At 44.9% G+C, this 72,089-nt stretch overlaps 3 protein-coding genes across 6 annotated transcripts; 1 reads left to right on the top strand and 2 right to left on the bottom strand.

Moving 5' to 3' along the window:
- The first annotated feature begins 36,295 nt into the window (after positions 1 to 36,295).
- Positions 36,296 to 39,974, top strand: LOC147980505 (uncharacterized). The gene is made up of 2 exons (XM_087547712.1): positions 36,296 to 36,802; positions 38,788 to 39,974. Exons 1-2 carry the CDS (start codon positions 36,712 to 36,714, stop codon positions 39,750 to 39,752), a joined length of 1,056 nt encoding a protein of 351 aa, XP_087403838.1. The 5' UTR covers positions 36,296 to 36,711; the 3' UTR covers positions 39,753 to 39,974.
- A 1,759-nt stretch (positions 39,975 to 41,733) lies between these two features.
- LOC125528128 (DNA-(apurinic or apyrimidinic site) endonuclease, chloroplastic) lies at positions 41,734 to 45,964 on the bottom strand. Its single transcript, XM_048692639.2, has 8 exons — positions 45,795 to 45,964; positions 44,561 to 44,819; positions 44,310 to 44,417; positions 44,065 to 44,202; positions 43,930 to 43,977; positions 43,624 to 43,704; positions 42,677 to 42,830; positions 41,734 to 42,229 (listed from the first exon to the last, which is right to left on the bottom strand). The coding sequence occupies exons 1-8, from the start codon at positions 45,935 to 45,937 to the stop codon at positions 42,108 to 42,110; spliced, it is 1,053 nt and encodes a 350-aa protein (XP_048548596.2). The 5' UTR covers positions 45,938 to 45,964; the 3' UTR covers positions 41,734 to 42,107.
- Positions 45,965 to 50,350: 4,386 nt separating this feature from the next.
- On the bottom strand, positions 50,351 to 55,700 carry LOC125545053 (DNA-(apurinic or apyrimidinic site) endonuclease, chloroplastic). Of its 4 annotated transcripts, none has more exons than XM_048708903.2 (13): positions 55,548 to 55,700; positions 55,370 to 55,472; positions 54,776 to 54,932; positions 54,593 to 54,690; positions 54,444 to 54,508; positions 53,938 to 54,174; positions 53,574 to 53,851; positions 53,306 to 53,416; positions 52,595 to 52,732; positions 52,466 to 52,513; positions 51,725 to 51,805; positions 50,973 to 51,132; positions 50,351 to 50,732 (listed from the first exon to the last, which is right to left on the bottom strand). In XM_048708903.2, exons 1-13 carry the CDS (start codon positions 55,666 to 55,668, stop codon positions 50,611 to 50,613), a joined length of 1,719 nt encoding a protein of 572 aa, XP_048564860.1. In that variant the 5' UTR covers positions 55,669 to 55,700; the 3' UTR covers positions 50,351 to 50,610. The 4 variants fall into 4 exon arrangements, with proteins under 4 accessions (XP_048564860.1, XP_048564858.1, XP_048564862.1 ...); XM_048708901.2 differs by having other exon boundaries at positions 54,429 to 54,508; positions 55,548 to 55,697; XM_048708905.2 differs by lacking the exon at positions 55,370 to 55,472 and having other exon boundaries at positions 54,429 to 54,508; positions 55,548 to 55,684.
- Positions 55,701 to 72,089: the final 16,389 nt, after the last annotated feature.

The raw sequence follows: 72,089 nt of genomic DNA, 5'->3' as shown, positions 1-72,089 counted from the left end.
CAAAATCAAAACCGAATACTACAACCGTCCGAACGCCATGATGCATCCAAATATAGGCGTGCCGCACACCCCCTATGTTTCACCAATGAGGTGCTGGACCACGAATTTCCAGAAGGATTCAAAACCAGTGAACATAGAGGCGTATGATGGGACCACAAACCCTGGGGTCTGGATTGAGGACTTTATCCTCCATATCCATATGGCTTGCGGAGACGATCTCCACGCCATCAAGTACTTGCCCCTCAAGCTTAAAGGACCAGCTCGGCACTGGCTGAAAAGCCTCCCCGAAAACTCAATTGGAAGTTGGGAGGAGCTCGAGGATGCTTTTAGGGCTAATTTTCAAGGGACCTATGTCCGACCTCCGGATGCAGACGATTTAAGTCATATAATTCAACAGCCCGGAGAGTCAGCCCGAAAGCTTTGGAACAGGTTTCTCACTAAGAAGAACCAAATCGTCGACTGTCCGGATGCCGAAGCCTTAGCAGCTTTCAAGCACAGCGTCCCAGACGAATGGCTCACCAGACACCTCGGCCAAGGAAAACCGAGAACAATGGCAGCCCTGACAAGCCTCATGACCCGCTTTTGCATGGGCGAAGATAGCTGGTTAGCCCGCAGTAGCACCAGCGACCCAAGCACATCCGAAGTCAGGGATGGCAATGGAAAACCATGACGCAGTAAAAGCAAGCGTCGAAATAAAGAAGACAGGCCAGATAATACGGCGGTAAACGCCGGATTCAGGGGCTCTCGACCAGGTCAGCGGAAAAAGCCTTTCAAGGGCAGCAGAGATGGACCGTCCAGCCTAAACAAGATTCTAGACAAACTATGTCAGATTCATGGCACCCCCGATAAATGTGCAAATCACACCCATAGAGAATGCTGGGTCTTCAAGCAGGCCGGTAAGCTAAACGCCGAACACAAGGGGAGGGAGACACCAAGCGAAGACGAGGACGAACCTCGCCAGCAAAGCACTGGAGAACAGAAAAAATTCCCACCAGAGGTTAAAACAGTAAACATGATCCACGTGACGAAGAGGAGAAGCAAACACGCACTCCGAGACATACGCGCCATAGAGCCCTTCACCCCTAAGTTCAACCCCTGGTTGGCCTACCCGATCACTTTTGAACGCAGGGATCACCCAACAAGCATCCGGCATGAAGGAATAGCTGCCTTGGTGTTAGACCCAATAATAAACGGATACCATCTCACACGAGTCCTTATGGACGGCGGCAGTGGTCTAAATCTGATATATCCGGACACAGTCCGCAAAATGGGGATAGACCCGACAAAAATCACCCACAGTAATACTACCTTCAAGGGAGTAATACCAGGCCCAGAGGCCCGCTCCACGGGCTCTCTAATACTAGAGGTTGTATTTGGTTTACCAGACAACTACCGAAGTGAGAAGTTAGACTTCGACATTGCTCCATTCCGAAGCGGCTATCAAGCACTACTCGGAAGAAACAGCTTTCACTCGTTTTAATGCGGTACCACATTACTCTTCTCTTAAGCTTAAGATGCCTGGTCCACGTGGCACCATCACAGTTGGTGGAAATATTGAGCGTTCTCTATGCGCGGAAGAACGTGCGGCGGCTTTAACAGTCGAGCACTAGACGGCCTCACCAACCATAATGAATGACAGGTCGTCAAGACCGCGGACACGGTTCGACGAGTCTGGCGCATCACTAGATATACCTGAGATTGGTTTGATGGTTAAATCCTCATAGATGGTACTAGGGGCTTCCCACGTGTAATCAGGGCTCGTTTGGCTCAACTTGACTTATCATGAATTTTAACGGTTTATCGAGCATAACCAATTTTTTGGCACGACAACTTTCACCTAAGTTCTTCTCTTTTACAGATGACAATCGTGCTGCACCCGTCCAGGACACGGCACAACGGAGACATAGGCGCAGACATGCAGCAGGGACCCGCTCAAAGGTTTCTTTTCAGATTAAGACCCTGCGTAAACCTTTTTTACTGTCTCTTGTTGTTCACATCCTCCGGATACTCAATACAACCGAAAAGGATGCTGAAGTTATTGGCATTTCACCACGTCAGAATACTGCACGTACCTGGACACTCGGGGTTTATTATTAAGGGCATTGTTCAGCCCGGCATATGTTATAAAGACCGAATACCTTAGGGAGTGTTCGGTGTCGCGAGTTTGGTCTTATATGCATCAGCTCCGAATCATGTCTTTGGTCAAATGTTGGGTTTGCTCGGCTCCCGTGTTTTTCTACCTTACGTTCCGCTCTATCGACTAAGGCGGCACCGGGAGAACTACTACGATTGTGCCCTAGTTCATCCGGATGAGCACCTCAGTAGAGAAAGCCGAAAATTGACTGTCATGATAAAGCGCGAGACTGGTCAACCACTCGATGACTTAGAGGAATCTTCGGGATTCCTTCGCATTAACGAAGGGCCGTTTCTCGGTCATGTATGTACGCGCACCATATTCGGACAAGCGCGGAAGTACCAAGGGCTATATAGTAGTCCCACCGTCAAACTCCTATGGCTAAGTGAAAGTGTTAAATCAATATAGTTCGATTGCCTCGTTCGCTGCGCTACCACCTCCTTAATGGACCAAGATGCTGGATCAAGTGCGAATACATGTTTTTTGCGAACACCCCCGCATTATATGTGTGGGGGCTGAAGCCGACGACTGCAAACTTTCAGGTTATATACATATATACATAAACGGCCACACAGGAGGCATCATAATACTTTCAGGCAAAAGTATAAACACAGCCTTTACAATTCAATAAAACATTGTTTTTACAATGGGAATACATGTCACTAGACATAATATTCTTCGAGTACTGAGCCTCTATTGAACGAGCGCCTTCAAGGACTTCTTCAAAGTAGTGCTCGGCAGATACTCGGCCCACGGCCGAACTCTGGGTTGCAATAGCGGTGGCCTCCATCTCCGCCCAGTATGTCTTGACACGGGCAAGTGCCATCCACGCACCCTCTATGCACGCCGACCTCTTCATAGCATCGATGTGCGGCACAGCACCAAGGAATTGTTGCACTAAACTAAAATAACTATTCGGCCTTGGCCCTTCCGGCCACAGATGATCCACAACAGACCTCATGGCAAGTCCGGATAACCTATGTAGCTCGGCCCACTCGGCCATTCGCTCATTCAACAGCAGCGGACGCACTGGAACATTGAACTGTGACCAGAACAACTTTTCCACTTCACGATCTTTTTGATCCTTGAAGTACTCGGCCGCATCAGCAGCACTTGCTGCCAAATCCACGTATGCGTCTGCAGAACTCCATAGTTGATCAAGAGGGGCATACTTCGGATCTCTGAACTTTGTCCGCAACAAAATGGGCTTCCCAGCCGCGATATCTCCAGCTTGACGCAGCTCCTCCTTTGCCGCTCTAATTTTGGAGCGGGCATCCTTGGCTGCTACCATGGCCTTCTCCAGGTCTGTCGCCTTCGCTCGGCTCTCTTTTTCAAGAAGCTGGTAATGGTCAGCGGCATCTTTCAACTCAACAGCCATTTTGGCTACTTTTTCTTGCTTTGGCAATGCGCAGCCTGTTCGGCCCTCAGCTCTTCGACCGCCTTTAGAGCGGCCGCATCACTATTCCTGGCTTGTTCCTTGGCTCGGGAAAGTTCCGCCAGAAGGGTCTCCACGGCGGCAGCTCCATCCGCAGTCACAACATATTAAAGATACTGGCATCATGCTCCTCTTACTATGTGTTGATCACCGGAGAAATCACATACCCTGTGCCTCGTCGAGCCGCTTATTGACAAGCACGATGTCGGCATCTGCCGCATCAAATTGCCGCTTCAGCTCGGCAAACTCATCAGTCTGACTAGCCGCCGGACCTTCAGCCACCTGCACATGACGGCGGCTTGATTATTACCTGGGACTATGATCCTCTATTTGCCGCCGTTCTCGAAGGCAACCAGTCTTAGGGGCTACTATTTGCATAGGGCACACCTAACGTGTGCGGTACTGTCAAAAACACACACTATTTCACGTACCTCAAAGCCTTTCAGCAGACTCATAAAAGCTTCGTGCAACCCGCTTTCGGCGGATGAAATCCTCTCAATCACTATACCCATTAGCGTACGATGCGCTTCTGAGATGGCCACTTGCTCTAGAAGATCCTTCAGTGCATCCGATCGCACACCGGACGGTTCCGGACTCTTTCTGTTGCTCTCTTTAGGAGCCGAATACTGAGGACTTCGGGTGGCCGAAGGATTATCCTCTGGCCTTGGCGGATCAGGAGAAACCCTCCGTGACGACACTTCAGGGTCGCCGCCTCATGAGGCGGGGTGGCATGGGGAGGTGTTTCGCTCTCCATCATCTCCGGAAGAAGATCCCCCGAAGACAAACTCTGTCGAGAAGGGCTACGATCTGAACTACAAAGATATATGCTTCGGTTATTGTCTTCAGAAGTAATGTAGGATATTTTTACTATTAAGTACTTTTTGGTTACTTATAGCTTGATAGAGGGCTGATCCCCTTGCGAGCACTGTGCGGCAAAAGTACCCTCCATGGCAGGACGCTCTGGCGAAGATTTCTTCCCCCTTTTGGAAACCTTTGTTTCCGGGTCTTCAGAGGTGGTCCTCTTCCTTCCTTGGGGAGAGGGAATTTCAGATTCTTCTCCCTGGTTATCCTCCTTCGCGGAGGCGCTGATTCCCCCGGTTTGGATGAATAATGAGTGAGGGTTGCTTTCAGCCTCTTTATTCCCCCCTTTATCTTCCCCTGAGGGCGCCTGATAAGGCACCGGCTCGAGCATTCTGGCTAGTACTGGATTTGCTGAGCCTTCGGGAAGGGGGGCCGAACACCTGATCATCTTCACCTTTGTTACCCAGTCCTGGTCAAGGAGCAACTTCTCAGAATAATGTTATGATAAATAAAAAGACAACATGTTCGGCCACGGGATTACTTACTTGGGTATCTGGGCGATTACAGCTCAGACTCGCATCCTCGGTGGTGTCCGGACACTTTATTTGTGGTCTGAAGAACAATTTGTACATCTCTTCGAGCGTCATGCCGAGGAAGTGCTGAATAGTTTGCGGTCCTTCCGGGTTGAATTCCCACATACGGAGGGGTCAACGTTTGCAAGGCGGGACTCGACGAACTAGCATGACTTGCATTACCGTGACCAGGCTGACATCTCTCTCAAGGAGATCTCGGATGCGACTCTGCAATATCGACACATCATTTACTGGCCCCCAGTTCAGCCCCTTGTTGATCCATGACGTTAGTGTGGTGGGGGCCCGAGCGAAAGGCAGGGGCGGCTACACACTTGGCACTTCGAGGAGCTGTGATATAAAACCACTCCCGTTGCCATAAACCGGACACCTCTGGGAAGGAACCCTCTGGCCACAGAACATCAGCACTTTTGCTTATTACGGCACCTCCACAGTCTGTGTGTCGCCCCTCAATCATCTTCGACTTCACATTGAAAGTCTTGAGCCACAGGCCGAAGTGTGGGGTAATGCGGAGAAAGGCCTCACACACGACGATGAGCGACGAGATGTGAAGGAGGGAATCCGGGGCCAGATCATGGAAATACAGCCCATAATAGAACATGAGCCCCCTAACAAAGCGATCCAGAGTGAGGCCTAGCCCTCGGAGGAAGTGAGAGATAAATACAACGCTCTCGCCGGGTTCGGGAGTGGGAATGACCTGCCCACGAGCAGGCAGCCTGTGCGAGATTTCGAGGGTCAAATACCTAGCCTCTCTTAGCTTCTTGATGTCTTCCTCTGTGACAGAGGAAGGCATCCCCCGACCTTGAAGGTTGGATCCGGACATGGTTGAAGGTCCGAAGCGCCTGACCTGAGCCTTGGGTGTTGGAACTTGAGGCGGGGAAGGATTCGATCGAGTACGAGAGGGAAAAAAGGACAGGCCTTGGCCTCTTTATAAAGAGGGTGAATATCAAGCGTCCTCCTCGTGGCCGTTTGGGACTTGCCTAAAATCGAGGAGTCATACCAACGGGCATGGTTGGGTTACCCACGTCCGTATTGATGAGAATCCCGTAATAAGGGGAACACGATCTCTGCTTTGACAAGACATGTTAAGAAAACCGCCTCGTGATATGTGCAGTGCTGGTTGGAAAAAACGGTTCGAATAAAGACCAGGCCATGGCATGATGTCATGTTGCTAAACGTGTCAGCAGATTAGATTTGTGGAAATATTATTCTCTCTACGGTGGTATGTGGAACATATTTTGCAGAGCCAGACACTATTCTTATGTTCAAAATCTTCTATGGAGTATTCGGAAGAAGAACCCGCCTTGCAATGCCGAAGACAAATCTGCGCGTCGGACTCACCGTCATTGAAGCCTGGTTCAGGGGCTACTGAGGAGGTCCTGGATTAGGGGGTCTCCGGACAGCCGGACTGTTGGACTATGAATATACAAGATTGAAGACTTTGTCCCGTGTCCGGATGGGACTTTCCTTGGTGTGGAAGGCAATCTTGGCAATACGGATATGTAGATCTCCTCCCTTGTAACCGACTCTGGGTAACCCTAGCCCCCTCCCATGTCTATATAAACCGAAGAGTTTAGTCCGTAGGACAACATACAATCATACCATAGGCTAGCTTCTAGGGTTTAGCCTCCACGATCTTGTGGTAGGTCAACTCTTGTAATACTCATATTATCAAGATCAATCAAGCAGGACGTAGGGTATTACCTCCATCGAGAGGGCCCGAACCTGGGTAAACATCGTGTCCCCTGCCTCCTGTTACCATCCACCTTAGACGCACAGTTCGGGACCCCCTACCCGAGATCCGCCGGTTTTGACACCGACAGGATCCATGTATGAGAACAAAGCGTGGACTTTGGTTGAATTGCCCGATGATCGTCAAGCCATAGAGAATAAACGGATCTTTAAGAAGAAGACTGATGCTGACGGTATTATTATTGTCTACAAAGCTCGACTTGTTGCAAAAGGTTTTCGACAAGTTCAAGGAATTGACTACAATGAGACCTTCTCACCGGTAGCGATGCTTAAGCCTGTCCGAATCATGTTAGCAATTTCTGCATTTTATGATTATGAAATTTGGCAAATGGATGTCAAAACTGTATTCCTTAATGGATATCTGAAAGAAGAGTTGTATATGATGCAACCAGAAGGTTTTATCGATCCTAAAGGTGCTAACAAAGTGTGCAAGCTCCAGCGATCCATTTATGGAATGGTGCAAGCCTCTCGGAGTTGGAGTATACGCTTTGATAGTGTGATCAAAGCATATGGTTTTATACAGACTTTTGGAGAAGCCTGTATTTACAAGAAAGTGAGTGGGAGCTCTGTAGCATTTCTAATATTATATGTGGATGACATATTGTTGATTGGAAATAATACAGAATTTATGGATAGCATAAAAGGATACTTGAATAAGAATTTTTCAATGAAAGACCTCGGTGAAGCTGCTTATATATTGGGCATCAAGATCTATAGAGATAGATCAAGACGCTTAATTGGACTTTCACAAAGCACATACCTTGATAAAGTTTTGAAGAAGTTCAAAATGGATCAGTCAAAGAAAGGGTTCTTGCCTGTGTTACAAGGTGTGAAGTTGAGTCAGACTCAATGCCCGACCACTATAGAAGATAGAGAGAAAATGAAAGTCATTCCCTATTCCTCAGCCATAGGGTCTATCATCTATGCAATGTTGTGTACCAGACCTGATGTGTGCCTTGCTATTAGTTTAGCAGGGAGCTATCAAAGTAATCCAGGAGTGTATCACTGGACAGCGGTCAAGAACATCCTAAAATACTTGAAAAGGACTAAGGATATGTTTCTTGTTTATGGAGGTGACAAAGATCTTGTCATAAATGGTTACGTCAATGCAAGCTTTGACACTGATCCGGATGACTGTAAGTCACTAACCGGATACGTATTTATATTGAATGGTGGAGCTGTCAGTTGGTGCAGTTCCAAGCAGAGCATCGTGGCGGGATCTACGTGTGAAGCGGAGTATATAGCTGCTTCAGAAGCAACAAATGAAGGAGTCTGGATGAAGGAGTTCATATCCGATCTTGGTGTAATACCTAGTGCATTGGGTCCAATGAAAATATTCTGTGACAATACTGGAGCAATTGCCTTGATGAAGGAATCCAGATTTCACAAGAGAACCAAACACATCAAGAGACGTTCCAATTCCATCTGCGGTCAAGTATAGGAGGGAGACATAGAGATTTAAAAATACATACGAATCTGAATGTTGCAGACCCGTTGACTAAGCCTCTTCCACGAGCAAAACATGATCAGCACCAAGACTCCATGGGTGTTAGAATCATTACTATGTAATCTAGATTACTGACTCTAGTGCAAGTGGGAGACTGAAGGAAATATGCCCTAGAGGCAATAATAAAGTTGTTATTTATATTTCCTTATATCATGATAAATGTTTATTATTCATGCTAGAATTGTATTAACCGGAAACTTAGTACATGTGTGAATACATAGACAAACAGAGTGTCCCTAGTATGCCTCTATTTGACCAGCTCGTTAATCAAAGATGGTTAAGTTTCCTAACCATAGACATGTGTTGTCATTTGATGAATGGGATCACATCATTAGAGAATGATGTGATGGACAAGACCCATCTGTTAGCTTAGCATTATGATCGTTTAGTTTTATTGCTATTGCTTTCTTCATGACTTATACATATTCCTCTGACTATGAGATTATGCAACTCACGAATACTAGAGGAACACTTTGTGTGCTATCAAACGTCACAACGTAACTGGGTGATTATAAAGATGCTCTACATGTGTCTCTGATGGTGTTTGTTGAGTTGGCATAGATCGAGATTAGGATTTGTCACTCCGTGTATCGAAGAGGTATCTCTAGGCCCTCTCGGTAATGCACATCACTATAAGCCTTGCAAGCAATGTGACTAATGAGTTCATTACGGGATGATGCACTACGGAACGAGTAAAGAGACTTGCCGGTAACGATATTGAACTAGGTATGAGGATACCGACGATCGAATCTCGGGCAAGTAACATACCGATGACAAAGGGAATGACATGTGTTGTTATGCGGTTTGACCGATAAAGATCTTTGTAGAATATGTAGGATCCAATATGAGAATCCAGGTTCTGCTATTGGTTATTGACCAGAGATGTGTCTCGGTCATGTCTACATAGTTCTCGAACCCGTAGGGTCCACATGCTTAACGTTTGATGACGATTTGTATTATGAGTTATGTGTTTTTGATGACCAAAGTTTGTTAGGAGTCCCGGAAGAGATCACGGACATGACGAGGAGTCTCAAAATGGTCGAGAGGTAAAGATTCATATATTGGAAGGTTGCATTCGGACAATGGAATGGTTCCGAGTGGTTCAGGCATTTTTCCGGAGTACCGAGGGGTTACCGGAACCCGCTAGGGAAGTAATGGGCCTTATTGGGCCATAAGGGAGAAGAGGAGGCAGGCCAAAGGGAAGTGCCCCCCCCATGGAGTCCGAATTGGACTAGGGAGGGGGGCGGCGCCCCCTTGCCCTTTCCTACTCCCTCTCCCTTTCCCTCTTTCCTACTCCAGGAAGGAAAGGGGAATCCTACTAGGACTTGGGAGTCCTAGTAGGACTCCCCACACTTGGCGCTCCCCTAGGGGGCCGGCCTCCTCCTCCCCTCCTTTATATACGGGGGCGGGGGGCACCCCAAAGCACATCAATTGTTCCTCAGTCGTGTCGGTGCCCCCCTCCATAGTTTACCACCTCGGTCATATTGTCGTAGTGCTTAGGCGAAGCACTGCACGGATCACATCATCAACACCATCACCATGCCATCATGCTAATGGAAATCTCCCTCGACTCTCTACTAGATCAAGAGCTCGAGGGACGTTATCGTGCTGAACGTGTGCTGAACACAGAGGTGCCGTATGTTCGGTACTTGGATCGGTTGGATCGTGAATACGTTCGACTACATCAACCACGTTACTAAACGCTTCCACTTTTGGTCTACGATGGTACCTGGACACACTCTCCCGTCTCGTTGCTATGTGCTACCTCTTGAGCACTGCGTTGGTTTTCCCTTGAAGAGGAAAGAGTGATGCAGCAGAGTAGCGTAAGTATTTCCCTCAGTTTTTGAGAACCAAGGTATCAATCCAGTAGGAGGCCACACACGAGTCCCTCGCACCTACACAAACAAATAAACTCCTCGCAACCAACGCAATAAAGGGGTTGTCAATCCCTTCACGGTCACTTACGAAAGTGAGATATGATAGATATGATAAGATAATATTTTTGGTATTTTTATGATAAAGAGAAATAAAGATGCAAGTAAAATAAATGGCAAAGGAAATAACTAAGTATTGGAAGACTAATATGATGGAAAATAGACCCGGGGGCCATAGGTTTCACTAGTGGCTTCTCTCGAGAGCATAAGTATTACAGTGGGTGAACAAATTACTGTTGAGCAATTGACAGAATTGAGCATAGTTATGAGAATATCTAGGTATGATCATGTATATAGGCATCACATCCGAGACAAGTAGACCGACTCCTGCCTGCATCTACTACTATTACTCCACACATCGACCGCTATCCAGCATGCATCTAGAGTATTAAGTTCAAGAGAATAGAGTAACGCTTTAAGCAAGATGACATGATGTAGAGGGATAAGCTCATGCAATATGATATAAACCGCATCTTGTTATCCTCGATGGCAACAATACAATACATGCCTTGCTTCCCCTACTGTCACTGGGAAAGGACACCGCAAGATTGAACCCAAAGCAAAGCACTTCTCCCATTGCAAGAAAGATCAATCTAGTAGGCCAAACCAAACTGATAATTCGAAGAGACTTGCAAAGATAACCAATCATACATAAAAGAATTCAGAGAAGATTCAAATATTGTTCGTAGATAAACTTGATCATAAACCCACAATTCATAGGTCTCAACAAACACACCGCAAAAGAAGATTACATCGAATAGATCTCCACAAGAGAGGGGGAGAACTTTGTATTGAGATCTAAAAAGAGATAAGAGGCCATCTAGCTAATAACTATGGACCCGAAGGTCTGAAGTAAACTACTCACACTTCATCGGAGAGGCTATGGTGTTGATGTAGAAGCCCTCCGTGATCGACACCCCTCCGACGGAGCTCCGAAAAGGCCCCAAAATGGGATCTCATGGATACAGAAAGTTACGGCGGTGGAATTAGAGTTTTGGCTCCGTATTTGGTAGTTTGGGGGTACGTAGGTATATATAGGAGGAAGGAGTACGTCAGTGGAGCAACATGGGCCCCACGAGGGTGGAGGGTGCGCCTGGGGGGGTAGGCACGCCCCCCTACCTCGTGCCTTCCTGGTTGATTGGTTGACATTGGGTCCAAGTCCTCTGGATCATGTTCGTTCCAAAAATCACGTTCCCGAAGGTTTCATTCCGTTTGGACTCCGTTTGATATTCTTTTTCTGCGAAACTCTGAAATAGGCAAAAAAAACAGCAAATCTGGGTTGGGCCTCCGGTTAATAGGTTAGTCCCAAAAATAATATAAAAGTGTGTAATAAAGCCCAATAATGTCCAAAACAGGATATAATATAGCATGGAACAATCAAAAATTATAGATACGTTGGAGACGTATCAAGCATCCCCAAGCTTAATTCCTGCTCGTCCTCGAGTAGGTAAATGATAAAAAACAGAATTTTTGATGTGGAATGCTACTTCGCATAATTTCAATGTAATTCTTCTTAATTGTGGTATGAATATTCTCCGAAAGATTCAAGACAAAAGTTCAATATTGGCATAGAAATAATAATACTTCAAGCATACTAACTAAGCAATTATGTCTCTTCAAAATAACATGGCAAAAGAAAGTTATCCCTACAAAATCATATAGTCTGGCTATGCTCCATCTTCACCACACAAAGTATTTAAATCATGCACAACCCCGATGACAAGCCAAGCAATTGTTTCATACTTTTAGCGTTCTCAAACTTTTTCAATCTTCACGCAATACATGAGCGTGAGCCATGGACATAGCACTATAGGTGGAATAGAATGGTGGTTGTGGAGAAGACAAAAAAGGGGGAGATAGTCTCACATCAACTAGGCGTATCAACGGGCTATGGAGATGCCCATTAATAGATATCAATGTGAGTGAGTAGGGATTGCCATGCAACGGATGCACTAGAGCTATAAGTATATGAAAGCTCAACAAAAAGAACTAAGTGGGTGTGCATCCAACTCGCTTGCTCACGAAGACCTAGGGCATTTTAAGGAAGCCCATCATTGAAATATACAAGCCAAGTTCTATAATAAAAAATTCCCACTAGTATATGAAAGTGATAACATAGGAGACTCTCTATGAAGATCTTGGTGCTACTTTGAAGCACAAGTGTGGTAAAAAGATAGTAGCATTGTCCCTTCTCTCTTTTTCTCTTATTTTTTTTATTTGGGCCTTTTCTCTTTTTTTATGGCCTCTTTTTTTAGTCCGGAGTCTCATCCCGACTTGTGGGGGAATCATAGTCTCCATCATTCTTTCCTCACTTGGGACAATGCTCTAAAAATGATGATCATCACACTTTTTTATTTACTTACAACTCAACAATTACAACTCAATACTTAGAACAAAATATGACTCTATGTGAATGCCTCCGGCAGTGTACCGGGATATGCAATGAATCAAGAGTGACATGTATGAAAGAATTATGAACGGTGGCTTTGCCACGAATACAATGTCAACTACATGATCACGCAAAGCAATATGACAATGATGGAGCGTGTCATAGTAAACGGAATAGTGGTAAGTTACATGGCAATATATCTCGTAATGGCTACGGAAATGCCATGATAGGTAGGTATGGTGGCTGTTTTGAGGAAGGTATATGGTGGGTGTATGATACCGGCGAAAGGTGCGCGGTATTAGAGAGGCTAGAAATGGTGGAAGGGTGAGAGTGCATATGATCCATGGACTCAACATTAGTCATAAAGAACTCATATACTTATTGCAAAAATCTACAAGTTATCAAAGCAAAGTATTACGTGCATGATCCTAGGGGGATAGATTGGTAGGAAAGGACCATCGCTCGTCCCCGACCGTCACTCATAAGGAAGACAATCAATAAATAAATCATGCTCTGACTTCATCACATAACGGTTCACCATACATGCATGCTACGGGAATCACAAACTTTAACACATGTATCTCTCAAATTCACAACTACTCATCTAGAATGACTCTAATATCACCATCTCCATATCTCAAAACAATTATCAAGTATCAAACTTCTCATAGTATTCAACACACTCATAAGAAACTTTTATTATTAATCTTGAATGCCTAACATAATTAAACCAATTTACCATGATGTTTTGTAGGACTCTCAAAATAATCTAAGTGAAGCATGAGAGAACAATGGTTTCTATAAAACAAATCCACCAACATGCTCTAAAAGATATAAGTGAAGCACATAGAGTATTCTAACAATTTCCAAATCATGTGTGTCTCTCTCAAAAGGTGTGTACAGGCAGGATGATTGTGGAAAACTAACAAATAAAGACTCAAATAATACAAGACTCTCCAAAAAAACTCATATCATGTGGTAAATAAAAATATAGCTCCAAGTAAAGTTACCGATGGAAGTAGATGAAAGAGGGGATGCCTTCTGGGGCATCCCCAAGATTTGGCTTTTAGGTGTCCTTAGATTATCTTGGGGGTCCCATGGGCATCCCCAAGATTAGGCTCTTGCCACTCCTTGTTCCATAATCCATCAAATCTTTACCCAAAACTTGAAAACTTCACAACACAAAACTTAAAGTAGAAAATCTCGTGAGCTCCGTTAGCAAAAGAAAACAAAACACCACTTCAAGGTACTGTAATGAACTCATTATTTATTTATATTGGTGTTAAACCTACTGTATTCCAACTTCTCTATGGTTTATAAACTATTTTACTAGCCATAGATTCATTAAAATAAGCAAACAACACACGAAAAACAGAATCAGTCAAAAACAGAACAGTCTGTAGTAATCTGTAGCTAACGCAAGATCTGGAACCCCAAAAATTCTAAAATAAATTTATGTACGTGAGTAATTTATCTATTAATCATCTGCAAAAATAATTAACTAAATAGCATTTCCCAAATAAAAATGACAGAAATTCTCGTGAGCGCTAAAGTTTCTGTTTTTACAGCAAGATTAAAAACACTTTCCCCAAGTCTTCCCAACGATTCTACTTGGAAAAAACACTAATTAAACACAAAAACACAACCAAAACAGAGGCTAGATAAATTATTTATTACTAAACAGGAGCAAAAAGCAAGGAATAAAAATAAAATTGGGTTGCCTCCCAACCAACGCTATCGTTTAACGCCCCTAGCTAGGCATAAAAGCGAAGATAGATCTAGGTATTGCCATCTTTGGTTTTAGGGAAGAAAAGAGCAAACTTGCTAGCTATGGAATTAATCTTTCTATTTTGATAAAGCACATGGCTATTAATGGTAGAATAAAGATTAAGTACGTTACGGAAATTTGTATCTAAGCTAGCCTTCATCTCTTTGATAGATTCGTTTTGGTAAGAGAGCAAAAGAGATGTAGATTCAACTTTATCATTCATGGGGTGCCCAAATATGGTTTTCATGTTTTCATAAGTGTCTACGGCATTCCCTTCAAGAAAACCTTCTTCAAATATAGAATCTAAGACATGCTTAAAGGAAGAAGGTAGGGCAACATAAAAGCTTCTTAAGTAAATTTCAATTTGGTATTGAGGCACATAGCTAGCCCTGATCCTTAATAATCTATCCCAAGCATCTTTCAAATATTCATCAAGTAAATAACGAAAAATTCCGGAATCATCTTCATCAAAATTATTAAGATTCTCATTGATAACTCCGGTAGGTCTTTCCATAGCATCTTTATTTATGAGTTTAGCGAGAATAGAAGGATTGTCCAAAGTACTAAAACACGGGAGAGAACCCCCAACCCTTTGTGATTCCGACATAGCGGAAGAAAGGTGAGCGGAAAAGAGAGGGCGAATAAAACGGCAAGGATGAAGTGGGGGGAGAGGAAAACGAGAGGCAAATGGCAAATAATGTAATGCGGGAGATAAGGGTTTGTGTTGGGTACTTGGTATGTTGACTTTTGCGTAGACTCCCCGGCAACGGCGCCAGAAATCCTTCTTGCTACCTCTTGAGCACTACGTTGGTTTTCCCTTGAAGAGGAAAGGGTGATGCAGCAGAGCAGCGTAAGTATTTCCCTCAGCTTTTGAGAACCAAGGTATCAATCCAGTAGGAGGCCACGCACGAGTCCCTCGCACCTACACAAACAAATAAACTCCTCGCAACCAACGCGATAAAGGGGTTGTCAATCCCTTGACAGTCACTTACGAAAGTGAGATCTGATAGATATGATAAGATAATATTTTTGGTATTTTTATGATAAAGAGAAATAAAGATGCAAGTAAAATAAATGGCAAAGGAAATAACTAAGTATTGGAAGATTAATATGATGGAAAATAGACCCGGGGGCCATAGGTTTCACTAGTGGCTTCTCTCGAGAGCATACGTATTACGGTGGATGAACAAATTACTATTGAGCGATTGACAGAATTGAGCATAGTTATGAGAATATCTAGGTATGATCATGTATATAGGCATCACGTCCGAGACAAGTAGACCGACTCCTGCCTGCATCTACTATTACTCCACACATCGATCGCTATCCAGCATGCATCTAGAGTATTAAGTTCAAGAGAACAGAGTAACGCTTTAAGCAAGATGACATGATGTAGAGGGATAAACTCATGCAATATGGTATAAACCCCATTTTGTTATCCTCGATGGCAACAATACAATATGTGCCTTGCTGCCCCTACTGTCACTGGGAAAGGACACCGCAAGATTGAACCCAAAGCTAAGCACTTCTCCCATTGCAAGAAAGATCAATCTAGTAGGCCAAACCAAACTGATAATTCGAAGAGACTTGCAAAGATAACCAATCATACATAAAAGAATTCAGAGAAGATTCAAATATTCTTCATAGATAAACTTGATCATAAACCCACAATTCATCGGTCTCAACAAACACACCGCAAAAGAAGATTACATCGAATAGATCTCCACAAGAGAGGGGGAGAACTTTGTATTGCGATCCAAAAAGAGAGAAGAAGCCATCTAGCTAATAACTATGGACCCGAAGGTCTGAAGTAAACTACTCACACTTCATCGGAGAGGCTATGGTGTTGATGTAGAAGCCCTCCGTGATCGATACCCCCTCCGGCGGAGCTCCGGAAAAGGCCCCAAGATGGGTTCTCGTGGATATAGAAAGTTACGATGGTGGAATTAGGGTTTTGACTCCGTATCTGGTAGTTTGGAGGTACATAGGTATATATAGGAGGAAGGAGTACGTCGATAGAGCAACATGGGCCCCACGAGGGTGGAGGGCGCGTCTAGGGGGTAGGCGCGCCCCTACCTCGTGCCTTCCTGGTTGATTGCTTGACGTAGGGTCCAAGTCCTCTGGATCATGTTCGTTCCAAAAATCACGTTCCCGAAGGTTTCATTCCGTTTGGACTCCGTTTGATATTCTTTTTCTGCGTAACTCTGAAATAGACAAAAAACAGCAATTCTGGGTTGGGCCTCCAGTTAATAGGTTAGTCCCAAAAATAATATAAAAGTGTATAATAAAGCCCAATAATGTCCAAAACAGGATATAATATAGCATGGAACAATCAAAAATTATAGATACGTTGGAGACGTATCACTATGCTTCTCCTAGATAGATCTTGCATGATCTTAGGAATTTTTTTGAATTACTACGTTCCCCGATAGATGATTTCTGGACCCTATCGGACAGGGTATCCGACAATGAGAATGTGGAACTTACTATCCCTTTCTCGCCGGAAGAGGTAGGGCGGGCAATCGCCTCGATGAAGGCGGGGTCGGCACCGGGGCCAGATGGCTTGCCGGTTGCCTTCTTCCAGAAATTCTGGAATGTCCTAAAACCGGTGATCATGCCATTGTTCCATGAATTCTACATCGAAACATTTGACATGGCGCGCATAAACTTCGATGTTGTCACCCTGATCCCCAAAGTAGTTGGGGCGATGGACATTCGCCAATTCAGACATATCATAGTTATGAATGTCCTGGGGCGCATCTTCTCTAAAGTATGCATGTCTAGGCTCGCGCCTGTAGTTGAGAGGATGAATCACCCACTCTAGACAGCATTCCTGAAAGGGAGACGAATCCATGACGGGATTTTGTCCCTTCACAAGATTGTCCACGAGGTGCGATCGTGTGGGCAGAAGGGTGTATTTCCTAAGCTGGACTTCCAGAAAGCCTATGATCGGCTAGACTGGAACTTCCTGCGCCTAGTCATGCAGCACAGAGGCTTCAAGGACAGATGGTGCAACTGGATTATGTAGCTGGTACGGTCTAGCAAGACTGCGATTAACATTAACGGGGAGGTGGGGCCTTCCTTTGTGTCCTCTGCGGGTGTGAAGCAAGGGGACCCGATATCCCCCCTTCTCTTCAACCTTGCCGTGGACGCGCTGGCGGGTATCCTGGGCAAAGCTAGGTGGGCTGGCCACCTCTCTGGAGTTGTCGGTCACCTCATTCTGGGAGGGGGGTCACTCACCTCTAGTACGCCAATGACACCATGATTATGGTGGAAGGATCCACCCTTGACATAGTTAACCTTAAGTTCCTACTCCTCTGCTTTGAGGCTATGTCGGGACTCAAGGTTAACTTTGACAAGAGCGAGGTCATTGTCCTGGGCTACCCTGCAGAGGACCAATAGAGGATTGCGGATAATCTAAAGTGCAGGCTAACCTCATTCCCCATTACATACTTGGGGATGCTGATGGCAGACTTGAAGATCCTGACAAGTGCATTCGACCCGTTAGTGAGACAAGTGGCCTCTCGGGCTGAGCCCTGGCGAGGACGGTTTACCTCCAAAGGGAGCAAATCGGTCCTTATTAGTTCTAACCTTGCAAGCCTCCCCATGTTCATGATGGGGATGTATATTCTTCCAGAAGACGTTCATAGTGCCTTCGATAAGGACCTCGCTAGGTTCTTTTGGCAGGCAGCCAATGGCCGCCAAAATACCACATGGCCACAGGGGAAACCCTAGATGGGTTTGGGCACCCCTACCCCTAGGAAACTTGCTCCCCAAGTCGGGAGGGGTGGCTGCCCTAGGGGAGGCGCCCCCACCTCTCCAGGTTACCTGAGATGGGGTGGGAGGGGCGCTCAGCCCCTTAGTGGGCTGATGTGCCCCCTCCCCTTGGCCCATAAGGCCCCCCAACACTTGTCGGGGCCTCCGAAACCCCTTTCAGACACGCTGGTTGTCACCCGGTACCCCCGGAACAATTCCGGACTCCAATACCCTTCATCCAATATATCGATCTTCACCTCCGGACCATTCCGGAACTCCTCGTCACGTCCGGGATCTCATCCAGTACTCCGAACAACCTTCGGTAACCACATACTATTTCCCATAACAACTCTAGCGTCACCGAACCTTAAGTGTTTAGACCCTACGGGTTCGGGAACCATGCAGACATGACCGAGACATCTCTTCGGCCAATAACCAATAGCAGGATCTGGATACCCATATTGGCTCCCACATGTTCCATGATGATCTCATCGGATGAACCACGATGTCGGGGATTCAATCAATCCCGTATACAATTCCCTTTGTCTATTGGTATGTTACTTGCCCGAGATTTGATCGTCGGTATCCCCATACCTCGTTCAATCTTGTTACTGGAAAGTCTCTTTACTTGTTCTGTAACGCATGATCCCGTGGCTAACTCCTTAGTCACATTGAGCTCATTATGATGATGCATTACCGAGTGGGCCCAGAGATACCTCTCCGTCATATGGAGTGACAAATCCCAATCTCGATTCATGCCAACCCAACAGACACTTTCAGAGATACCTGTAGTGCACCTTTATAGCCACTCAGTTACATTGTGACATTTGGTACACCCAAAGCATTCCTGCGGTATCTGGGAGTTGCACAATCTCATGGTCTAAGGAAATGATACTTGACATTAAAAAAGCTTTAGCAAACGAACTACACGATCTTGTGCTACGCTTAAGATTGGGTCTTGTCCATCACATCATTCTCCTAGTGATGTGATCCCGTTATCAATGACATCCAATGTCCATGGTCAGGAAACCATGACCATCTATTGATCAACGAGCTAGTCAACAACAGGCTTACTAGGGACATATTACGATCTATGTATTCACACATGTATTACGGTTTCCGGTTAATACAATTATAGCATGAACAATAGACAATTATCATGAACAAGGAAATATAATAATAACCATTTTATTATTGCCTCTAGGGCATATTTCCAACAGTCTCCCACTTGCACTAGAGTCAATAATCTAGTTCACATCGTTATGTGATTAACACTCATAGTTCACATCGCCATGTGACTAACACCCGAAGAGCTTACTAGAGTCAATAATCTAGTTCACATCTCCATGTGATTAACACCCAAGAGTTTACTAGAGTCAATAATCTAGTTCACATCACCATGTGATTAACACTCAATGAGTTCTAGGGTTTGATCATGTTATGCTTACGAGAGAAGTGTCAGTCAACGGGTCTGCAACATTCAGATCCGTGTGTTCTTCGCAAATCTCGATTTCATATTGTAGATGTTGCTACTATGCTCCACTTGGAGCTATTCCAAATGGTTGCTCCACTATACGTATCTGGTTTGCTACTCAAAGTCATCCGGATAGGTCTTAAAGCTTGCATCGACGTAACCCTTTACGCCAAACTCTTTATCACCTCCATAACCAAGAAACATTTCCTTATTCCTAAGGACAATTTTGACCACCGTCCAATGATCCACTCCTAGATCACTCTTGTACCCCCTTGCCAGACACGTGGCAAGGCACATCGCGGTACACAACATGGCATATCGTATAGAGCCTATGGCTAAGGCATAGGGGACGACTTTCGTCCTTTCTCTTTCTTCTGCCGTGGTCGAGCTTCAAGTCTTAACTTCACACCTCACAACTCAGGCAAGAACTCCTTCTTTGACTAATCCATCTTGAACTCCTTCAAGATCATGTCAAGGTATGTGCTCTGTGAAAGTCTTATCACGCGTCTTGATCTATCTCTATAGATCTTGATACCCAACATGTAAGAAGTTTTACACAGGTCTTCCTTTGAAAAACTCCATTCAAACAACCATTTATGCTTTCTAGAAATTCTACATCATTTCCGATCAACAATATGTCATCCATATATACCTATAGAAATGTTGTAGTGCTCCCACTCACTTTCTTGCAAATACAAGTTTCTTGCAAACTTTGTATAAATCCAGATGCTTTGATTGCCTCATCAAAGCGTATGTTCCAGCTCCGAGATGCTTGCTCCAATCCATATAAGGATCGTTGGAGTTTGCATACCTTTTAGCATCCTTAGGATCGACAAAAACTTCTGGTTATATCACACACAACCTTTCCTCATGGAGACCGTTAAGGAAACTTTGTTTTGACATCCATCTGCCAGATTTCGTAAATGAAAAATGCAACAATTGCTAACACAATTTTAACAGACTTTAACATCGCTATGATTGAGAAAAGTCTCACCACAGACAACTCCTTGAACTTGTCAGAAACTTCCTTGAGACAAGTCGAGCTTCATAAATGGTGACATTACCATCAGCGTATGTCTTCTTATTAAAGACCCATTTATTCTCAATGGCTTGCCGATCATCAGGAAAGTCCACCAAAGTCCATACTTTGTTCTCATACATGGATCCTATCTCGGATTTCATGGCTTCCAGCCATTTTTTGGAATCCGGGCCCACCATCGCTTCTTCATAGCTCATAGGTTCATCGTTGTCCAACAACATGACCTTTAAGACAGGGTTACCACTCAGAAGTTGTACACACCCTTGTCGACCTATGATGTTTGATAGTAATTTGATCTGAAGCTTCATGATCATCATCATTAGCTTTCTCCTCAACTGACGTAAGTGCCACAGAAACATCTTTCTGTGATGCGCTACTCTCTGGTTGAAGTGAAGGTTCAACAACCTCATCAAGTTCTATCTTCCTCCCACTTAATTCTTTATAGAGAAACTCTTTCTCGAGAAAGGACCTATTCTTAGCGACAAACACTTTGCCCTCAGATCTGAGATAAAAGGTATACCCAATCGTCTTGTTTGGGTATTCCATGAAGATACAATTTCCCGCTTTGGGTTCAAGCTTTTCCGACCGAAGCCATCGACATAAGCATCGTAGCCCCAAACCTTAAGAAACAACAACTTTGGTTTCTTGCCAAACCATAGTTCATATGGTGTCGTCTCCACGGACTTAGATGGTCCCCTATTTAAAGTGAATGTAATTGGCTTTAATGCATAACCCCCAAAAATAGCGGTAGATTGGTAAGAGACATCATATACCATATCCAATAAGGTTCGATTATGATGTTCGGACACACCATCATGCTATGGTGTTCCAGGCGGCGTCAACTGTGAAACGATTCCACCTTGTCTTTAGTGATTGCCAAACTCATAACTCTGATACTTTCCCTTTGATCAGATCGAAGGAACTTGATCTTCTTGTTACGATGATTCTCAACTTCACTCTGAAATTGCTTGAAGTTTTCAAACATTTCAGACTTATGCTTCATTAAGTAAATATATCCGTTTCTATTCAATTCACTGGTGAAGGTGAGAAAATAACGATATCCACCGCGCGCGTCAACACTCATCGGACCGCACACATCAGCATGTATGATTTCCAACAAGTCACTTGCCCGTTCCATTGTTCCAAAGAATGGGGTTTTAGTCATCTTGCCAAAGAGGCATGGTTCGCATGTGTCAAGTGACTTCAAAATTACATTAGCATGGAGGTTCTTTCATGCGCTTTACACCAATATGACCTAAGCGGCAGTGCCACATGAAAGTGGTACTATCATTATCAACTCTACATCTTTTGGCATCAATGTTATGAACATGTGTATAACTACGACCGGGATTCAATAAACCTTTCACATTGGGTGCATGACCATAGAAGGTATTATTCATGTAAACAGAATAACCATTATTCTCTAACTTAAATGATTTGACCAAAGATGGTGAACCGGTTGATCAAAAGGTTTATCGATCTATGATTGGTTCATTGTTATATCTATGTGCCTCTCGTCCCGATATTATTCTAAGTGTGTGCATGTGTGCACGATATCAAGCTGCTCCTAAAGAATGTCATCTTAAGGCTGTGAAAAGGATAGTGAGATACCTAATCCATACACCAAATTTTGGCATTTGGTATCCTAAGAGGTCCTCTTTTGATCTTGTTGGCTACTCCGATTCGGACTATGCCGGAGACAAGGTTGATAGAAAATCCACTTCGGGTACTTGTCAATTCCTTGGTAGATCTCTTGTGTCTTGGTCTTCCAAGAAACAAAACTCGGTATCCTTATCCACCGCCGAAGCGGAATACATTGCCGCTGGTTCATGTTGTGCTCAATTACTTTGGATGACCCAAACTCTTAAATATTATGGGATATATGTGAAACATGTTCCATTGCTATGTGACAATGAAAGTGCTATTAATATTGCTCACAATCCCGTGCAACATTCTCGAACTAAGCATATTGAAGTTCTTCATCATTTCATTCGAGATCATGTTGCAAAAGGGGACATTAACCTTAAGCACGTTCGCACCGATAAGCAATTGGCGGATATATTCACTAAACCACTTGATGAGAAAGTGTTTTGCAGGTTAAGAGGTGAATTGAACATCATTGATGCTTCAAACTTGGAGTAGGAACTCCATTTGATACATGCGGGGCATGAGCCTATGACTAATCCTCGATATTTCTCTTATGATGCTATTCATATGTCTTGGATATATTTGTACCTTGCATGGTATCTAACCCGTGTAGGTACTTGGATGAATCTAAATCTATGAGATTTCCACACACTCACATCTTGAGCAATTTCTACATCACCAAGTCTCTACACAACGGTGGTTGAAGACAAGGAAGCACGAAACCATTCAAACATATCCTTTGGCAAATTCTATGTTGAGTCTCATGATTGTCATGTTGGATACACAAGTGATCTTCCTTGCAAAGCTAACCCATGTAGGTAGATGAACTCAAACTCCAAGTGGTGCTCCCAACCCTTGATGAACTACATCAACCTTGAGCAACCCACACAAGTTCAACTACATGAGCAAGATCAACACCACCACCCAAGGTATGTTATTCCATCTTAGAGAAGCTTTACTCCAAGTCATGAGTCAAAGTAACTCTACAAGATGTGAATACATCAAAAGGCTTAAACGAAAAATGGTAACCCCATTTTGAGCTTAAACGATGAGTATGACCTATGATCAAGTGCTCTCACTTGACTCCTAAGTCAATATACTCTAACATAGGTGACTTTGTCGCCGACCATTTCTAGATGAAGTTCTCTAGTGTTTCTCCGTGCTTTTGCATTTGCATATTTGTTTCCCCTTCAAAAAAACTTCATCTAGAACTTTTAGTTTCTTTTCTTTCCTTTTTGTTTTGCATATTCTGCATCCAATTTATTGCAAATCTTTCAGTAAATTCCTTGCATATCCTTGTGAGATCTTACTTGTCTAGTGAGCTGAGGTGACAAGTGGTTTCACTCTAATGAACTCGGTCGCACCGGTTTGTTCTCTTCAGCCCAACCGAAATCTTTCGGTGCAACCGAAGCACACAACTCGGAGTCACCGATTCCATCACAGGAAAACCAACTTGCCACTTATTCCTGATTTCTGTTTGCTCCGGCTCCACTCAATGATTCTTGTCCTCTACCAGCATCATATTAGACATGCTACTTTGCTCTGTGACTCAAGGACCAACCCATTTGTATTACATGTCCAGAAGAGCCCTTCTTGGAAATTGATGTCAAAGGGGGAGAGAGAGATCACATCAAAGCTTAATCCTTCCTATAGGGGGATAAAGAGAGAATACTCAGGGGGAGAGAGTTTCTCAACTAGGAGAAAGTAAAATCATCAAAGACCCCAGATGCTTGGTGTTCAAGAGGAGAGATGTCACATGTCTTTAAGAGGGGAAAGACATGTTTGGTTGCTTGCTTTAGCTCAAGCTCTGTTGTTGTTTTTTTGCTCTGATTTTCTATTCCCTATCTTCTCCCAATATCCCATGCAGATTCAGGGGGAGCAAGACATCTAAGGGAAGGAAATCTCTAATTTTATTGCATATCTTTACCTTTGGGGACATGTCTATATCCAATGTGGTACTTAGTACTCACTCTACGTGTCATCCCAGTCTTGGTTCTCTTGTGGTTTCTCTTGCTTGCTCTGGTCAGTAGGTGTATCTATATTATTTAACCTTTTTTGCGCAGGTTCATCCCATCCTAAGCCAACTCAAGACCACAAGGTAACTATATGCATCACAGTCATGTGAATGAGAAGTTCTTGCTGATGTACATACTGTTTGCAAGGACTCATGAGCATGAAGGTACATTTCTCACATTCACATCATTTGCTTGATGCATATAGCCAAGATACATGTAACACATTGCTTACTCTGTCATGTTTACGCATTCACATGCTCCTATATTCAATATTCACATGATTGCATACGTGTAGGGGGAGCCTATGCATGTTACATGTCTTTCCAAAGCTTTACTTGTTATTCTCTATATCTTTATCTAAAGCTTTGATGTATGTTGTCATCAATTACCAAAAAGGGGGAGATTGAAAGCACAAGTGCTCCCTCGGTGGTTTTGGTAATTAATGTCAACATATCTCTTGTTGGACTAACACTTTTACCTAGTATGTTTCAGATAAGTTCAATAATGGAGTGGCATGGACTAGAGGATGTGGAACCCTTTCAAGATGCTAAGGACAAAGGATTGGCTCAAGCTTCAAGATCAAGACTCTACATTTTCTATTTTAGTGATCCAAGATCACATTGAGTCTATAGGAAAAGCCAATACTATCAAGAGGGGATGAGGTGTTGCTTAATGGCTTGCTTGCTCAAAGTGCTTAGTGATATGCTCCAAAACCCTCGACTACCTTCCCACATCCACATATGACCTAAACCAAAAGTCAAACTCGGCCCCACCGATTCTTTCTATCCGGCGCCACCGAGTTTCAAATTTCATAGCCACTGCCACAAACCCTAGCAAATCGGTTTCACCGATAGGGATCTCGGTCTCACCGAGATGGGATTGTAATCTCTCTGTGTATGTCCATTACCAAAATCGGTCTCACCGAGTTTGAGCAATCGGTACTACCGAGATTACAATGCAAACCCTCTGGTTAGCTTATTACCAAAATCGGTCCCACCGAGTTTGTGTAATCGGTCTCACCGAGTTTGCCTGGCCAACTCTCTGGTTAGCTTATTACCAAAATCGGTCCCACCGAGTTTGTGTAATCGGTCACACCAAGATTACATTATGACCAAACCCTAACCATATCTGTCCTACCGAGTTGCATCTCAGTCCCACCTAAAATCCTAAAGGTCACTAGGTTTCCTGAATCGGTCCGACCGAGTTTAACCATTCGGTCCCACCGAGTTTGGCAAATTGTGTGTAACGATTAGATTTTCTGTGGAGGCTATATATACCCCTCCACCCACTCTTCATTCGTGGAGAGAGCCGTCAGAACATACCTACACTTCCAATACACATTTTCTGAGAGAGAACCACCTACACTTGTGTTGAGGTCAAGATATTCCATTCCAACCATATGAATCTTGATCTCTAGCCTTCCCCAAGTTGCTTGCCACTCAAATCTTCTTTCCACCAAATCCAAATCCTGTGAGAGAGAGTTGAGTGTTGGGGAGACTATCATTTGAAGCACAAGAGCAAGGAGTTCATCATCAACACACCTTTTGTTACTTCTTGGAGAGTGGTGTCTCCTAGATTGGCTAGGTGTAACTTGGGAGCCTCCAACAAGATTGTGGAGTTGAACCAAGGAGTTTGTAAGGGCAAGGAGATCGCCTACTTCGTGAAGATCTACCGCTAGTGAGGCAAGTCCTTCGTGGGTGACGGCCGTGATGGAATAGACAAGGTTGCTTCTTCGTGGACCCTTCGTGGGTGGAGCCCTCCGTGGACTTGCGCAACCGTTACCCTCCATGGGTTGAAGTCTCTATCAATGTGGATGTACGATAGCACCACCTATCGGAACCGCGACAAAAACATATGTGTCTCCAATTGCGTTTGAATTCTCCAAACCCTTCTCTTTACATTCTTGCAAGTTGCATGCTTTACTTTCCGCTGCTCATATACTCATTGCATGCTTGCTTGATATGTATTGTGTTTGTTAAACTTGTGCTTAAACTCCACTTAAACTTAAGAATATTAAAAACTGCAACTTTTGGCACTTAGTGTCTAATCACCCCACCCCCCCTCTAGACACCTCTTCTCGATCCTTTCAATTGGTATCAGAGCTTTGGTCTCCATTGCCTTGGTTTAAACACCATTGGAGGAAGATGGATGTGTCTACTTTGGGGAGTCTTAGACATAAAGTGACTATTCTTGATGGAGAGTATTTTCATGAGTGGAAAAATGAAATGCTTGAGATTTTCAATGAATATCATTTGAACAAGTACATTACTAGCCCTTGTGCACCTCATGTTGATGTTGGAAATATGCCCTAGAGGCAATAATAAATTGGTTATTATTATATTTCCTTGTTCATGATAATCGTTTATTATCCATGCTAGAATTGTATTGATAGGAAACTCAGATACATGTGTGGATACATAGACAACACCATGTCCCTAGTAAGCCTCTAGTTGACTAGCTCGTTGATCAATAGATGGTTACGGTTTCTTGACCATGGACATTGGATGTCATTGATAACGGGATCACATCATTAGAAGAATGATGTGATGGACAAAGACCCAATCCTAAGCCTAGCACAAGATCATGTAGTTCGTATGCTAAAGCTTTTCTAATGTCAAGTATCATTTCCTTAGACCATGAGATTGTGCAACTCCTGGATACCGTATGAGTGCTTTGGGTGTGCCAAACGTCACAACGTAACTGGGTGTCTATAAAGGTACACTACAGGTATCTCCGAAAGTGTCTGTTGGGTTGGCACGAATCGAGACTGGGATTTGTCACTCCGTGTAAACGGAGAGGTATCTCTGGGCCCACTCGGTAGGACATCATCATAATGTGCACAATGTGATCAAGGAGTTTATCACGGGATGATGTGTTACGGAACGAGTAAAGAGACTTGCCGGTAACGAGATTGAACAAGGTATCGGGATACCGACGATCGAATCTCGGGCAAGTGTCGTACCGATAGACAAAGGGAATTGTATACGGGATTGATTAAGTCCTTGACATCGTGGTTCATCCGATGAGATCATCGTGGAACATGTGGGAACCAACATGGGTATCCAGATCCCGCTGTTGGTTATTGACCGGAGAAACGTCTCGGTCATGTCTGCATGGTTCCCGAACCCGTAGGGTCTACACACTTAAGGTTCGGTGACGCTAGGGTTGTAGGGATATGTCTCTTGCTTGCTCTGGTCAGTAGGTGTATCTGTATTATTTAACCTTGTTTGCGTAGGTTCATCCCATCCTAAGCCAACTGAAGACCACAAGGTAAGTATATGCATCACAGTCATGTGAATGAGAAGTTCTTGCTGATGTACATACTGTTTGCAAGAAGGACTCATGAGCATGAAGGTACATTTCTCACATTCACATCATTTGCTCTAATGCATATAGCCAAGATACATGTAACACATTGCTTACTCTGTCATGTTTACGCATTCACATGCTCCTACATTCAATATTCACATGATTGCATACGTGTAGGGGGAACCTATGCATGTTACATGTCTTTCCAAAGCTTTACTTGTTATTCTCTATATCTTTATCTAAAGCTTTGATGTATGTTGTCATCAATTACCAAAAAGGGGGAGATTGAAAGCACAAGTGCTCCCTGGGTGGTTTTGGTAATTAATGTCAACATATCTCTTGTTGGACTAACACTTTTACCTAGTATGTTTCAGATAAGTTCAACAATGGAGTGGCATGGACTAGAGGATGTGGAACCCTTTCAAGATGCTAAGGACAAAGGATTGGCTCAAGCTTCAAGATCAAGACTCTACATTTTCTATTTTAGTGATCCAAGATCACATTGAGTCTATAGGAAAAGCCAATACTATCAAGAGGGGATGAGGTGTTGCTTAATGGCTTGCTTGCTCAAAGTGCTTAGTGATATGCTCCAAAACCCTCAACTACCTTCCCACATCCACATATGACCTAAAATAAAAGTCAAACTCGGCCCCACCGATTCTTTCTATCTGGCGCCACCGAGTTTCAAATGTCATAGCCACTGCCACAAACCCTAGCAAATCAGTTTCACTGATAGGGATCTCGGTCTCACTGAGATGGGATTGTAATCTCTCTGTGTATGTCCATTACCAAAATCGGTCTCACCGAGTTTGAGCAATCGGTACTACCGAGATTACAATGCAAACCCTCTAGTTATCTTATTACCAAAATAGGTCCCACCGAGTTTGTGTAATCGGTCTCACCGAGTTTGCCTGGCCAACTCTCTGGTTAGCTTATTACCAAAATCGGTCCCACCGAGTTTGTGTAATCGATCACACCGGGATTACGTTATGCCCTAACCCTAACCATATCGGTCCTACCGAGTTGCATCTCAGTCCCACCAAAAATCCTAAAGGTCACTAGGTTTGCTGAATCGGTCCGACCGAGTTCAACCATTCGGTCCCACCGAGTTTGGCAAATTGTGTGTAACGATTAGATTTTGTGTGGAGGCTATATATACCCCTCCACCCACTCTTCATTCGTGGAGAGAGCCATCAGAACATACCTACACTTCCAATACACATTTTCTGAGAGAGAACCACCTACACTTGTGTTAAGGTCAAGATATTCCATTCCAACCATATGAATCTTGATATCTAGCCTTCCCCAAGTTGCTTTCCACTCAAATCTTCTTTCCACCAAATCCAAATCCTGTGAGAGAGAGTTGAGTGTTAGGGAGACTATCATTTGAAGCACAAGAGCAAGGAGTTCATCATTAACACACCATTTGTTACTTCTTGGAGAGTGGTGTCTCCTAGATTGGCTAGGTGTAACTTGGGAGCCTCCAACAAGATTGTGGAGTTGAACCAAGGAGTTTGTAAGGGCAAGGAGATCGCCTACTTCATGGAGATCTATCGCTAGTGAGGCAAGTCCTTCGTGGGTGATGGCCGTGATGGAATAGACAAGGTTGCTTCTTCGTGGACCCTTCGTGGGTGGAGCCCTCCGTGGACTCGCGCAACCGTTACCCTCCATGGGTTGAAGTCTCCATCAACGTGGATGTACGATAGCACCACCTATCGGAACCACGACAAAAACATCCGTGTCTCCAATTGTGTTTGAATTCTCCAAACCCTTCTCTTTACATTCTTGCAAGTTGCATGCTTTACTTTCCACTGCTCATATACTCATTGCATGCTTGCTTGATATGTATTGTGTTTGTTAAACTTGTGCTTAAAATCCACTTAAACTTAAGAATATTAAAAACTGCAACTTTTGGCACTTAGTGTCTAATCACCCCCACCCCCCCCTCTAGACACCTCTTCTCGATCCTTTCAACTTCCAACACACATCGTCACCTCGCCCTTAGATAGTCTCCGTTAATTCCGTAGCTTTTGTTTCGAGTTACCAATATTAGCAACTGAACCGGTATCTAATACCCAGGTGCTACTGGGAGTACTAGTAAGGTACACATCAATAACACACATATATCAAATATACTTTTGTTGAAGTTGACAGCCTTCTTATCTACCAAGTATTTGAGGCAGTTCCGCTACCAGTGACCGTTCCCCTGATAGAAGCACTTTGTCTCGGGTTTGGGTTCTTGGGTTTCTTCACTGGAGCGGCAACTGGCTTGCCATTCAAGACGTTTCCCTTCTTTCCCTTGCCATTCTTTGAAACCAGTGCTCTTGTTAAGCATCAACACTTGATGTTCCTTCTTGATTTCTACCTTTACAGCCTTAAGCACGACGAACAGCTCCGGGATTATCTTCCCTTGCATGTTATAGTTCATCACGAAACTCTAGTAGCTTGGTGATAGCGACTGGAGAACTTTTGTCAATCACTCTCTTATCTGGAAGATTAACTCCCACTTGATTCAAGTGACTGAACTACCCAGACATTCTAAGCACATGTTCACTAGCTGAGCTATTCTCCTCCATCTTGTAGGCAAAGGTCTTGTCAGAGGTCTCAACCTCTCAACACGGGCATGAGCCTAAAATACCAATTTCAGCTCTTCGAACATCTCATATGTTCTATGGCGTTCAAAACGCTTTTGGAGCCCCGACTCTAAGCCGTAAAGCATGGCGCACTAAACTATCAGGTAGTCATCAGAATGTGTCTACCAGATGTTCACAACATCCACAGACGATGCTAGAGGGGTTGGCACACCGAGAGGTGCATCAAGGACAGAAGCCTTCTATGTAGCAGTGAAGACAATCCTCAGACTACGGCCCTAGTCCGCACAATTGCTTACAATATCTTTCAACTTAGTCTTTCTCTAGGAACGTATTAAAACAAAGAGCTAAAGCGCGAGCTATTGATCCACAACACGACAATTTAGACTATGTTCATGATAATTAAGTTCATCTAATCAAATTATTCAATGAACTCCCACTCAGATAGACATCTCTCTAGTCCTCTAAGTGATACATGATCCGAATCGACTAGGACGTGTTCGATCATCACATGAGATGGACTATTCATCAACGGTGAACATCTCCATGTTGATCGTATCTACTATATGACTCATGTTCGACCTTTCGGTCTCTCGTGTTCCGAGGCCATGTCTGTACATGCTAGGCTCGTCAAGTCAACCTAAGTGTTCTGCATGTGTAAATCTGGCTTACACCCGTTGTATTCGAACGTTAGAATCTATCACACCCGATCATCACGTGGTTCTTCGAAACAACGAGACTTCGCAACGGTGCACAGTTAGGGGGAACACTTTCTTGAAATTTTAGTGAGGGATCATCTTATTTATGCTACCATCATTCTAAGCAAATAAGATGTAAACATGACAAACATCACATGCAAATCATAAAGTGACATGATATGGCCAATATCATCTTGCTCCTTTGATCTCCATCTTCGAGGCGCGGCATGAACACCATCGTCACCGGCATGACACCATGATCTCCATCATCGTGTCTTCATGAAGTTGCCTCGCCAACTATTACTTCTACTACTATGGCTAACGGTTAGTAATAAAGTAAAGTAATTACATGGCGTTTTCATTGACAAGTAGGTCATAAATAAATTAAGACAACTCCTATGGCTCCTGCCGGTTGTCATACTCATCGACATGCAAGTCGTGATTCCTATTACAAGAACATGATCAATCTCATACATCACATATATCATTCATCACATCCTTTTGGCCATATCACATCACATAGCATACCCTGCAAAAACAAGTTAGACATCCTCTAATTATTGTTGCATGTTTTACGTGGCTGCTATGGGTTTCTAACAAGAACGTTTCTTACCTACGCAAAACCACAACGGTGGTATGCCAATTGCTATTTACCCTTCATAAGGACCCTTTTCATCGAATCCGATCCGACTAAAGTGGGAGAGACGGACACCCGCCAACCATCTTATGCATCAAGTGCATGTCAGTCGGTGGAACCAGTCTCACGTAAGCGTACGTGTAAGGTCGGTCCGGGCCGCTTCATCCCACAATGTCGTCGGATCAAGATAAGACTAGTAACGGTAAGCAAATTGAACAAATCATCTCCCACAACTGCTTTGTGTTCTACTCGTGCATAGAATCTACGCATAGACCTAGCTCATGATGCCACTGTTGGGGAACGTAGCAATAATTCAAAAAAATTCCTATGTGTCACCAAGATCAATCTAGAAGATACTAGCAATGAGAGAGAGGGAGTGCATCTTCATACCCTTGAAGATCGCTAAGCGGAAGCGTTACAAGAACGCGGTTGGTGGAGTCGTACACGCAGCGATTCAGATCGCGGTCGATTCCGATCTAAGCGCCGAACAACGGCGCCTCCGCGTTCAACACACGTACAACCCGGGAACGTCTCCTCCTTCTTGATCCAGCAAGGGGAGAGGAGAAGTTAAGGGAGAACTCCGACATCACGACGGCGTGGTGGTGATGGAGCTCGTGGTTCTCCGGCAGGGCTTCGCCAAGCGCTACGGAGGAGGAGGAGGAGGAGGTGTAGGAGAGGGGGAGGGGCTGCACCAGGGGAATGGTGTGGCTGCCCTCTCTCTCCCTCACTATATATAGGGGAAGGGGGAGGAGGAGGCACCCTAGGGTTTCCCTAGGGTAGGGGCGGCGGCCACAGGGGAAACCCTAGATGGGTTTGGGCACCCCCACCCCTAGGAAACTTGCCCCCAAGCCGGGAGGGGTGGCTGCCCTAGGGGAGGCGCCCCCTACCTCTCTAGGTTACGTGATATGGGGTGGGAGGGGCGCTCAGCCCCTTAGTGGGCTGATGTGCCCCCTTCCCTTGGCCCATAAGGCCCCCCAACGCTTGTCGAGGCCTCCGAAACCCCTTTCGGACACGCTGGTCGTCACCCGGTACCCCTGGAACAATTCTGGACTCCAATACCCTTCGTCCAATATATCGATCTTCACCTCCGGACCATTCTGGAACTCCTCGTCACGTCCGAGATCTCATCCGGGACTCCGAACAACCTTCGGTAACCACATACTATTCCCATAACAACTCTAGCGTTACCGAACCTTAAGTGTGTAGACCCTATGGGTTCGGGAACCATGCAGACATGACCGAGACATCTCTCCGGCCAATAACCAATAGCGGGATCTGGATACCCATATTGGCTCCCACATGTTCCATGATGATCTCATCGGATGAACCACGATGTCGGGGATTCAATCAATCCCGTATACAATTCCCTTTGTCTATCGGTATGTTACTTGCCCGAGATTCGATCGTCGGTATCCCCATACCTCGTTCAATCTTGTTACTGGCAAGTCTCTTTACTCGTTCTGTAACGCATGATCCCATGGCTAACTCCTTAGTCACATTGAGCTCATTATGATGATGCATTACCGAGTGGGCCCAGAGATACCTCTCCGTCATACGGAGTGACAAATCCCAGTCTCGATTCGTGCCAACCCAACAGACACTTTCGGAGATACCTGTAGTGCACCTTTATAGCCACTCAGTTACGTTGTGACGTTTGGTACACCCAAAGCATTCCTACGGTATCCGGGGGTTGCATAATCTCATGGTCTAAGGAAATGATACTTGACATTAAAAAAGCTTTAGCAAACGAACTACATGATCTTGTGCTATGCTTAAGATTGGGTCTTGTCCATCACATCATTCTCCCAATGATGTAATCCCGTTATTAATGACATCCAATGTCCATGGTCAAGAAACCATGACCATCTATTGATCAATGAGCTAGTCAACAAGAGGCTTACTAGGGACATATTACGATCTATGTATTCACACATGTATTACGGTTTCCGGTTAATACAACTATAGCATGAACAATAGACAATTATCATGAACAAGGAAATATAATAATAACCATTTTATTATTGCCTCTAGGGCATATTTCCAACATGTGGATCCATCTGTTCTAGTGGCCACTGCCTTCCAAGATGGACAGTGGAACCTTGGGTTTCGTCGCACCTTCGGACAAGCCGAGAGTAACGACTGGACTAGACTGCGGGCCGCCCTGCCACTCGTGCTTCCGAATTATCCGGACACAGTTTCATGGCGGCCCATGCCGACGGTGGAGTTCTCAATGAGCACGGCATACCATGCCCTTTGCCCGCCTCCAACTACTCCCTGGCTTTCCCCTCTATGGAAAACCCCGTCCCTTTAAAGATCAAGATTTTTGTTTGGCAACTTCTACGGGATCGTTTCCCCTCGGGGACGGAGGTACTTAAGCGGCATGGACCTGGCGATGGTCTATGCCCTTTATGTGCAGTACCTGAGACTGGGACCCATATCCTCTTCTCGTGTACGGCAGCAAGGGTATTATGGACATACGTCTGCGAGGCATTGGGGCCTGACTGGGAAGCCCTAAATCTCGCGGAGTTTCTCCAGCTTAGATCTCTACAACCGTCACGGCATCGCTGCCTATTTTGGCTTATTTTTGCGGCGATGTCGTGGACTCTTTGGACGACTAGGAATAAGATGGTGATTGAGAAGGTTTTCCCAAAGAAGGCATCTGACTCCTTCTTCAAATTCCTTGCTTTCTTGCAGCACTGGCACCTGCTCTCGAGGCAGCATGATCGCGATCGCCTTGGCCTGATGATGGATGCACTTTTGGCTTCGGCGCGTCGACTATCGTCCCCGTAGTGTCGCTATGCGGTTGCCACTAGGTGGCTCTTTTTTCTATTTCTTTTATACTTTCTTGGCCTTGATTGTGCTGTGGCCCCAGCCGTTATTTGTCAGGTGTCGGTCGAACTTGGATCGTGTGGACCGTTGCTTTATTTATAAAGCGGGGCGAAAGCCTACTTTGAGAGAGGGTTAGGATCTTGGGAGAGTATCACCGGAAAAGTTTCGGAGGTGGCGGAGATTGTTTTGAAAGAGGACCGAAAGTGTTTCGGGAAATCAAAAGCATTTCGAAGAAAACAGAAAAAATGGGAGAGGTGGAAAAGTTCCAAGAGGAGAAATAATTATGTATACGGTCTTCAGGATTTATCGGGAACCCCTGGAATTATTCTAGGTTCCATAGGCTGCCCCCTCCTCCAAGTCATCCTCCCCCCTCCCTCCACCTATATATACCCAAGGGGGGCTTATTGAGACAGAACTTCTCTCGTTATCTCCGACTCTCCCTCTCTCTAGTTCTCTGAAAAAATAGAGACTCCGCGAGGATGCTCCTCCCTCCTCTAGTTCTGCGGCAATGCCTATCTTTGGACGGTGAAGCGCTGCCGGGTCGTCGATCTCGTACGTGTGCAATCCATAGAGAGATCGTGCTTTCGATCTTCGTTCGAGGGACCGTCCGTGGGATGGTTCGATGGACTTTAAGAACGATCTTCATCTACTCTTCTTTTGCTGCAACTCAAATTTGGTAACGATCAGATCTAACCTTGTATGCATCTTCATAATGATCCTGGTTCTTGATTCGTAGGGAAGATTTTGTTTTGTATTCTGCTATGATTTCCAACAAAGTATATGGGCCTTCAACTAGGTATTATCCAGCTCACTAGAGTGCAATGGCAGCCCATGCTTGACTGTGTTAGGGAATTTGTTCTAGCATGGTAACGTGGCTTGATCACCAGACCCGGGCGCTTGATTCTTGTCAAACATGTCATCGCAGCTAAGCCCACTCATCATCTCCTGGTGCCAGACCCGTCGGTTTGGGTTTTTGAAGAAATCAACAAATGGATGCGAGCTTTTTTCTGGGCTGGTTCTCACAAGGTAAATGGTGGCATTGTGGCTTGGAGCTGGATTTGTAGACCAACCTGTTTTGGTGGCTTAGGTGTCAAAGATCTTCATATTCAAGCCCTGGCTTTGCGTGTGAGATGGGAATGGTTGCATAGATCCGACCAACTTAGACCTTGGCAGGGGCTGCCACCGCTCAATGATGACAAGGCGAGACAAGTGTTCGACGGTCTGGTCCGCATCTTTATTGGAGATGGGAGATATGTGCTCTTCTGGAGAGATCGATGGATCAATGGCATAGGCATCGTAGATTTTGCTCCTCTTGTGTTGGAGAAGGTCAACATCATTGATCACCGATTGCCTCGAGGAGTGGTGGTTGAGATCCATAAGATTGATTCCTAAAAGATGAAGGAAAGGCTTTGATTATATTGCCACTCTCATTGCTTGGAGCCTGTGGAAACCACGCAATGCTCGTGTGTTTAACAGTATAAAGAAACAACAATCATCAATTGCATTAACAATGTGAATGAAAGATGAACTTATATAATGAAGGGCTACGAATGCAGTGTGCTTAGATAGTTTTGTGAGGGAGTAGTTCTTGTTATCCTCGATGTGAAGATGGCTAGCTACTTTGAATTCATTGTGGTATACCTTCTTTGTAATTTTTTTGCTTTCTTTTATAAAAAATATGATACACGGTTTGCATGTTCTTAAAAACATGATATCATGTGGAGCGACGGATGTCAATCGCAAAAAGTTAATATAAAGTTGAGTTATCTATTTTAAAATAGAGGGAGTATGATCCAACTCTAGCCTTTTTCTCTTGCAACGCCATGTTGCCGACATAGTTTTTCTTTTTTCTTTTTGATGAGACATCCGACATAGCCAAGTTGAGACTAGAGACATGGGCAAAAGAGTCAGAGTGGAGTACGAAATTTTAGACCGTGTCATATTTGGTCGGTTTTGTCCGCGCGCTCGTGGCAACAACACCCGTCTTCGTCTCTGACACGCATCCGAACCGGCAAAGCGCACACGCACACGAATTCCTTATTTCTAATCCGCCCCCTCACCCTCCCGTCCCCTCCGGCCGCGAAACCAACGGCGGCACCCGCACCCAAACCGCCCGCATCTCGATCGCCTCCCCGGTCCCCGCGGCCGCGTCGCTCTCGCCGCCCAATCGGCTCACCACCGCCGGCCCTAGCATCCAGCTCGATCGAGCGCGCGCCGTTCGGGGCTCCCGGATCGCCTCCGCCCCTCGCTGCCACGATTCCGGCGCGCGGGGGCGGCCCGTCCAATCGACCGGTCCCCGAGGGCCGAGGGCGCCTCGCCGCGTGCCCCGGTGGTGGTATCTAGGGCCGAGGGCGGAAAGCTCCCGGCTTGGCGAGCGGGGCGTCCCGGTTCTCCGGCGGTTCGTCCATGGCGGAGAGGCGGTCCGGCTACAGGGACTGGGACAGGGCGGCGGCCGAGGCCGGCAGGTGCTGGAGGCCTCCGCGTTCCCAGGCTCACGGTGCGTCTCCTGATCCGTCCTCGTCTTGTTCGCAGCCTTGTCTGTTTCCGCGCTTGCCGTTTGGCTTGGAGGGGTCGCGTCGTTTTCCCCTTTCCTTTCCTGAGTTGGAAATCTAGAAGAATGCGCAGGGAGTAGGCTACACTCTCCCTTTCACGATCCGTGTCTTCCTGGCAGTGTCGAGACGCGGTAACTGACATTTTGGGTAAAATTCGGTCGGCATGTGGGTATTAACATCATGCAAGTAGTAGTATGCGCCGACACTGCAAGGAAAATGACGTGCATGGATACTTATGCTGGTTTACTGCTTGCTTCATGGGTCTAATGATGCTTGTGCATTTGCTTAGCTTGGATTGATGAAAATATGAATCCGCATCTAAGAAATTGTAGAGCTAATGTTTAACAAATGTTTATGCGTCAACTATTTGTTTGTGTTTAGGCGTATATTTGAACCCCTAGTTAGTAACTTTGGTCTGCGGTGTGAAACTGTCGAGTTTAACACATCGCTTGATCATTACATGTTCAACGGAGCTCTGATCTTTCAATGCGAATTGTTTAGAAGAATTATCTGTGTGAGTGTTCTTTGCAGTTTTGCAAGAATGCTGATATGATATCATATTTTGCTAAACAGGAGAATTATGTTTCAGTGATACTAATGACTGCTCAACATTTTAAGTCTTGTAAAAATAGATAGGGTTCAACCACTCATCGTCCCATTCAAGTGCTCTGCCAGTGCTCAAGTAAAGAGTTTAATATGATGTTTCTGTGTACAACACTGGATGAGCTCTTTGGAAGTTCTCTTTGTTTGTAATGAGTTATTTGGTATCCTATAAGGGCATCTACAACGCCGGGCGCTAGGCCTGGACGATAGGATAAATATCCTGTCCGATCGGCAGCTAGACTACAAAATCCTAGCGTCTAACCTGGTAGCGACGCAAAAGCTGGAGGCGGGCGCTTTGCCTTTTTTCCCCACAGCCATGCATGTAGCGATTGGTTTTTCTACTAGTTCTGCGATTAATTAGCGCCCCTCATTAGCGCTTGCCGTTGGGTCAGAAAACGCTAAGCTTCTTTCCTATTTTCTGAGAATTATCTTTTTATTCATAAGCGTCTACGTAGGCGCCCAGCAATGGAGATGCCCTAAGGGCATCTACAACGCCAGGCGCTAGGCCAGGGCGCTAGGATAAATATCCTGCTTGATCGGCAGTTAGACTACAAAATCCTAGCGTCTAACCTGGCAGCTACGCAAAAGCTGGAGGCGGGCGCTTTGCCTTATTTTTCCGCAGCCATGCATGTAGCAATCAGTTTTTCTGCTAGTTCTGTGATTAATTAGCCTACCCCAACTTGTTTGGGACTAAAGGCTTTGTTGTTTTTGTCTGCGATTAATTAGCGCCCCTCGTTAGCGCTTGCCGTTGGGTTAGAAAGCGCTAAGCTTCTTTCTTATTTTATATGGTATTTTTTTATTCATAAGCGTCTACGCAGGCGCCGAGCAAATGAAGATGCCCTAATCCCCTCATGTTTTTGGAATTTGTCTTTCCTGCGACATACTGAAATTTCTGAATATATGAACATGAGACTATGTTAGAACATGCACGGGATGCTAAAAAGTTCTTGTAACTAAGCTGAACCTGCTCTGTGAGAAATTTGGCAGTGCCTTCTCGCTTCTCACATTTTAGTACTAAATATCTTGTTAATTGACATTTTCCAAACTTGCACAGCTTCATGCCCTTCTATCAACATTTATAAGTTCAACATTTATAAGTTAAAGCACCATGGTTACTTTATTTGTGTGCATAAACTACTACTTTGTATTTTCATCATTGTTAGTTGGTCCCTTATCCTTTTGGCTGCTCATTTATAATTTTAGCTGCTCTATTTCGTTGTGTTCCTTTTCTGATCAGTGTTCTTTGGAACAAATAGAAGTTGTGTTTTCTATACATCAGAGATTAGTTCCTTGTACTCATAAAGCATGGTTTGTGTTTGACTTTCAGGTGGTGGAAATGTGTCTGTTCCACTATGGGAGAAGAAATTTTGCATTGATGCTTGTTCTATACCCTGGGGTAAGCTATGTGAGGCCAAGAAACTGATGTCATTGTACACGAATATTGTTGACTGGGATGATTCAGGTGCATTCGAGGCTTTCAAAGATGCCAAGGACCGTTTCTGTGCTGCATATCATGGTCAACCTTGTTACATCCCATTGCCTGACCCAGACATGTACATTGATGTGGTCAACCCAGATGAATATATCGATCCTGAGTTGGTTGCTGATCTGGAGAGGTCACGGCGCCGTGCTCCTAGAAGGGACAACACCGCCCCAGATTGCTGGGACTCCTTCATTTTTGCAGACAAGCCAGTTCCAGCCACGGGATGGGGTGATGGGGACACAACCAACACTATCGGTCAGCAATGCTCTGTGAACTGGGATAATCATGTGGAACAACAGCTCCTTGAAGCAAATTGCAAGCAAAGCTCGGGGAACTGGGACAGTTATGTCAGTCAGCCTGCTGAAACATTTGTTCAGCAAAGCTCAGGAAACTGGGACACTTATGTGGAACAGCAAGGTCAGACAAGCGGCTGGGGGGCGCCGATCATGCCCTGCACATCCAATTGGGGCATGAATAGTGGTGACCCATGGAACCATGACTATGGCTGGGGCTCCCCAGCTATTCAGACAGATTCATGGAACGGCCAGAAAGATAGCTACTGTGTGTCTGACAACCAGGCTCAGGGCAGCTCAGACGGGCACTGGAGACGGCGAAACAGCCAGTCGGGCAGGCGGAACAGCAGGAACAGAGACCGAGGGGGTCCCATCAGCTCAAAGGCCATGAAATCCAAGTACCAGGCCGACGAGCATGGCGGCGCGAATAATGGCTGGAGGCACTGCCGAGTGAGAGATGGCATGCAGTACTCTTATGAGCAGCCTGGTTATTCCAACCAGTCACTGGCAATGTGAGAAGGATGATGAAGACCATTTGGCCGTTTTGGAGGTGCCATTTTGCGTTGGTAAATGCGGAAGGACCCCTGTAGGTTATGTGACGTTCTTGTAGATAGTAACGGTTTTGTCACAGTGATTTGCGCCTTGTGTACATATGTTTTGAGCCTAGTTCTGTTTACTGGCTGTATTGCAGCACCGGCGTTGTCAACTCTTAATTTCAGCGTGTTTTATCGCTCCGAATCTAATACTCTTATAAACAACAATCTCTTGTACTCCCTCTGTTCACTTTTGTAAGTTGTTTAGGACAGCTGAAATTGAACTGTTTTAGTTGCTGTCTTAAATGTCTAAAAGGTCTCACAAAAGTGAATGGAGGGAGTATAAGAGATTAATTACCGTGAATTTGATCTGCATATTTCAAGATACTTTGTTTATGTGCACAAAGTGAGGTTTAAAACAACTCTGTCACACTTAGCATCTACAGCCGGGCCTCATACTTGACTAAAACGCCTGGGTGGACGGACCAGTTAAAAAAAAGTGACTGACCGGCATCCCTCACATCTAGCCCAAATCTAGAGCGGATATGGGGAGACCCGACGCATCTGCCACGTCGGATTCAGCCCACCCTGATCCCACATATATTTGACTTCATCTGGTTGCCCTAACAACTCCCTTCTCCTCTGCCCCCAAGCTCACTTTCGGCGATCTCCGGCCTTCTCCAGGATGGCGGGCAGCGGACCCGAGTCCTTCGCCACCATCTCATCCCAGTTGGGCCGGAGGAGGAGATGGTCGTCCTCATCATGCTTTGCCGCGCCCGCGAGGAGAACGCCCAACAACGGGATGACTTGATCTGGCGAGAATTCATAGCGTACGCCCAAATGGCACTTAGATCCGACACAAGGTGCGCCACCGTTCACTCTCCGGAAGCGGTGCGCTCCGTCTGGCGTCCGAAAATCGTGGCGGACGCGCAGCCCCTTATGTTTGTGCGCCGAGTCGGAGGCCCTTCGTGGCCTGTCTGCGTTAGAGGTTAACATGGCGTGGCGAGGTGGAGTCACACTCTTCGGCACCAATCCAACCGGCCTGCAACCCCCAGCAACGAAACCTTGTCGTGGTGGACGTGCCGGCCTCCGACCACGAAGGATCCATCATCAGCCTTACATCCACCGGCGACATGCAGGCGAGGGACTCTGGCGAGGAGTAGGGCATGAGAGATGGCAGCGTCTCGAGTCCCGTGAGCCGATCCGTGTCTCTTGTCCTATTCTATGTCGCCAGCGACCGGAGCAACACTTCGAGGGCCGTAGCCGGCCGCCACACATGGGCATGGCAGAGCCGGACGAGCTCCGTTTCTTTTAGGTATCACGTTGCATGTAATTGAATGGATTAGAGGCCTCATAGTTAAGGTATCCAGTTGTGGAAACGTTAATTTGAGGTCTGACTGGTCACTTCCCACGGACGCGCCTAAATGCATGCGTCCGGGGGCGTTTTGAGGGATCAGATTTGTTGTATCTGGCTATAGATGCTCTTACATAGGAATGGACAGCACTGAACTTCCTTAACAATCAGAGTATTCAAAATAGTCAAGTTTATTTAGTATTTCCTTCGTTCTCAAATATAAGATGTTCAAATATAAAAATGTATAGTCTTATTATAGACACGTTTTAGTGTTTATTCATTTATTTCAGTCCATATGTAGTTCATATTGAAACATTCAAAACATTTGCATTTAGGAACAGGGATAGTAGTAATCTTTTTAGTCAAATAGACGCCCGAGTGCAGTAGTGCCGGTTGCTCCCGATGCTTGAAATCAGGTTAATTATGTCTCTCAGCAGCTGAGAAGCGTCCTGCTCGATTGTAAAAAACATGGCAAAGTCATCAGAAAGTTCTGACAGCGGGCTTAAAAACATGGCAAAGTCACCTCCCTGGAGGCTCAAGCAAACTAACGAACAAACAAAAGCAAAAAGGAAGCACATGACAAAGCCATCAGAAAGTTCTAACAGCGGGCTTAGTGGAGAGAAACCCAGTTGTAGAAGCAAGCTCCGGTTTAGAATCCATTCACATTGCAAAAGTTTAATGAGAACATGACATAGTAAGAACCCGTTCGGCACTCGACCAGCTCCGCAAAATAGAAAGATCTGCGGAGTACCGATTCGTCCGCTCCGTAATTTTCAACTACGGTCCCGGCAGCTCCGTGAGCGGAGTCGAGGAGCAGAGGGCCTCCGAACAGGCCTTAAGATAACAAATACGCAAGACCTCTGCAGAACATTGACAGACTACTCTAGGTAGATCCTTTAAGTAGAAAAAATCCACGGAAAAACTGACTATGCAAACGATTCAGCCTGACGAAGCATTTCCCCAGCAACTGAGGGTGCCTAGAGGCTAGAGCTTGAGCACAAGGCCAATTGGACTGTGGTCGCTGGATGTCACGTCCGGGAGGATGTACGAATCATGAACCCTGTCGATGATGGATCCTGATGCAAGAAAGTAATCCAGCCGCCAACCTGTTCAGTGGATAACGACTTCAGCTTCCATTTTGACAGAAGATAAAAAGAAACAATCATTTTGTTCTGCTACTTTTTTTTAAAGTAAGAATCAGGTTTCTTGTTTTCGCAAATATACATGGGCTGTAACTCAAGTCTTTTGACCATTATTTTTTCTAGATAGATTACAAAACCTTAATTTTTCTATCATTTTGGGAAAGGTAGATACTTCAATTCTGGAAAATATATAAACCACTGATATAAGCTCTTTGCTTTCCTATTGTATTTCAATGTACAGAGAAATATCCCTCACTCGAGGATGATTGAATAGCTAGTTTCACAGATGCTAAGATTCTCAGGACATGCATGCAGTGATACCTTCTTGGTACCAGGGTAACAGAAATCAGAAAGCAAATGCAAGACTGCCTCGTTTATGTAATTAATTTATCCACCAAGATAGTGATGTACCTTTGTTGTTACGCCGCTGATTTTCACCCCAGAAGGTGTAACCCACAGCCTTGGGATGCTGCTTTCTGAAGGTATCAACGAAGCCTCTCATATCAAAGTTTATCTGGAATGATTCCCTCTCTTCTTCTGTGAAACCTGCATCTTCAGTTTTGGCCTGAAAAACAGTGTTGAATAAGGAGCTGCCCAGACTACATCAATGGACTATTGAAATAAAAAGGGAACTTGTGTAATGATAAGAGAATTTTGGAACAACCTAAACTGTTCCATGCTCATGAGATGCAAATGTAGTGCAAACAGCAACTCTAAACATTTTTTGTTGATTGTTATAACAATATTGGAAACTGAGTATTTTTTGTAGTCACTTTCAGTTTTAACTGAACCATCAATATTTACTGATTCTCCAGATCTCCCTATATGGATTAGTCATGGACTTAATTTAGAGCATTCACGTTCTCATCTGATTCTAAATCATGGCAAGTTGGAGATTATCAATGTTGCTCGGAAAATAATATGTTCAGAAAACCGATACACAGCCTGGACCATTTTTTCTACTTTCTGTAAGCTTCATGTGCAACCATACATGTTCGAAAAGAGTTATGTTCCATATCACAGAAAAAAGAAAGATAACGTGGAAAGTTTCATAATGAGGCAATTCTGCAACACATACATCTAGAGAGTTGAAGCTCAATAAAGGTATGATAGAGCAGCCAAATGCAGAAATATCAGTTCCAATACAGCAGTAAACTATAAACACATGCATCTAAAGAGTTGAAACTTGAAATTCTCATGGGTGGATAATGTGTGAAAACCATGAAAATTATCAAAGCCATCTGTATTCAATAGACTATTAATATTTACGAAGACAAGGGCAATGACAACACTATAATGTATAAGCACAAGGATAGAATTTTTTAGATGGCAACTTTCAGGGATGAAAGAGAACTTACTGGAGGATTGTGAATGTCAATACTCTGACGAGCACAGTTGAGATCACCACAAACAATTACTGGCTTGAAACTTTCCAGTTTCTACAGACACAAGGTTAACGTTAGTTTGCGTTGCAAAGCTACCTTTTCAAAGATCACAAAAGATGGAGATGGGGGTCAGAAGTTGTGGTAAAGTGCAGATAAGAACAACAATAATATCCCTCATGTGCACTTAGAACAATAGAATAACAAACATAGTGAATATGCAAAATATGATCAACAGATATAACAAAAAATGACACCAGAAAGCTAGCAAAGTGAACGCACTTCTACAAAGTCGGCGAAAGATGGATCCCAGCTATCAACCCTGTAAACCTGAAGATCAAATGAAAGAAAAAGGAAATTAGCAATGGCAGTAAAACATAAAGCAGAAATAATAATGGAATGGAAGATCAGTCATACCAGTCTACGTAAACCACGGCCAGAATTTGGGACATAAGCATTCACCAAGTAAAAGTTCTCAAACTCCAAAGTAATAACCCTGCCCTCCTGATCATGTTCAGCTATGCCAATTCCATATTGGACAGAGATTGGTTTTACCTGTGAGGGCAATGCAAGGCACAAGTCAAAACCAAATGATATGCTATGTCTATTAAGCATGCAGAGTGAAATGAGTCTTGAGCATTAACCGAAAAAAAATACCATACCCGTGAAATTACTCCAGTCCCTGAATAGTCAAGCCTCGCGACACTGCATGACCAATAATTATACTCATACCCTGGTAGCAGGTTCATGAAATCTTTAACATCACCCTCCTGTAAACAGAACAAAAACACATTCATCGCACTGGAATACCTGAAATCCACCATGTCAGGTGGCAAAACCTAGGACCTACAAAAAGATGAAGCTAGGGAGCGCTGTAAGGTGAAAATGAACTGGTGGAAACAAGAAAACTTGCCTTCAAATGTGTCTCTTGAAGACACAACACATCAAAATTCTCCCTCTGAGCCAATGCAGAAGAGAAACCTCCTGACTGTACAATATTTCTCAGCCCATTGACATTCCAGGATAGAATCTTCATTTGCTTGGTGTCGCCACTCAATGGTGGAGGCCTCATGGTCCTTGGATTGTACGCGACCCATCCTGGTAACTTCTTACTGTGGGAAAGTCGAGTCCAGGGCTCCTGCTTGCTCGTCATCTTTGCCTGATTCCAAAACCTGTGCATGCAGCCATCAGTACAACACAGGACGTCTGAACAATACAAGAACACCCGTATTTCTCTAAATTGTCATATGAAGACCAAAACAAATTCTATTTGCAAAGGTATGATTCTCTCAGAAGATGACCAGACTGGTAGTTTCCTGAAAGAGAACGGATTAGTAGTTATGCAAGAATGAAGGTGACATTTGATCATAGAAGCAACGTTTTATTTATAAAAGGTCAGGCTACAGTTGTGTGAAGAAGGATAATTCCATGAAGTAGATTTTCTGCCTTACAATAATCTGAACCAAAAGCACCTTTCAGAAAATAAAAGAACTAGTCCCCGGTAAATAAACTAAATGACAAAATATGACAACTAATCAGAAACATGATTTTCTACCTGGAGTACACCAAAAGTACTCAGCTGCATATTCAGTCCCAAATAAGAACAAGGCCTGATCAAAACTATGCATTAGGGGAGTTGCCTCCTTGGGCCGGAAATAAACCCTATGTGGAGTTTCCTCCTAAAATTGGTTCCCAAATCCCCGACCCAGAATTAGCACGATTCGACTGTCCACGTCGTTTTGTGTACGCAGGAAACCACTTGTATTTCAAAGCAAAATCAATTAAGCCTGGCTATAGGCATTCACGGACACAAATCCAGCACCATATACAGTCGAAAATAAACGAATCCAGCGCCAAGCTTCTCCTTGAAGAAGCCAGGGAAATTCCGCCGAGGAATACCCGACAAAAAAACCCGCAACAACATCACGAACACGCGCGCGGAGAGACGATCCCGATCCAATGTGCGCCTGATTCCGCGGTGGACAACCACCTCTACTTAAAAGCAAATCGACGAACACGACTACAAGCCAGCGGACGCGTTTATTTCACCCCAACCCCAAGCAAAATCCCGGGGAGAAATACACGAGGACGCGCTCGCTCGTGAGGAGAGAGAGGGGAGGGAGGGGGCGGGGGACGGGGGTGCATACAGTCGGCGAGAAGTGGCACGGAGCGCCGCCGTCCTGGCGAGGGTTAGCAGATGACGCCGCCGGGTTCGCAGGAGGAGGACGGGGGGAGAGAAGAGGGAGAAGACGATCCCTGGGTTTAACACCTTTCCTCCCCCTTTGGGCATGCTAAACTCACTTATATTGGACTTGGCGAGCGCCGACCCTGTGAGCTGTGAGTCGGTAACTTGGCTTTCCAGGGACGAAGTAAACTTCTCGCCTAAGCAATAATTATTTCAGAAAAAAAGGAACCGTGCGTACACGTGTCCCCAAGATCAACCGTCCGAAAAACAATTTTTACAGCATAAAGATTCGAAATCCTCTGTATGATGCGCTCGGGATTTAGAATTAATTTATCAGTCAGTCCAGTGAAGTTTGTATGCAAGCTCAGCTTTTTTCTTTTGAAAGAAAAATACACCCAAAGATATGTTATTATTCGGAAACGCTCCTTCGCGAGCGAGCGTCGCAACGAGCGATCTCGTTTCCTTGCATTGTCGGAAGCCGATGGCAGATGGGCCTACCCATGAAGACGCATCAGCCCACATGTGCGCTGGACCCTCCTACTCTCTCTCGCCCGTAAAACTTAATCTCACCGGCCCCCTGATTTCAACGGGCGGGGCCCGGGGTGGGGCCCAGATTTACTTTAAACAATAGCCCAAGACTTGCTAAAACGGGCAAGTGTGGCCTGTCGGAATTCGCGCGTCGCAGCGGGCGCGCGCGAGATAGACTCCCTCGTTATTATTCCATAATTGCTATGAAAAACACTAGTCAATTCTATACATTGAAAAGACAATTAAACACAGAACGACCCGTAAAAAACATAAAATTATACATACTAAAGTTGCAACAAGTGGTATGGATCAGAGGTGCTAGTATTTTTCTTACTCCGTCTATATGTTGTCCCGTTAGAAATTAGAAATCACACTAAATCAACAATAAAGAAAAGGGACATGCAAACGTCCTTGTCATATCAGGCTTTAAAGATCATAATATACTTTGAGACCATATCTAAAAACTGTTGAAGAGGCATAGATTGGAGCATCACCCAAAGTGGAGGCTTGCACTCTGTTACCACCGGTCTAGAGAGTTGGAGAAACCAGATCATATTGCAGACCAACAAGAAGACGATGTTGAAGTCATTGCACCAGTAACCGACTAACTGTTCTTTTTGATAGACTCATCAACTGCCAGATCCGGAGAGAACCAATAGATATAGCGACACAAAATCTCACAGACCCTTCATTAACGCCGAATCGGATGCCACCACCTTGTGAGGGCGTCAAGAAGAACTTAAGAAAAAGAAAAACGAGACGAATGGGTCTTACTCCTCTTTGCCGCCAGACATGGGAGAGGACGAGGACCGAAGCGGCGGCATGAAGGAGATCATTGATGGTGGCTAGGGGCTGGCATGATGGTGCTTATCTGTCTCTAACTATAAGGGCACCTCCAACACCATCCATCAAAACGCCACTAAACATTCAGACACTTTGTGTCATCCAACGCCGTGCATCAAATGTCCGCAGACCAGTCCGCACGTTTGAATTCCCGTAAACCGAGAGCTAAGCTGGGGGGAGCGTTGAAGACATCCGGACAACCGCCACGTAGGCGTCCGACACCTTGGCCCAGCCAAAACCGAGACGAAGCCCTCGCATTTGGACAATTCCACACTATTTTTCGCGTGAAAAGCCCGCCCTTTTCCCATTGTCTCCTTCCGATCGTCGCCGCCACCCACCCCAGTTCCCACCCATTTTATCGTCCATGGCCGTGATGAAGCCCAAGGAGGAGCCGTCCGTCGCAAGATGTTGACCATGAAGATGTCGAACTTGGATCCTGATGCGGCGAAGATCGTGCAAGCCTATCATGCTAGGATGTTGAAGCGTTTGACGGCCGATTTGGAGGAGCCAGTTGCACAGTGAAGAATTTGGCAGGAACAACCCGTTTAGGAGGCAAAAAAAATGAGAATTTTTTGCATGGATAGTGGGACTAACAATTTTTGGGATTAGATGCATGTAAAAAACTTGTGAACATCCGGCGGCGCTTTTAGGGTGTGATTGCATATGTTTGCACTTATATTTACATATGCTGCAAACATACATTTACATATGCTAAACTGTTATTGATTTACATATGCATGTCAAATAGAAGAGGCTGGGCCAGAGCGGACATTCGATGCACCGGTTTGGATGGCCAGCTCGGCTATCGCAGTCCGCAAACACGTTCGGGTTGATGGACGGCGTCAAAGATGCCTAGCCAGATCTTCACACAGCTAGAATTTGGTACTATGCTACTCTTAAAGAAACTTCAATGGAGCGACTCATTTCGTCCGTCCGTATCTGTTTAAGTCGACGCGGGCAAAAGTGATGGCCCAACGCGTCGACCCAAACTCAAATCACGTTCGCTTCGCGCCCGCGCCGATGCATTTGCGGTCCAAATGCGTCGGCGCGGACGTCGAACGGACGCCACGCGCGTCTTCTCGCTGTCCGTCGCGTCCCCACCTGACGGTCGTCCAATTACCCGCTGCCCACGCGGTCAGCTTAATTTATGACCACGGACCCACGCATCAGTGACGGCGATCGCTCTTTTTTAAGCAGACCGTGCGGCGCGGCCGTCCACATCTAGGCAAGCTCGCTCCCCCGTCGCCGGCAAACCCTAGCAAAAACCCTAGCCAACCCTAGCCAAATGGAGATCTTCTCCGGCGCCGGCAACAGCAAGTCCAAGGGCAAGGCCCCCACCGTCCCTTTCCCCTCGGAGTTCGTACCGCCTCCGCCGGCGCTGGCTCACCGACAGAGGGTGCGAGTGAGCGTGCCAGTGCACCAGGCGGAGTGGCACTTGCAGCACCGCGTGCCTCTGCCGTACCCCGACGTCACCCTGCCGCACGACTGGCACCTGGATCCAGAGAGGATCCCAGTGCCGGCGGCGCCGCGGTCGGCTAGGGCGCACGCGGAGGAGGTGCGGCGCCGGTGGGCAATGCTGACGCCGCCTACGCCACCGACTCGCCTAACTAGGCGAGGTGGTTCGCCTTCAAGCACGAGGAGGCGAGGCGACGCGGCATGCGGGAGGTCTACCGCAGCATGCCGCCGCCCCCGCTCATCTTCCAGGAGGAAGACCAGGCGGCCCTTGCGGCGGTCTACCGCGAGAGCGAGGAGGTCGAGCGACGCAGGATGGAGACGGCGGAGGAAGAGGAGGCTCGCTACGAGGCGGCCATGGCGCAGGCCCTCGCCCTCTCCGCGGCCGGTGATTGCGTGGTGTCGCCGGTGGCCCCGCCGTCCCCTCCCCGACGGCTCGTCAAGGCCGACCCGGAGCCGCAGCCGGAGCCCATCACGCGCTTCTCCTAGACGGGAGTGGTGCGCGAGTGGGTGTCCGTGCCACCGGTTTGGATAGGGGCGACCCCAGCGCAGGAGGCGGCGTACCTCGAGATGTGACGCCAGCGATGGCTCGCCGAGGAGCGCCGTCGCGGCAAGTACGAGGACATGCTCGAGCGTGACCTCGAGGAGGAGGCGCGCCAAGCCACGGCTGCACAGGCGGCCGCACAGCCCGAGCCCGTCACGCGCTTCTCCTGGACGGGAGTGGTGCGCGAGTGGGTGTCCGCGCCACGGGTTTGGATAAGGGCGACCCCGGCGCAGGAGGCGGCGTACCTCGAGAAGTGACGCCAGCGATGGCTCGCCGAGGAGCGTCGTCGCGGTAAGTACGAGGACATGCTCGAGCGTGACCTCTCGAAGGAGGCGCGCGAGGCCAAGGAGGAGGCGCGCCAAGCCGCGGCTGCACAGGCGACCGCACAGTCCCCCGCGCCGGCACTGCCCGGGCCGGAACAGCCCCACGTGCTGGCACTGCCCCCGCCGGAACAGCTGCCCGCGGCCTACATCGCCGCCGCCTGGAACACGGCGTTCCCCTGGGCCGGCCCTGCGCCGACGCTCATCGACCTCACCCACCCCGAGGATGTCGCCTAGGGCGCGCTGGGCAGCGCGCCGCCTCGTAGTTAGGTTGTTTCTAATTTCTTTTAACGCTAATGTGGACGCGTGGACTCTCACCGGCCTTCCTGGCCGACTTTAATGTTTAATTAAGTTGTTTTCATTTGAAATATGCATGCATAATATATTTTTTGTCGGCGCCGTCAAAATGGGTCGGGCAAGTGTTGGGCTTGCCCATACGCCGACCCAAACACGAAGCAGACGTCCGTGTCCGCCTAGCCGACCCAAACAAAAAAAGCGGACAAAATCACCATCCGTTTAGGTCGACCAGTTGGAGTTGCTCTTATTGTATTTTTATCCAGGTACACTCGAAGACCATATCTCCTACCGTAAAAAGTTATATTTTACGAAATGAAACCGTAATTTTTTTTATGGAACTATTGTTTACGATCCTTCAACACCACTGTACGTACTCAAATTAGCTCATACCGTAGATTTCTCCTTCCTGAATAGACTCTTGTTTTAACGCATGTTCCACACTTATCTGATATGCACCATGTAGTCTATACTCTACAGGTTTTAGTCTTGAGAAAATTGCTTCGAACAACACAGCACAGCATATCTGACCCAGACTACCAGAGGAACAGTTTCATGTTAAGTCCGAAAGGTCAGTCAGAACACATAGCCAGGACAGGGATTGCCCCAAAACGCTCATGCTGAGTCATAACGCTACAGCCCTGGATTTGGTATGACCACCAGCCAACATCCATTAGAGTACTACCTACTGTTTCACTGACGCAAAATCATCTGCGCAAACCGGAACAAGCAACGCCGCAGACCAGCCCCAGAAGTTAGATTGCAAGTTCACATAGGGCCGGGGATCAGCCACTCGCCTAGAGCTTCAGTATGAGGCCGAGTGGGCTGTGGTCACTGGCAGAAACGTCTGGGAGGATGTATGAGTCGTGGACTCTTTCTGCGATGGACTCCGACACAAGGAAGTAATCCAGGCGCCAACCTGCGCATCCGCCAACAGACAAAGACGAACCATGAGCATACTTTCCTCCCACATGACGAAACAAGTGAGGCTCATTGGGATGATCAAACATGTAGCAAAATTTGTCAACTGAACAATAGATGGGTATAAATGTAAAATGCCTAAATGGTTGCTAACAGATCGTGCTAGTAAATATAAACAATGAAGGGAGTGGTTTCCGGTTTATGCGGTAAGGTCAGGCTCGAGTCATCGAGGTCATACCTCTATTAGTCTTCCGGCAATTATGCCTATAACCCCAGTAGCTATATCCAACAACATCAGGGTGCTGTTTCCGAAACGTATCCACGAACCCTTTGGACAGAAAATTAGTCTCGAACGATTTCCTTTCTTCTTTTGTGAAGCCGGCACTTCTACTATTTCCCTGGACAAAAGGTAACAAATACAAGAAAATGTAACACAGAAAGTTTGAGGACGTCAGAGTGGAAATGATATCAGTACCAAAACAGATCAGGCCAGCCGTCACATCCATGATCTAGACAAGGTGACAGACTGACAGGCCACCCAAAAACATGTCCAATAACAACACAATAAAGGTTATTTTCCACAATTTGGGCCAGGATTTCTCAGCAGCTCTACTTTTTTACAAGGATCTTGATAATTGTATTCCTAACAAGCATATTTTTGGACAATGAAATAACAAACACAACCTGAAATACATAGCATGCAGCAATTTTGCATAATATAGATCACCCTTTGAGCGGTATACTGAGTGCTTACACATTGATGTACTTGTATGTTAGTGTGGCTAACTTAACACCTGAGATGTTGAGTTCAAGTCTCAGTAATTGTCCAGGAGGAGCCATTTTAGTAACATGATAAGCAAGGATTTGAAAATGAACTTTGTGGTCATACACCAGTGGAATAGCGCATACACCACATACTTAAGCATAAAGTAAATTTTCTGAACCACAGACATTCAAGCATGTAGGTGATACAAACTAACGACTACTTACAGCAGGATCATGTATATCAATCTCCTGATGCGCACAGTTAAGATCACCAGTTAGTATGACAGGTTTCGATTTTTCCAATTCCTGCATAATCATACGAAATTCGTCAGATTTAGTTAAACATGATAAACTGAAGGAGGGCCGCATCATGTTTGAACATAATCGTGCATTTTTAACTAACAGCGTAGTTTTGCACATGATATCAACTGCACAGAAACACAACATCAGAGAGGTTCCAATGTGCTAACTCGATTAAGGTAAAGTAAGTGAATGAAAATAGACAACAATGGAGATATGGCGCATACTGCATGGTGAAAGCTGCCCAATATGTTGGATTGAACAATGTCAAGGTCCACAGCCCTAATTAGGTTTTCATGCAAACTTTAGGGGCCTTAACATCCAACTGTGGCATGTACCTCCAAAGTTCTAGCAAAGCACTTTATAGCTATTACTAAGATTTGGTATGTGCAAATGTACAGGACAACACACCAACCCTAAATGCAACCACAGAAAACAGATAAAATAGATATCCACCACAACTGCTTGTACTGGAGAACATGTCCAATGAACAGAAGGACTAAGAATAGGAATGGGGGAAATCAATGCAGTGACAAATAACAATATGAATCAATGGGGAAAGTCAGAACTTCATCTTTTTCCAGAACAAACGTGACAGACAAAGGTATAAAGGCATAAGAAAACTATTTCAAATATAAATAAAAGTAAAAGGCAAGGCGAGCATACTTTCATGTAGTTACCAAGGCATGGATCCCACTCTGTGACTCTGTAAGTCTACACAGTAACATATAATCACGGATTAGATTCGAATCTCAAGTGATGCATACCAGAATGAAAACTACAGCAATATATTACCAATCTTTTGAGACCATCACCGGAATTCGGCACATAAGCGGTTAGCAAGTAAAAATCATCAAATTCCACCGTCACAATCCTCCCTTCTGTATCATGGTCTGGTACACCAAGCCCATACTTGATAGAAAGTGGTTTCACCTACAAAAAGTGCAGGACACATGATGAAGCGATACGGAATATGAGGGGCATGCTAAGCAAAGTTACTGTATTTGATAATAAACAGTCCTAACTTGTTAATGTGTCCTTATGATCAACTGAAGCAGTACAAAAAAGTGCAAACAGCACAACGATATAATGGATCTCCTTGTCTAACATCCATAAAAAAGTACAGAAAGCACAGCACAATGATTAATCAGGTGACATGTGTTAATATCATGGAAGGATAACTATGAAGCAAACTAATAGCTCGAGCGTTTAACCGCTTATGTTTCAGTCATTTCCTTTCTAAGTTTCACGTAATCTGGAGTTAAAGATTCCAATAAAACATCAGTATCAGTAGAGCTGAACCAACTGGTATAATGGGGTGATTCCTAGATAAGGGGGCATTTGGGCACTTTGTTTTTCTATTCCAATTCCATTCAGTATTCCTTGCAGTTGGTTGAACTTGAAACACAGTACAACAGAAGAAACCAATGAAAATTCATAAGTGTTTTGAACTATGAAGCACTGACAAAATTGGTGGTGCTAGGGTGCAAGAATGGCAGTCCATACCCGTGAAATTATGGCAGTCCCTGAATAGCCAAGCTTTGACACACTACATGTCCAGAAACTATTGGTATACCCTTCAAGTAGACTTTCCTTGATGACGTCAACATCTTTCTCCTGCTCAAAACAGTGCAATTATGTGTTGATAAACTATTCGAGTGAATGAAGTACAGCAAAATTTTCAGAGAGGACAAAAAGCAAATGCCAGCTTTGCGAGACAGAACTGCGCTTGTCCTATCTTTACAAGATCATTTTGTAATAACAAATATCTTGCCTGAATTTTCGTTTCTTGCAGGCATAGCACATCAAAATCCTCCCTCTGTGCTAACTCATGAACAGAGAAGCCCCTATTTTTTACTAGAGCTTTCAGTCCATTGACATTCCATGATAGAATCTTTAGCGCCCTTGTATCCTTGCTAAGGGGTGGAGGCCTCATGACCTTAGGATTGTATGGAATCCACTCAGCCTGTGGCTTCTTGTGTACAAGTACAGTCCAAGGCTCTGCACCATCCACATTAAGACCCAACCCCGCCTTTGCAATAGCACCATTGGCTGTGAAAGACAATCCCACAGTTAGCCAAGAGAGCAGTAATTTTCTAGCCCAGAAATGATCAAGACTGGTGAAACAATGAGCGTACCAACAACTGTTTCCTTCTTGTGTGATGTTTTATTTATCTTGACAGTAGTCACAGGGTTCTCCTCCGGAGTGGTGCCCTTAATTGATTTCTGCTTGGTTCTACTTCTCTTGCTAGGAGTTGCGGAAATAACTTCAGAAGTTTCTAGCTTTTGTTCAACCACTACTGAAGCGGCACCTTTTCTTTTTGAAGGTACTTCTGATAGGCCAATCTGCTCAATGGTTGATGCTCCCTCTTTACCTGCAGAAAAAGAATTAGCATCCAGCCAAAATGCTTATTGCAACACTATATAGATGTATACACTAACACGTACTGATTGTATTCTTCTGGCTACCTACGATACAATTTCTCGGGAAAAACTGAACATTGTCTCATATTACTAGGGCAGAAGTCATAACTGAATCAGGAGGTTGTTGAGGTACATGTAGAGTTTATACAAAGAAATCATGAATTTAGTTCAATGGTACCACTAGAGGTCTGCAAGTAAGTCATACCAATTACTTCCTCACCCAGAGATTCCATCAGAGCTGATACCAAATCTTTCTTGTTACCTCTCGCAGCAACTCCCATCCTCCTTCAAATTCATGGCATACAAAACTAAATGGATAAATCAATTATCAGAAACATACAATAAGGGGAGGCTAGGAAAATTTTGAACCTTGTGAGTTCCTTGAGTTCTTTCACTGTCATGGATTGGAGCATACTAGGGTCACCTCTGATTCGCTCTATCTCCAATGTGCTTTCAGTGTCATCTTCCTATGGTTCCAAAAAATACATGAATTTCTGACCATGAGATGTATAAAGGACAAATGTCAGCACAATGGGTATATACAATACTAACCTTTTCTATGACTGTTTGTTCATCTTTCTTGATCTCACTGTTCTTAGACACAGCTCTACGTGAATAGGTAATCCGCGTCCTCTCACTCATCACGTTTAGTATTGGAATCACTAATTTTCTGCAACTGTAATTTGTTCTTGGAAGCCCACCGCTACGCCTGTAAACAACAAGTTGTTTCACCATGTATTGCAGAAACATCCTAAGTGATTCTTGAGACATTTAGATCCACATATATGCACGATGACCATGCCAATCTCCTCAATGCACAGAAAATTAAATAAACATCGTGACTACTGGCTAACAATGTCTTCGGCAATTCATACAAATCACAAAAGGAGTTAACTGGATGCTGTTCACAAAAAGAACAAAAATACTAAAGCCCCATCTGCACCATGACGGCAAGCCTAGGCAGCACATTGCGAAACACCATTGAGCCCCCGATAAACTTGCTTTCGATCTACACTTCCTTAGTGGGGAGAACTCCACCCCTTCTTTTATCCCCCCAAATCGAAAGCTGCTGCCCTACGGCGTGCGGAGAACCCGAATCGACAAAAGGAAATTGCAAATGCATATAAGGGGGGTTGGCAGCCGTACTCGTAGAGACGGAGGAGAGAGCCACAGCGCAGGAGCAGCTGCATCTGCAAGCGGGTGCGTGGAGGCGGCGGGACGTGGAGCGAACGGAACCCCCACTTCAAAACTAGGGTTTATGCAATCAAGAAACCTCGCATTCAACTCAAGAAAATGGAGGGGCGGAGCATACGGGGGACGTTACCGCTGGGAGGAACGCCGCCGCTTTTCCCCTGCTGTTCACGACGGAACGACGGGCGGCACGACACTCCGGTGTGGTGTGTTCGGCCTTCGGCGGTCGCAAATGACGGGTTGAGTCCAACCATTCCACAGGGGCAAAATGGTAATATGATGTCAGGGACCAAGAAGAATACGAATTTGGCATGTTTGGTTTAGTTCTCTTGGCTGATTCAGAATCAGCCCTCTCCTCATCTTCTTACAGAATTTTTAACATCCATTTCTATATCTATACTTCTATATCTATATCTATATCTATACTACTATTAAACAATCAAATAAGAACTTTCTTAGATGTACCTCACAATTAGCCCCATAACACCACACAAACCATAAACACCGTACGATTAAACCCACAAATCTCAATCTAACGATCATCCCTGATCTAATAGCTTCATTATGTGAACTTGGCAATTTTCGATGACTGACCATACTCCACCATCCAAAAGCCTTCCCTCGAATTACCGGTCCGGCCTCCCTATGATCACGCACCCGCATCGTAATTCCTCCTCCAATCACGCAAGGCCCACAGAAAAAAGGAAATTGATGTCTGCGCAGACTGCTCCATCTCCGGCGCTGTCTCTTCTTCCCAACCCTCCATCCGGCCAAAGATCGTGCTTTGGCTAGAGCGATTGCCCAGGCGCAGGCAAGCGATGCAGTCAACGCGGGGCGGCGACGACAACTCGATGCAGGGAACGGTGATGGCCAAGGCGTGCACTCCGGCGGGGCTGGCGTGGATCTGGCGGAAGGCAGACGGTTCGAGTCGACGATGGGCGGCGCCGGCGAGTCAGAGGGACGGCGGTGGCGGCTGAGCTCCTCCATGGTCTGCTGCGTTTCCGGGGAGAGAGAGCTTCGAAGGTGAGGAGATAGAGAAGAACGGATGGAAGGGAGAGGAGGAAGGGCAGGGGCGCGATGGCCTCGACGGTGAACCTCCGGTGGCCACGGTCTCCGGCGAGAGGCAGCGCATGGCACCGGCGCGAGCCTATGGTTGTGCATATTGGTATGTATATGGATCGCTATCAAACCTGCTTACAAAATGCTTAAAAAATACCTCCTTTGATTTAAAGGAATCTTGTAGAAATTTATCATTATGTCAAAATGGTTCTGATGTGCTATATCTCTATCACCTCCTTGTTGTTGCTTTATCTGTCATTCACAACTCATAACAGAGGTTTCATGTAGCCCAGGAAGAAGTGACTAAGAGGGTGGCACAGATAGAAAATCTCAATGAGGTACGGCCCTTTTCTTTTCTCTATGCCTCCCTTGACTTGGAAGCATAATTCTTGAAGGCTCCATTTTATCATGCTTTGTAGTAGATGCACATTAGAAATTTCTTCGTATTACAATACACTTTATGCCTCCTTTTCTTTTCTTTATGCCTCCCTTGATTAGAAATTCTTGAAGGCTTCATCCTGGGAGTTGATTTTAAATCTATTTGTATGACCTCTTTGTGTAGTTGTTTTATTTATCGCGAACTTAGAACGCGTCGTAGACTTTAAGTCTGATTCTAAGTTATCATTACTAATTTGCTGGCAGCAAAACTAGACTATGAGAAGGAGAACTGAACAAGAGGATAGCAAAGCTGGCCGGTGGTGTCGCTGTCATTCAGGTATTAATGGAGGGCATTATCTGTTGACATGCTGCTCTTTTCCTTGATAACCTATTGGAAGGAAGGATGGTATGGGAAATGTAACCCATGACTTGATAGGTGGGAGGACGAACATAAACTGAACTTAAAAAGAGGTTGGGAGTTGAGGATGCTCTAATGTAACTAGGTGAGTCAATCAATGTTTTGTCATTGAACATTTCGAGTTGTCAACTTTGTATTTGCTTTTCAAAGAAGCAGAAATAAGGCAATTAGTTTGTTGCTTCCTTAAACCTTCTGAATTGCTTCTTCTTTTCGCAAGCTGTCGTTGAGGAAGGTATTGTTGTTGGTGGAGTGTGCACTCTTTTCAAATTGGCTGCTAAAGTAGATGTGTCAAGGATACCCTGGTTGCATAAGGTAAAAGAAACGATTGGCATTGCCCAATGCTCCTAATACTCGCAGCCAACACGGTCCACCAATTGTGGGTCACAAACAATCATGTTGAACCATTGAACATTTCGGTTTTTCCATTCAAACTGATTGCGAAGAATGTCGGTGTCAATGACATCATTTTTACCGAGAAGGTCAGATCTCATTTGCTAATATAAAGTTCATATATTTCTACATAGATCTGAATTGCATAAAAGATGATGTCGTACGAGGTTCTTTCTAGCTGCAAGCGTGCAATCCTTCTGTTCGGTAGTACGAAGACTTGATGGTTGCTGGTATCATCGACCACACTAAAGTTTATACTCATGTAGCTACCCGACACACTTGCTTGCTTACCATTCTGAAATGGATACAATAGCGCAGTTAGGATGGGCGATGATGCAACTTGTGGCATCATTTATTCTACCTTTTTTAACTGGGGCGGCATTATATATTTTATAGGCAGAACAACCATTTTTCTTTTGGGAGATTTAGTCTTACTACTTTCGAATAAAGTGACCAGATCTAATCTTATTATCACCTTGCATTTTATCCAATGTATATTTGGGATGTCCCATGTCTATTTACACCATTGCTGTCTTTTGCTAATTTATCCAATGTATGAATTATCTTATCTTTGGTCCATTTTGCAATTCTAAATGATGCATAATCTGAAAATAATATTCTCCGCTCTCTGGGCTCAAGTGATCTTAAGTTGGTCGTCCACTTGCATCTGATGGTAACAGGGTAAGATATATGCATAACTTCAATTCTTCTCTTGCATGTGCTCGGAACTTACATATTAGTTGTGTGTAAATTCATCTCAGAAATCATTTTGCGTAAAAACATTGGTTATCGAGGCCACCCACTGATTCTTCATCTGGTTGTTGGATTACAGTGATGTCTCACTTTTTAAAATACAATTTAAATGACATGCTGTTTTGTATCCATTTAATTTATTTATTTGCAAAACATATTTTAGTTTTATACCACATTAACTCACACTCACTTGATCAACATTTGAAACGTGCGTTGCACATGCACGCTTACTAGTGTTTGACAAACCTACCTAGTTAAAGGACCTTAACTAGCTAGTTAGAAGACTCTTCCAAAATCATCAAACACCCATTCGCTTGACAATCTAAGCTGACAATCCTACCTAGTTAGACCCTAACTATGTAAGATAGGCAAACGAATGAGATTGGAGATTTTGAGAGAAGCTGAAAAGGGTTCAAGATTGGCCAAAAGAACTGGCCTTAATTTTGCCACATTTCACTTATCTTAATGCTTAAATTCTTAGTCACACTTTGACTTGTCTAAGAAAATATTGCCACTTTCTATATGTATGACATGTGGGGTTTATTTCTCAAAAAATATCTTACCTTAGATGTGGCTAGAACGAAGACCACATAACTTGATGAAACTTGCCTAACTTAAAGTGTGACAAATTATGGTTAGAAACCAAATTGCCCCTAAATTTTTCACCGAAAATATTAAATGAGTACAGTGTGCAGAGGAAAAAACCTTCCTTCTCGACGCACCCATGTCCAAGTGCTTCAGGAGCTTAGAGGAGAAGGAACTTGTTGGCTAATGAAACGTGTGTGAGGATCTCCTTTGTCAACTGTCTATATGTCTAGTGAGAGGATGGACACTTCAGGTATAGAAATTTAAGACATGTCTATGGTCAGCCTGTCATGTGTGGCATTTTCTGCTCGTGAGCATTTCAAAAAATCCAGTATGAAAAAGTTTGGTTGACGACAATTGTGTGAGGATCTCCTTTGCCCACTACCTCTATATCTGGAGAGATGAAAGACACTCTTCGTACAAAAAATTAAGACACATCTATGACCAGCCTGTCATGTGTGTCACTTCCTCTCCTCGCGAGAGACACTTGAGATACATAGATTTAAACACTTTTATGGCCAACCTGCCCTATTTAGTAGGCTAGCCATAGATGTATCTTAAATTTATGTACCTCAAGCTCTTCCTTCCCGCTAGATACAGAGTCAGTGGATAGAGAATATCCTCACACGGCATTCATCAACCACCAAGTTCCTTCTCATATAAGCTTCGGTGTGGGCATATCGAGGAGGGTGATGTACTTGTTCTCCCACTTTCAGAACAGGGAACCTCCAACCTGGAGAGAGAGGGCAAAAATACATTGGTTAAATCTCAAAGATGAAGGAGAGTTTGTTTGGTGAGAAAACTTACACCCCGCCGCTCGCGTTTGTAGAAATGCCTTCCTGGATTTTCCATCGTGTCACAAAGACAAACCAAGACACACATCCTAGATTACATTCAGAGCACTAGATTAGCGTGACTTGTGCAATCTTGTCCATATGATGATGCGACTGAGGTACGTAGCGCGGAGCTTGATCAGGTCATGGAGGAACACATGGAAATGTGGGATGAACTATCTGTGCGAAGCAGAGAGGAGTGATGAGAGGTTGAGTGAGCAGAGAAGGGGGTGAGTGAGGAGAGAAGAGAGATGGGGCAACGACTGGGGTTGATGTTAAAGAGAGGAGTGTGTACATGTTGTTGTTTGGTGGTACACGACATATATACAAACAAGTAGATATGTGTATTCGGGTTGTACGTGAGTTTCGGTATTCGTTCTACATGATTATGATAGATGGGTGCTCTGGGATTCCATCCTCACCTGGTACCATGTCCCAACAAGCATTCTCGGGTTTCATTGGCGGTAAAAAACATTATTGCACCTTCTCCAGTTTCTTTTGAGGTCATTATCTTTTATCCACACCACACTCTGGCTAGGACATAGAAACATTTTGATTTAGTTGACATTTTTAGTTGGATCCGAGTACATGGCCATGTTCGAATATCCAGCATGCTCAATGCACATTTTGTATGTGTCAGTCAAAACAAATACTATGACACGATGAGTTCATGCTTTTCCCCCTCTTTAAATCTTTTAGCCTAATAGCAAACTGTGATGAATTGTTTAAGTCTTAGACTTGTCACCGGTGCTCGCATTCTTAATTTATTTAAGGCTTTTCATTGATGTTCGTCAGTGAGAGTAGGTGTCCCGTCGACCATGAAGACACATGTGGTGACTATTAAAAAACTTTATTTTAATAAACAATAAAAAAAGACCAGTAAAGTATAATTTCCTATGAGTTGATCTGTACCAAGAACAAACACAAGTTCAGTCAAGTAAAACAGCAAAATCTGGGCACTGAGTGCACCCACCTTCTCTCTAGCAAGCAAGCATTTTGCAATGAAAAGAGTGAAATAATGAACAGCGGGAAAATGCAAGCCAACGGCGGTGATACTCGACAACCCCTCTCTCATCTCCCACTGTCAGAGTATGGTAAAAACCATTAAACTCTGTGGGCCTAGGCTCTACCAAACCACCATCAGAAGGAAGCAAGCATATGTCACAAAATTCAGTAAGCGGTATTTGATGGGGCTCAACATATAAATTAAACTGCACCTCGGGGGATTATTCCTAGGAAGAAGATTAAAACTTTGCACAAAGGAGTTTGTGAGGAGATGATGCTATTCACATTCAGCCGCGATGAAGTCGGTGAGGCCGGCATTAGCAGCATATTGTACAAACTCTTGAAGGATTTCGGCCCCTTCCATGAATGGGTTATGCGGCCATTCGCACAACCGTACTTCTGCCAATCTCCGGGCATGGAGATCACTGTCAGACGACTCCCCAATAACCCCCTTGGAGTTTTTCTTGGAAGAAAACTTCCTAAAGATACTCATCTTTTTCCTATGAACAAAATTCTGAAATTTTTAGTCCACAAAATTTTTTCAACAAAACTTCACAATATTGGTAGCAGCTACTCATAAGGATGCATAGAGGCCATAGCAAGCATTCAAACTACTTAAAACTCTATGAATTCAACATGCAAGCTCATCTACAACAGCACCAAGAGTAGCTAATTATTCAAAATATAAACCATTAAAGCAAAAACTAATTGGACAAACGGAGGAGTCACATACCAAGAAACAATCCCCCGAAATAGTTCCGAAAATGGAGCTTCGAGCAAAGAGATCGAAATCCGCGGGTTTGAGAGCAAGAACACGAGAGAGAGAGAGAGAGAGAGAGAGAGAGAGAGAGAGCAAAGGTGATTACTTCCTCGAGGTAGGTGATGAAGTGGTATGAAGAGATAAGTGACGGGGCCCACGTGGGGACCACAACCCACCAGGGCGCGCATGGGGGTCCTGGCGTGCCCAGGTGGGTTGTGCCCACCTGTTGCACCTCCCTCCTGATATTATTTGCACCAGAAATTCTTAAATATTCAGAAAAAATCGTATTAAATTTTCAGAGCATTCTGGGAACTTTTTATTTTTGGGTCATTTTTTATTGCATGGGAAATTCAGAAAATAGACAGAACATGGCATTTTATTTTATTTAACTAATAAAAACAGAAAACAAAAGGTGGGGATAGAAGGTAGTGCTTACTAAATCCATCAACTTCATACCTCTAAAAAATGATCCATTATAAGGTTGATCAAGTCTTATTAACAACCACTTTCGATTAGCATGAAACCGAAGAACTTTCATAAATCACTAAGTTACTAATACGTCTCCCACGTATCTATAATTTTTGATTGCTCCATGCTATATTATCTACTGTTTTGGACATTATTGGGCTTTATTATCCATTTTTATATTATTATTGGGACTAACCTATTAACCGGAGGCCCAGCCCAGAATTGCTGTTTTTTTGCCTATTTTAGGGTTTCGAAGAAAAGGAATATCAAACGTAGTCCAAACGGAATGAAACCTTCGGGAACGTGATTTTCTCACTGAACATGATCCAGGAGACTTGGACCCTACATCAAGACACAAAAGAGGAGGCCACGAGGTAGGGGGCGCGCCTACCCCCCCGGCGCGCCCTCCACCCTCGTGGTCCCCATGTTGCTCCACCGACGTACTCCTTCCTCCTATATATACCTACGTACCCCCAAACGATCAGATGCGGAGCCAAAACCCTAATTCCACCACCGCAACTTTCTGTATCCACGAGATCCCATCTTGGGGCCTGTTCCGGAGCTCCGCCGGAGGGGGCATCGATCACGGAGGGCTTCTACATCATCACCATAGCCCCTCCGATGAAGTGTGAGTAGTTTACCTCAGACCTACGGGTCCATAGTTATTAGCTAGATGGCTTCTTGTCTCTTTTTGGATCTCAATACAATGTTCTCCCCCTCTCTTGTGGAGATCTATTCGATGTAATCTTCTTTTTGCGGTGTGTTTGTTGAGATCGATGAATTGTGGGTTTATGATCAAGTCTATCTATGAACAATATTTGAATCTTCTCTGAATTCTTTTATGTATGATTGGTTATCTTTGCAAGTCTCTTCGAATTATCAGTTTGGTTTGGCCTACTAGATTGATCTTTCTTGCAATGGGATAAGTGCTTAGCTTTGGGTTCAATCTTGCGGTGTCCTTTCCCAGTGACAGTAGGGGCAGCAAGGCATGTATTGTATTGTTGCCATCGAGGATAACAAGATGGGGTTTTCATCATATTGCATGAGTTTATCCCGCTACATCATGTCATCTTGCTTAAGGTGTTACTCTGTTTTTATTAACTTCATACTCTAGATGCATGCTGGATAGCGGTCGATGAGTGGAGTAATAGTAGTAGATGCAGGCAGGAGTCGGTCTACTTGTCTCGGACGTGATGCCTATATACATGATCATGCCTAGATATTGTCATAACTATGCTCAATTCCGTCAATTGCTCAACAGTAATTCGTTCACCCACCGTAGAATACTTATGCTCTTGAGAGAAGCCACTAGTGAAACCTATGGCCCCCGGGTCTATCGTCATCATATTAATCTTCCAATACTTTGCTATTTACTTTGCTTTTATTTTACTTTGCATCTTTATCATAAAAATACCAAAAATATTATCTTATCATATCTATCAGATCTCACTCTCGTAAGTAGCCGTGTAGGGATTGACAACCCCTTATCGCGGTGGTTGCGAGGATTTATTTGTTTTGTGCAGGTACCAGGGACTCGGGCGTAGCCTCCTACTGGATTGATACCTTGGTTCTCAAAAACTGAGGGAAATACTTACGCTACTCTGCTGCATCATCCCTTCCTCTTCGGGGAAAAATCAACGCATTGCTCAAGAGGTAGCAGTTACCTCAACGGGGATATGAATATCCCCAACAATAAGCATTTCATATTTCTTTTTCCCAGTAGGTAGAGGTAGTTGAAAACTTCCAATAGTGGTCGTCGGAGATTTTTAAATAACATTAATACCATTCACTTGGAATTGTTTCTTCGGAAAGTGCACCGTATGCTCATTACCATTGATATGAAAAGTGACCTTGTTTTTATTGCAATCAATAACAGCCCCTGTAGTATTCAAGAAGGTTCTACCAAGGATAATCGACATGTTGTCATCCTCGGGCATCTCAAGTATAACAAAGTTAGTCAAAATAGTAACATTAGCAACAAGAACGGGCACATCCTCACAAATACCGATAGATATGGCAGCTGATTTATCAGCCATTTGCAAAGATATTTAAGTAGGTGTGAGTTTATTCAAATCAAGTCTTTTATATAAAGAGAAAGGCATAACACTAACACCAGCTCACAAATCACATAAAGCAGTTTTCACATAATTTATTTTGATAGAGCAAGGTACAATTGATATTCCCAGATCTCCAAGTTTTTTAGGTACTCCATCTTTGAAAGTATAATTAGCAAACATGGTGGAGATTTCATATTTCAGCTTTCGGTATTTTTCTCTTATTGGTGATGATGTATTTCATGTATTTTGCATAAGGAGGCATTTTTAAGATATCAGTCAAGCGAGTACGCAAAAAGACTGGCCTCAGCATTTCAGCAAAGCGTTCAAATTCTTCATCGTCTTTCTTTTTAGTTGACTTGGGTGGAAAGGGCATAGGTTTTTGAACCAACGGTTCTCTTTCCTTACCGTGTTTTCTAGCAATAAAGTCTCTTTTATCATATCGTGTATTCTTGGGTTGTGGGTTATGAAGATCAACTGCAGGTTCTATCTCAACATCATTGTCTGGTTCTTTACTATTTGTTTGAGTATTTTCATGAACCTCGTCATTATCATAAGGTGAGTGTTCATTACCAGACTGAGTTTCAGCATCAGAGATATAAACTTCATTATCATTATCAGGAGGTTTTTCTACTTCAGGTTCACTAGAGGCATGCAAAGTCCTATCATTTTTCTTTTTCTTTTTCTTTTTAGAAGGACTACGTGCATGAATGTTAGCTCTTTGAGAGTCTTGTTCAATTATTTTTGGGTGTCCCTCAGGATAAAGTGGTTCCTATGTGATTTTACCTCCTCTAGTTGCTACTCTAACAGAAAAGTCACTTATATTATTATTCATTTCGTCTAGCAACTCTCTTTGAGATTTAGCAACTTGTTCTATCTAAGTTTGAACCATAGAAGCATGCTTTCCCACACCTCTAACATCATTTGAGATTCTAAATAATAAGTCACTCAAGCGAGCAATCATATCAGAATTATATTTCAATTGTTTCATAACATTTGCATTGAAGTGATCTTGTTTTCTAATGTAATTTTCAAACTCATAAAGGCATTGGCTAGGATGCATATTGTGAGGATTATCATTATCATTAAACTTCATTAGAGAATTTACCTCTACCACCTTAGGTGGTGGTGGTTTATCAATCCCATGTATTTCTTCAATAGGAGGTAAATTTTTAACATCCTCTGCTTTTATACCTTTTCCTTCATAGATTTCTTTGCCTCTTGCATATCTTCAGGACAGAGATATAATATACCACTCTTCTTCGGAGTGGGCTTAGGCAGTGGTTCTGGAAGAGTCCAATCATCATAATTTTTCAACATGTTATTCAATAATTCTTCAGCTTTCCCAATAGTTCGTTCCCTGAAAACACAACCAACACAACTATCTAGGGAATCCATAGAAGCATCGGTTAGTCCATTATAGAAGATATCAAGTATTTTATTGTTCTTAAGAGGATGATCAGGCAAAGCATTAAGAAATTGGCAAGGCCTCCCCCAAGCTTGCGGGAGACTCTCTTCTTCAATTTGCACAAAGTTAAATATTTCATGTAAAGCAGCTTGTTTCTTATGAGCAGGGAAATATTTTTCAGGGAAGTAATAAATCATACAACAATGTCTGATTTTGTTTTCTTAGTTTTGTCTATTTTTGCATAGGAAATGATTTCTTGAAGAAATTTAGTTGGATAAATTTTTGTAGAAGTTGCCACCATGGTGAAGAAAGTTTGGGGGGAAATCTGTGGTCAAGGTGAAGAACCTACTATGAAGAAAAATAGGAAAGTTACCTTCCCTCCCTCCTTTGTTGCATGGTAAGTCCACTCCTCTTTCTTTCTTCTGTTTTCATTGCCCAGAACTGGTTCAGATTTGATCAAATCTCAACCTGATAGAGCTCCCATGACAGGTCCGGCGGTGGGGGATCACCCCCTGTGATTTGTTTGTTTTCTTTTTCATGGGGAAAAAGATGGTGGGGCTGGGTAGGTGGGGTGGGAAAGGGGGTGTGGGGCGGTTGAGGGAGGAGGGCATCGGGGCACGTGATTTCCATAGGCAGGTGATCGCGCTGGGACTGTTGGTTTGCATGTCGAGCAGGATGAGGGGTGGGCGCACATGTCAGGTGGAAACTGGTCGAAAGGGTTACTTTGCTAACATGGAAGTTAGGTGGAAACTGGTCATAAGGGTTACTTTCCTAATATGGAAGTTAGGTGGAAACTGGTCGTAAGGGTTACTTTCCTAATATGAAAGTCAGGTGGAAACTGGTCGGAAGGGTTACTTTTTTAATATGGAAGTCGGGTGAAACTGGTCGGAAGAGTTACTTTCCTAATATGGATTAGGGGCCCGACACTTTTCATATCTGGACATCTGTTTGGAATTGCTAGCGATGGCCACTCACTAGACGCGTCTAACATAAAAATAACCTGTAGAATGTTCTATGGTTTCTAGCTTCAAAAAGAAGGGTTTTTTTGGATAAAAAAAAGAAGGGTTCTTCTAAGGGAAATCTAGATATACCCATCGTAAGGTGTAGGTGCCACTTGTAGCATCACACGTTGAAACCTATACTCTTATCCATGCATGTGTTCAGATTTCAGAGTAGCTGCAAGGTGATCGCTCAATGAATAGCAGATCACGACGAGTAAGTGTTGGGCTAGGCCCGAACAATGCTGGCGAGGCTCGGGATGCGCAGCGGCCGCGGCGGCTCTGGACTGCAGATCACTCGCTTGCACAAGCGCGCGGTATACCAAGCCATGGATGTTGTGTTCTACTGCGCCAGAATTGTCGGCGGACGGACATTATACTCCAAACACACTCTCCCTTGGTTTTCAACAATAAGCACACCAAGAGTCAGTCAACGAAAGAAAAAAATATGCACAACAGCGTCAGCTATGTGTGCACATGGATTGACAAGAAAACTGCTTGCAAGAGCTAAATGCAGCCGATCATATTATAGTAGCCTCATAAGAAACATCTCATAGTCTAGAACTCATCCAGTTACAGCATCATAATTCAAACAGAGGAGCGATGTAGTCTAGAACTCATCCAGTTACAGCATCATATCATAGAATTCAAACAGGCAACAGTATGAGGAAAAAACACCTCAACACCTAAGCAATTTATCAGGCGGTCGGACGAGGAAGTTCAGACGTGCATGGCGATGTATGCACGGCCGAACCTCTGCGGAGCAGGTACAGCCATTGGGAATGGGTGGTACGGCTCAAGCACAACCAGCTGTATGTACTCCTGGAATTGACGAGCGGATGTAGCAAATTTTATGAAATTTTTAGTAGCTGACGACCTTATGTTACCCAAAAGACATGTTTCATGTTCTGCATCACAAGTTCACAAGTCTTACCCTTTTTAGAGCGGCGGGTAATAACGTACTCTACTTCACGTTGGGCTGCTTCTGCGAACTCCCTTCTTAGCGCCATCTCCATGAGCTGATAGGGCTCCCGGAACTTTTGTGCCGTCATACCCAGCATCAAAACCTCCTTGTAGCTACATTCCACCAGACTTACATAAGTCGTAAGTAAATAATGCACTAAGAACAAATAAATTGTCTAAGATATAGTATCACATCTCCGGTTCCAGTTGTAGATGCACTAGTGATATGTTCTGCATATGATGGCTATCATCAACTGAAACCTGAGCATTCTAGAGAAAGAAGTATACAGTTACAGACCTTGGTTTTGGGTTCGCCATGGCACTTGCTTAGGGTGCACAGCTGTTACATCACACTTCAGGTTTCACTGCAATGCACATAGTTTGCAGTTCCCATTAGCTTTAAGAGAACAAGAGGAATAGAACAAGCAAGCTAGTTACTACCTCCGTCCCATAATATAAGAGCGCTTTTGAAGAGTAGTGTCAAAAGTACTCTTATATTATGGGACGAAGGGAGTACATCATATCATGTCAAGTATCTATAGCAGCAGTATATCTCAAGCTCGCTGTATATATCTCCTAAGGAGTGCTCTTCAAAAGGCAGAGGAAAGGAACAAGCAACAGAGCAATAATGTGCCAGGCACATTGATCCGAAAAAAGCTCTTTGCCTTCGCAAAGGCGTATAACAAACAAGTTCACTGCTTCAACCCATTTATAAGACAGAGTGCATGTTATACATGGAAATAACTTGGAAGTGCTAATCAGCATGCATAGACTTGAAGTTTTTGTTAGCTGAAACAAAGCAATATATAGGAGGGACAAGATGGCCAAGGAAGTTACAAAAAGAGTTTAAAAGAAAACGGGAATAGGCCCCCTTAGAGCAGTACGCTACTCCTCCCGAAAATCCCCAAAAGGGTGCTAAAAACCTCTCGCTTTTCCCAGCCTCCAGGCCTCAAAATCATCTCTAATCCTGGATGTCACCACCTGATTCAGTGAGATCGCAGCTCTGAAAGCCCTGGCATGGCCGTGGAAGAGAGGGAAAGGGGCTTGTTTGCAACTACATTAGTTCCACCAAAAGGCTGCAGCATCAATGGAAGAAAGGGAAAGGGGCTCAAAATCATCTCTAATCCTGGAGGTGATCACCTGAGTCGGTGAGATCGCAGCTCTGAAAGCCCTGGCATGGCCGTGGAAGAGAGGCTAATCCGGGAACATGCAGGTACACTAAACAAGCAACTCCAGGACACGATCAGATGGACTCAAAGCAGAAAAGGTTGCTACTCCACAGCCTCGGCGTACAAGATGCAGTTCAGTCACCTCCTCTCCACGGACATGAGAAACTCTATATGGAAAGATCAAGATTTTCTCTTGGCTGTTACACTTGGACAGACTCTGGTGCAACGACCGCCTTCAACGCCGAGGGTGGCCAAGTGCATATTTCTGCCACTTTTGCTTAAGAAACTTAGAAACCTCTGTCCAACTATTTTGGAACTGCCACCTCTCACGAGCAGACTGGACAGAGGTGGCTAAGTGGAATGGATGCTCGGCTTTAGCAATCCCAAGCGAAGAACAACTCAACACGACCTCTACGGTCAAAGCGGCGATCCCGCGCACGAACAGAGAGTGCAGAAAAGGAGTAAAACTCATGATCATGGCCATCACATGTGTAACGCCTCAAGACTGGAGCTTCAGATGCCTTCTAGGGTTTCCGGGTTTCGTTGTGTGATTTGTTTCGTCTGTTGCATTCATCTTTGCATCGTGTGCATTGCATCATGTCATTATGCCATCATGTCATTTCTTTTTCTTAACTCAACTAAATAAACCGTATGGATCTTCGATCCATTTAAACTGAGGGAATTCACATGGTGAGTTCTCTTTATAACATACCCTCCCAATATTAGGGAGCTATGATAAATAATCCATTCTTATAGAATCACCTAAAACACACTTGCAAAATTTCCCCATGCCTTTGTTATCTTGCTTCTTGAACTCGAACCTTGTCCGTAAATTCTTTCGTCGTTTTCCGGAATTCCACCAAAAACCTCAACATTTTTGCACCTTCCTTTTACCAAGTCCCAATTCAAACCCATTAAATTCAAATGAGTTTGAATTCATATCTTTCAATCTTGCCGTTTCTAATTTTCTTGGGTCAAACATATTTTTGTGAGTCCAAGAAAATTAACCGCATGTCCAAATTCCTCTTCCAACCTTCTCTTCTCTCCTTTTTCCTTTCTTCTACTTCTCTGTTTTTTTAGAAGAAAGAGGAGAGAGAAGAGAGCTAGCTGGGCCTCCCCTGCTGCGCCAGCCGCAACCTGTAGCTAGGCCGGCCCATTCGGCCCAAGGCCAAGGCCCAGTCTTTCCCCTGTTAACCCTAAGCCCACCTAACCTAACCCAACCCTAGCGCTACCTTAGTCCGATCCCTCGCGCACCTCTCCCTCTCGATCCCTCCCTCGCCGTCAGGAGAGGAGGCACCACGCTCGACCCCTCCTCTCGCCCGTGACCGTCTTCTCCCCTGATCCACTCGCTCCCTCTGCTCTACCCGCCTCCATCACGCGCCCGTTCCCCCAGGGCCGCCCCAAGATCCACAAGAAGCCGCGCCGCCCGCCTCTGACCACGACTCTGGCGAGATTTGGGCAGCCCCGTGCTGGAGCCGTCGTTCCCGCACCGCTGCAGTGCCATCTTGCTCCCTCCTGCCGCGAGCTCCACCTCCCATGGCTGCCGCCGCCGTCCTGCCTACCCCACTGGAGCGCCCCGCCGCCTTGGGTCTCCTCCGCCCGGTTCCTCTCGCGTCGCCACCCGCAGGTTCCGGCCCTACCTCGAGCGCCTCCGCGCCCCTACATTGAGCCGCCAGGAGCGTGGGTCGCCGGATGCCGCCTCCTTTGCTTCGAGCTGCCTCTTGCACCTCGATCTCCTTCAAGACTGGCCGGGTCCATCTTCCTGCACCCGTTCCCCGTCTCTGGTGCCGCGCTAGACCTCCCCCATGCCTCGCTAGCTGCTGCTGCGCCGCCGTGTTCCTGCTTCAAGCAGACAGAGGGTCAATCCACCACCAGCGCTCGCCTCTGCCGTGGACCCCCCCAGCGAGGCCCATCTGCGTCATCCGCCCCGGCCTCCTGCACTCGTGCCGAACCACGACGCACCACTGTCATCATGCACCTCCAACTGCCGTTGCTACTGACGCCAAGTCCAACGACCACTGAACAGGGAACAACGCCAAGTACCACGACAGACCGCCAAGTACCCCTTCGAATCCTTCAAGACCGTCAAGTGAACGACTACCATCGCTCCAAGATCCGAACGGCTACGACGACATGAACATCTACAGAACGTTTACGACTACACGATGAACCGCCAAGGCCGGCTACAACCCTTATACCACTACTATCGCCAAATACCACGACGGCCGTTATTCGTCAAGTACCCCTTCGGATCACCAACTTTCGGCTACCATCGTCGTGAACTTCTTTCGAAACATGTATCACTAACGCCAAGTACTAGTTCTACGAGGACCGCCAAGTTCGTCTTCTGTCGTCTCCGAAATCGCCAAGTACCACATCGATACGAAAACAACTACCCTCGACGTGCATTTTGCCAAGTACTACTACCGTCGACCCTCGAGGACACCGTGGACGTCAAGTTTCTCGCCGTGACCCTGAACATCTACGAAAACCTGTGCGACTAAGAACGTGAATGACTATCGTCGCAAGAACGTCTACTTCCCATACACCGCATCGAACTCGAACCCCTCCGATAACGCACGCCTCGAAGGTATAACCCCGAAACGACCGCCCGTGAATGAATGCATGTGTGATGCATGAGATGCTCGTGCTTGCTCCATGTTCGAATTGTCGGTGCACGTTGCCCCTCTTTTGCCTGGTCACCATCGTCGAACCGTGGGAACCCGGTAACCGGGATCACCCCACCATCTTTTGACACGCCCCCGTCACTTCTCCTTTTGCACCGGCATCTCAATCGAGTTACCGGAACCGGAATGTTGCCGTGGCACCATTTCCGTTGTCGTTGCCGTGGCACCCCTTTCGTTTCCGCCACGATGACAAATGCCTCATATCTTATCATGTCAACGTTTTCATAAATATTGCATAAACTTGTCCATGTCATCCGCATCATGATAACAACAATGAAAATGTTTAGATTGTTGTTGCAATAAATTACTAAGGCATATTGGGATTTACCGGATTCGTTATTTGTTATATCCGACCCCATTTAAATTGTTTAGATGGTGTAGTTTTGTTATGCCTCACCTCTTGCCATGTTTAACAACATTTAATATCGTTGGGTACATAACCGAGAGAGAACTAAATAAGTCATGTGGTGTTTCGTCAATATGCAACTCGTTGCATATTGAGCTCCACTTAATTTGTAGGATTGCTTGTGCACTTTGCCATGACATGCATATTTAAACCGGACATGCATCACACTTGATTGTGCATCATGCCATGTTTATGTGATGGTTGTTTACTATGTTGTTTGCTTCTTTCCGGTGTTGCTTCTTCGGGTTAGTTCCGATAACGTCGCGTTTGTGAGGATCCGTTCGACTATGTCCGTTTGTCTTCTTCATGGACTCGTTCTTCTTCCTTGCGAGATCTCAGGC

Source organism: Triticum urartu, chromosome 3A, assembly GCF_056163025.1.
Source record: "Triticum urartu cultivar PI428250 chromosome 3A, HENAU_Tu73, whole genome shotgun sequence".
Taxonomy (NCBI): Eukaryota; Viridiplantae; Streptophyta; class Magnoliopsida; order Poales; family Poaceae; genus Triticum; species Triticum urartu.
This window is presented reverse-complemented; position numbering and strand designations above follow the sequence as displayed.

Excerpts from the sequence above, each read along its gene's own strand:
- LOC147980505 (XM_087547712.1), top strand. The coding sequence starts at position 36,712 with ATGGCGGAGAGGCGGTCCGGCTACAGGGACTGGGACAGGGCGGCGGCC. Across the intron at positions 36,803-38,787 it reads TCCGCGTTCCCAGGCTCACG|GTGGTGGAAATGTGTCTGTT; the intron begins GTGCGTCTCCTG and ends TTTGACTTTCAG.
- LOC125528128 (XM_048692639.2), bottom strand. The coding sequence starts at position 45,937 with ATGCCCAAAGGGGGAGGAAAGGTGTTAAACCCAGGGATCGTCTTCTCC. Across the intron at positions 44,418-44,560 it reads TTCAAGAGACACATTTGAAG|GAGGGTGATGTTAAAGATTT; the intron begins GCAAGTTTTCTT and ends TTCTGTTTACAG. Across the intron at positions 43,705-43,929 it reads CTTTCGCCGACTTTGTAGAA|AAACTGGAAAGTTTCAAGCC; the intron begins GTGCGTTCACTT and ends TTGTGTCTGTAG.
- LOC125545053 (XM_048708901.2), bottom strand. The coding sequence starts at position 55,668 with ATGGTTGGACTCAACCCGTCATTTGCGACCGCCGAAGGCCGAACACAC. Across the intron at positions 54,933-55,369 it reads TCTCTCCTCCGTCTCTACGA|GCGTAGCGGTGGGCTTCCAA; the intron begins GTACGGCTGCCA and ends TGTTGTTTACAG. Across the intron at positions 54,691-54,775 it reads AACAAACAGTCATAGAAAAG|GAAGATGACACTGAAAGCAC; the intron begins GTTAGTATTGTA and ends TTGGAACCATAG.